General features: G+C 34.9%; 8 protein-coding genes, 1 long non-coding RNA gene, 8 other non-coding genes and 2 pseudogenes across 18 annotated transcripts; 11 read left to right on the forward strand and 8 right to left on the reverse strand.

The window, feature by feature from the left end:
- Window positions 1-567: 567 nt before the first annotated feature.
- Window positions 568-2,138, reverse strand: LOC120116777 (probable terpene synthase 6). Its single transcript, XM_039137191.1, has 5 exons — window positions 1,913-2,138; window positions 1,406-1,772; window positions 1,214-1,333; window positions 932-1,013; window positions 568-795 (listed from the first exon to the last, which is right to left on the reverse strand). The coding sequence occupies exons 1-5, from the start codon at window positions 1,920-1,922 to the stop codon at window positions 568-570; spliced, it is 807 nt and encodes a 268-aa protein (XP_038993122.1). The 5' UTR covers window positions 1,923-2,138.
- Window positions 2,139-3,658: 1,520 nt separating this feature from the next.
- LOC120117402 (putative cell wall protein) lies at window positions 3,659-4,233 on the forward strand. 2 transcript variants are annotated; one of them, XR_005515627.1, is made up of 2 exons: window positions 3,659-4,090; window positions 4,136-4,233. XR_005515627.1 is itself a non-coding variant. In XM_039137690.1 (2 exons), exon 1 carries the CDS (start codon window positions 3,665-3,667, stop codon window positions 4,034-4,036), a length of 372 nt encoding a protein of 123 aa, XP_038993621.1. In that variant the 5' UTR covers window positions 3,659-3,664; the 3' UTR covers window positions 4,037-4,082; window positions 4,128-4,233. The 2 variants fall into 2 exon arrangements, 1 of the variants encoding a protein (XP_038993621.1); XM_039137690.1 differs by having other exon boundaries at window positions 3,659-4,082; window positions 4,128-4,233.
- A 1,946-nt stretch (window positions 4,234-6,179) lies between these two features.
- LOC120117386 lies at window positions 6,180-7,229 on the reverse strand. Its single transcript, XM_039137670.1, has 2 exons — window positions 6,401-7,229; window positions 6,180-6,251 (listed from the first exon to the last, which is right to left on the reverse strand). The coding sequence occupies exons 1-2, from the start codon at window positions 7,221-7,223 to the stop codon at window positions 6,217-6,219; spliced, it is 858 nt and encodes a 285-aa protein (XP_038993601.1). The 5' UTR covers window positions 7,224-7,229; the 3' UTR covers window positions 6,180-6,216.
- Window positions 7,230-8,632: 1,403 nt separating this feature from the next.
- LOC120117394 (protein ULTRAPETALA 1-like) lies at window positions 8,633-11,694 on the reverse strand. The gene is made up of 3 exons (XM_039137681.1): window positions 11,422-11,694; window positions 10,432-10,756; window positions 8,633-9,074 (listed from the first exon to the last, which is right to left on the reverse strand). Exons 1-3 carry the CDS (start codon window positions 11,630-11,632, stop codon window positions 8,900-8,902), a joined length of 711 nt encoding a protein of 236 aa, XP_038993612.1. The 5' UTR covers window positions 11,633-11,694; the 3' UTR covers window positions 8,633-8,899.
- Window positions 11,695-17,733: 6,039 nt separating this feature from the next.
- Window positions 17,734-25,673, forward strand: LOC120116786 (beta-glucuronosyltransferase GlcAT14B-like). Its single transcript, XM_039137204.1, has 5 exons — window positions 17,734-17,849; window positions 17,917-18,661; window positions 19,061-19,136; window positions 19,226-19,341; window positions 25,102-25,673. The coding sequence occupies exons 2-5, from the start codon at window positions 18,010-18,012 to the stop codon at window positions 25,671-25,673; spliced, it is 1,416 nt and encodes a 471-aa protein (XP_038993135.1). The 5' UTR covers window positions 17,734-17,849; window positions 17,917-18,009.
- A 48-nt stretch (window positions 25,674-25,721) lies between these two features.
- LOC120116794 lies at window positions 25,722-26,998 on the reverse strand (annotated as a pseudogene).
- A 62-nt stretch (window positions 26,999-27,060) lies between these two features.
- On the reverse strand, window positions 27,061-27,702 carry LOC120116803 (QWRF motif-containing protein 3-like). The gene is made up of 3 exons (XM_039137225.1): window positions 27,455-27,702; window positions 27,259-27,366; window positions 27,061-27,126 (listed from the first exon to the last, which is right to left on the reverse strand). The coding sequence occupies exons 1-3, from the start codon at window positions 27,659-27,661 to the stop codon at window positions 27,061-27,063; spliced, it is 381 nt and encodes a 126-aa protein (XP_038993156.1). The 5' UTR covers window positions 27,662-27,702.
- A 24-nt stretch (window positions 27,703-27,726) lies between these two features.
- Window positions 27,727-30,682, reverse strand: LOC120116814 (annotated as a pseudogene).
- Window positions 30,683-32,956: 2,274 nt separating this feature from the next.
- LOC120118200 lies at window positions 32,957-33,103 on the forward strand. The gene has a single exon (XR_005515729.1). It is a non-coding gene; the product is annotated as a small nucleolar RNA snoR134 (small nucleolar RNA).
- A 181-nt stretch (window positions 33,104-33,284) lies between these two features.
- On the forward strand, window positions 33,285-33,377 carry LOC120118237. The gene has a single exon (XR_005515734.1). It is a non-coding gene; the product is annotated as a small nucleolar RNA U36a (small nucleolar RNA).
- Window positions 33,378-33,440: 63 nt separating this feature from the next.
- Window positions 33,441-33,533, forward strand: LOC120118178. The gene has a single exon (XR_005515724.1). It is a non-coding gene; the product is annotated as a small nucleolar RNA Z223 (small nucleolar RNA).
- Window positions 33,534-33,582: 49 nt separating this feature from the next.
- On the forward strand, window positions 33,583-33,695 carry LOC120118222. Its single transcript, XR_005515732.1, has one exon. It is a non-coding gene; the product is annotated as a small nucleolar RNA Z278 (small nucleolar RNA).
- Window positions 33,696-33,969: 274 nt separating this feature from the next.
- LOC120118230 lies at window positions 33,970-34,076 on the forward strand. Its single transcript, XR_005515733.1, has one exon. It is a non-coding gene; the product is annotated as a small nucleolar RNA snoR97 (small nucleolar RNA).
- A 596-nt stretch (window positions 34,077-34,672) lies between these two features.
- LOC120118208 lies at window positions 34,673-34,816 on the forward strand. Its single transcript, XR_005515730.1, has one exon. It is a non-coding gene; the product is annotated as a small nucleolar RNA snoR134 (small nucleolar RNA).
- A 180-nt stretch (window positions 34,817-34,996) lies between these two features.
- LOC120118186 lies at window positions 34,997-35,092 on the forward strand. The gene has a single exon (XR_005515726.1). It is a non-coding gene; the product is annotated as a small nucleolar RNA U36a (small nucleolar RNA).
- Window positions 35,093-35,159: 67 nt separating this feature from the next.
- LOC120118216 lies at window positions 35,160-35,236 on the forward strand. The gene has a single exon (XR_005515731.1). It is a non-coding gene; the product is annotated as a small nucleolar RNA Z223 (small nucleolar RNA).
- A 21,142-nt stretch (window positions 35,237-56,378) lies between these two features.
- Window positions 56,379-59,831, forward strand: LOC120117415. Its single transcript, XR_005515628.1, has 5 exons — window positions 56,379-56,610; window positions 57,112-57,161; window positions 57,833-57,915; window positions 58,884-58,951; window positions 59,721-59,831. It is a non-coding gene; the product is annotated as an uncharacterized LOC120117415 (long non-coding RNA).
- A 1,337-nt stretch (window positions 59,832-61,168) lies between these two features.
- Window positions 61,169-62,659, reverse strand: LOC120117420 (coumaroyl-CoA:anthocyanidin 3-O-glucoside-6''-O-coumaroyltransferase 1-like). The gene has a single exon (XM_039137710.1). The coding sequence runs from the start codon at window positions 62,613-62,615 to the stop codon at window positions 61,185-61,187; it is 1,431 nt and encodes a 476-aa protein (XP_038993641.1). The 5' UTR covers window positions 62,616-62,659; the 3' UTR covers window positions 61,169-61,184.
- A 1,530-nt stretch (window positions 62,660-64,189) lies between these two features.
- Window positions 64,190-65,606, reverse strand: LOC120117428 (anthocyanin 5-aromatic acyltransferase-like). The gene has a single exon (XM_039137720.1). It carries the CDS (start codon window positions 65,600-65,602, stop codon window positions 64,190-64,192), a length of 1,413 nt encoding a protein of 470 aa, XP_038993651.1. The 5' UTR covers window positions 65,603-65,606.
- Window positions 65,607-69,588: the final 3,982 nt, after the last annotated feature.

Here is a 69,588-nt window from a genome sequence, read left to right on the forward strand (position 1 = left end):
GAACCCTAACAAGCACCTTAAAAAGGGCAGCCCAATAGTGATACATTCCATGATCGGCGTCCAACGTGATGGGAACAAGAGACTTAACATTGGTTATAGTCAAAGCCGGATGAAATTTTGATGTTTCAGCCATGGAAAATGTAGTGCAGCGGAAGAAGAAAGAAGAAAGATAGGTAGAGGCAGAAGGGAGGGCCGAATGTTAGGAGAGAAACCAAGAATGGAAACCCTATACTGATACCATGAAAGAGATTAATCTGTTGCCTTTCTCATTACTAAACCGTGGAATATATACATGATTACAGGAGATCAATTAGGCTACAATTAAGGAAACAAAGATATACATTCCAAACTAATGATACACACTATAAACAGAATATATTAAACATATATTCTAACACCCCCTTTTCTTCTGCCTTCCACCATTAACAAAATAGGTCAAGAAAACAAGTATAGAATATCTAAATTTACACTCTTCGATATTAGTTTCTTTTTAAATAGTTTGAGTTGATTATAAAGTAATTTGTTCATTATCATTATTAAATTTACCTCATTAGTATTAATATCATTTTAGAGACAAGCAAATAAGTCGATGGCTTTATAAATTATGTTATCAGTATTTATCAGACGCTGGTATTCATTTTCGTCTGCTTCTTCAATTCCTATGAGGACCTGAGCCATAGTAGCATTGCCTCTAGCTGCTATCATTGCAGATTCTAAAAACTCATGAAAAGTTGGCTGATATCCTTCATGCACCCACCGCGGCTGTTCATAATTAGCTTCCGCTGTTTTCTTGAACTGGACACCGGCAAACTTAACTAGCGGTTGTTAAGAATGTAATTAAAGATGATTGGCGTAAGTTTATTTACTTTACCTCGTTCCTAGTGTGAGAGACGGCGAAGGATCTCCCTTCATTTCTAACCATCTCCTAAACTTCATCATGAACATCTAATATTGTCTTATATAGAAGTTTTAGATAATCTGCTGGAAGTTTATCCATGGCTGTAACATCAAATCTAAAATCACACAACACAATTAGCATATTGTATGTTTGTTTATCAGTGTTCTTCGAGATGAATGAATTACAGATTGTAAATTAGTTAGAAAACTTTATAACTTTTTCATTGCATCAGTGAAACACTGGAGTTCTTCAAAATTACCGTAGGCATCGTACGTATCATCCATCAATATCCATAGTAGTAACAATTTAGTTTACATGTAGCGAGCACGCGCATAACGTGGTTCAAAGTAATACCCAACTGCCGTGAAGTAGGAATCGACAACTCTGTTTCGAATATATGTAAACTTTGATGCCATATTTTCTTCTTTCCACCAGCTGCAACACAAATAACATATCGGAATAACGGGTCATGGTTTGGCTAGTTAAGGTACAAAAAGATTTCATTACCTGCATAGTGCTATTAGTTCCTGTTGATGTAGCATCTGGATCCAGTTAAAATCATATTTAGCAAACTCATGCAGCGTCTTGTTTCTTGATGCATCCATTTCATAAAAGTAGATGAATTTCCTTTCTTCTAGTCTTTGCACGTCTTTGAGGTTGGGATAATTCAGGGCATTTACAATGTATTCAGAAAGATGCGGATCAATTGAATGGCTTGCAATGGACTGCAACTCCGGTTTCGTGAAAGTCAGGGCTTCATCTAAAATAGCATCACCATTTATCCTAAACTGGGTTGCTTCATGTAAGCTAATAATCCCCTTTATATCACTATCTTTAAACTTACCATTCGCATCCTTAAATTTGTTAAAAACATCTGTTTTAAAAACCCAATAATATCGCATAAGTATCCCGAAAAGAAAGATGCCCAATAACATCAGTTTCAAATCCAATATGATACTAGATTACACTTATCGATATGTGTATGTATGCATGCAAATACTAGATTATACTTACCAGAAGACATGTTATAACCATGGAATCTGAAAACTTGAAATACGACTGCAGTTTGTGTAAATCATGGTCAAAGACTTCACCAAGCGTGACAAAATGGTGAGCTAATTGCTTTTCTATTTCATTTTCGAAATGATGAGACACTCCTAAGCGGCATAGGGTATGTATGAGATGCATATTCGCTATTGGATCACTTGCAGTATCCACCAGCATATCCATCACCTTTGCTTTCAACACTTGAACTTGTTTTGAGCATGCTTCAAATTCCTACATACATGAACAAATGGATATTGAGGTTGAATTTGGATTGTCTGAAATTAAACTCTGTAAAATAAATGAACTAAGTGATGTAATATTTATACCGACTTATCAAATGGAAGTGTGAGGAAACGATCACCACATATGTCTGGTGCAAAGTTGGTCAGGGGACGAGCAATTTCCTGCTGGTCACTGTTTGCCGATTTTGTAGAAAGAGCAGCAAAGCAACTCTTGGCGTTGCCTCTAATATTCTTTACGCGCAGGGGGCGAAGGATTGGGTTTGGAGGAGAGAAAGGTTTAGAGAGGCAAAGGATGTTGCTGAAAACACAGACGTGGACTGTCATTCTAATTTGTGAATGCTAAGCAGTAAGCAAAGACTTGGGTGCTAAGTTGATGGCTAGCTGAGGCTACTTATAGAAACCAAGAAGAGTGTCCCTCTAGAGTCTAGAGAAATGTATTAATACATACGTGCATTGAATTTATATTATATGAAATGGGGGGTAAGTTTGAATAAAAAAGCAAAGATCTTAGAAATCCTCTTTTTGTTGAATTTTTTAAGCATCCATCACTTCCGTTCTTGTAATTTAATATTTGTACTGATTATCCAATGTTTTAGTGATTTTGATGATATGTAATGATGATTTCTTTTGAATACTAATATTTACTATTCTTATTGAGCTTTGTTCTTCTTTATCGAAATTGCGACTATACTTGGATTATTTGTTGTTTTATTATTATTATTATTTTGATCATCGTGGAAAATAAAACGTAGGGTTAGAATCCTTGACCTTAAAAAAAATTTAAAATAAATTTAAGAATTAAAAAATATAATTTTTTATCATGATTGGACTTTTTATTCGGATTGATCATGATTGGGCTTTCTTGTACCAAAATGTTGCTTAAGCAGTTAATTATTATGGTGGCTCAATTCCACTCGTCTAGGGCTCCATTATGTTCATGTGTATAATGTTCTAACATTTTTAAACGCTTACACTGTCGGCATGGCAGCATCACCTGGGTTCGTATATGAGCAATCATTTGTCATGAAGAATAAGTCTTTAACTAACACATACCTTCAATACTCACCTACATTTACAAACGCATTCAATATACGTACTCATATGGGCAAAATGGATTAAAAATCTCGGCTTCATGTATAATAATAAATCCTTTATTGCCTCCGTTTTGGTTGGTGGCATTTAACATTTTGCAATGGGGCATAATAACTATGTTTTTTTATAACATTCTAGTAAAATTTTAAAATAATTTTTTTCATAAAACCTAAGTCACCTAACCTACCTATGCAATTCAAGCTAGCATAATTGCACCATGCATGCATTAGCTTGTGTTTCTGGAACGTCACCTTCAAATGGCGTTTTCAACATGGAACCCTCTTTTTAACTCACCGCCGTTTGATCAACCAACTCACTTGAAACCTTCGCTATATAAGAATCCTTAGCTAATTCTAACCACCATACCAGAAACCATTGAATTCTAATGGCTAGCAAAACCAGTTCCTTGTTTGTTGGTTTCCTTTTCGCTGTAGGCATCGTGCTTGCTATTTCCGAGCAAGTGATTGCGGCACGAGACATGCCGAAGAACGATGATCAAATGAAGCATCCTGAGTTTCTGAAACATGACCGCAGCGTGCTCATTCCGGGACTCGGACGAGTGTTGCTGCCACCGGTTTTCAAACATCACCATCCACACAGTACCATCAGTGGTGGTCACACTGGAAGTACTGGCGGAAACTCTGGTGGCACAAGTATCGGTGGAAATAGCCAGATTCCGGGTGGTGATGACACATTCGTTCCAAACCCTGGTTTCGAGGTGCCGATCCCTGGAGGCCGTGGTGCAGCACGTCCTTGAACATGTGCTGGGCTATGGAACTTTGAATCCATCAGAGAATAAAGGCAATCGGTTATCGAGATCGAGTCCCCTTGTTGTCTATATGAATTGGAGTTGGTTGTCATTTTAGTGAAGTCTTAGAGTCTAGTCGTGTTTGCATTTTCCAGTCGGAAACTATTTGTTGCCTAAGTAATAATGTATATCAATTTCCAAATTAATTATTAATCGTGGTGTATTGTGCTTGTTTACGTCTTTCTTATATGTTCACTTAGTTCCTACTGAACAAAAAAAAATACTTAATAGCCTTGATGAAGTATTTTTCGAGAAATAGATTGAGTCTAAATTTATAATATAATTTTCTAAGTTTGCATTCCCTAATATAAAATTTTATATCAATATTTGTTGCAATCTGTCATGCCACTTAGAGAAACAATGATGTGAACTCATCCAAGCCTGGAGTTTCTCACCCTTTTGAGGAAACAGAGTAGTCTTTATCTCAAAATTTGTATAACAACATCTTCAGCCTGCACAACATCAAGCTGGACACAACTAGTAGAACCACCTCCATTTAATCCAATGTATTTTTGGCACCCATTTTATTACTGGTTTCCTAGAGTTCTTAAGGTAATTCTTATCCCCATGCCCTATATATAGAACATTGAGAACAATTTGGAGTTTCCAAGGTTGAAAATGCTGAAGAATTGCATCAATTGTATCAGCCTATCAGGGATTGTCTCCAAAGCTTCAATTTCTGTTCAAACTGTTACGATGATCACGACGATAACAATGAATAGAACAAATAAAATTGAAAACAAAAACATTATAATTTACATGAAAAACACTAGAATAGAAAAACCACAAAGCAGAGAATTTCCTTATGATATTAAAATTATAAGGATTTATAGATATATTGCCTCCCACGGATTCTAAGGTTTTATTATATTCTAATCCTAATCAATATTATCTATTTATTGGCTTAATTACTTGATGGGGAAGAAATATAATATTATAATGAGTGTTCTTTAATTCAAATTTTTGCTTCTAATAAAAAACTAACAAAATGCATATAGTTTTGTGTGCATTAGATGTGTGAAAAGATCAAGAAGGACATAGTTGAAATATAGTATCAATGCTTATTAGACTACAATACAAACCCTAAAACATTCTTTTCAATAACAATTTAATTGGAACGTCGGAATGATTTATAATCCAACGTTCGATGATTTTTTTTAGTTAATCATTGGTATATGATCTATTGATCGACTAATCCATATCATGTACTACAAAGGTGAGAGCGACTCTCCCAACATAGTTTGCTCCATTCGTAAACGTCAGCATTCGAACCTCTGACATTGCTTAACGACTCTAGTATCTCATCCAATTATTTTTGATAGATTTTAGGGTAATTTGTGTATGTAGTCACTTACTTATTTCTATGGTTGCATTTTGATTATCCAATTATTTTTTCTAAAAGCATAATTCCAAAATTAATCCCCAATATTTATCAAAATAATCATTTTATCCCATATTCTTTTTAGAGCATTTTGGTCCAATGTTTTATTTTAAGATATAATGGTCCATAACGTTTGACTAAATAGTCATGTTGACTCTTATTTTTTGGAGCATTTTGATCCCAACGTTTCATTTTAGAGTAAAAAGACATATATTATAGAGCGCTAGTCATTTGTTAAATAATAGTTTCCACTAACAAAGGGGCCTTTTGCCCTAAAATGAAACATTTAAGGCTAAAATACTCCAAAAAAAATATGGGTCAAGATGATTATTTTCATAAATATTGAGGGGCTAATTTTGAATTTATACATTTTTTAAATCATAGCTAACATAACATTTTTGTTCTATTTTGATCAATTACTGTTTAAAATTTAATAATTATATTCATGTGTTATCATAAGAGAATGTCACGTCATCATTAAAAAAATAAAAATTATTACGTTAACAGTTTTGCTTACTTTTTAAGATATAAGACAAAAACATAACTAAAATATAATATTGGATAGAATTTTTGAAAAGAGAATAATTAGATAACCAAAATAAAATCTTAAAAATAGATGAGTACCTAAATATGTAATTTATTCTTAATTTTATGACATCTTTAATTTCAAATTTAGGACGTATAAAATATCAAGTATTGTTTGACTTATTTAAAATTGTGTATCTTGAAACGATGATTCGACATTACTTTATTCAACAGAAGCTTTGGGTTTGCAGCTTGAAACTGTTAAATACAAGAAAACATGTCTACTACACGACAGATTAAGGAAGCAGCGCACTACAGAAGAAAGCTTTTGCAGATTTTTTTAAGCAAAAATATTCATAAAAAGATGAAGCACTCTAAAGAAACCTGAGGGTTCTCGATTGACTCACTGCCCTGTTGCTCCGATACGTCCTTTTTCCCATCTTCCTCTCTCTTACTCTGGCCCTCCACTGTCGCGCTCGCTCTAATACTTGTCTTTTTATCGGTTTTGCCGGTCACCGTCGCGGGAGTCTTCCCGACGGCACCGTGGCTCACCCCACCGGCTCTTCCTGTTCCGGGTGACCTGGACCTGGACCCAACGTTACGTTGCACAGTCCTCGCCGCACTTAATCCCCGTCCTCGACCACGGACACTTTCTCTTCTAGCTCGAACATTGGCAGGGTCTCCATTGGTGGAACCGGGACGTTTTTTTATTGCCTTTGCTGGGGACTTATGTTTGAGTTTGCTGTTGTCTTTACTCGTTGCTTCATCAAGGCATTCGGTTGCTGTCGTAGTCGTAGTTGTTGTTATGGTTTCAGAGACGCTGTAAATCTCTGATTGTTGAGAGATATGATAGGTTTCTTGCTCTTGATCTTCTTGTTGTATTTGCTTGGTCGCATGGGAAACCTGTGTTTCGGTTTTGGGTGGCGGCGGCGGAAGGGGTGGAGGAGTTTGAGTGATATTCTCTTGTTGGTTATCGTGAGGTACTTTGGGTGTTTCTGAAAGCACCAATACTTCTTTTATAACAGCTTCTTCTTCATCTTCTTGAGGAGGAGATGGGGTTTTGTGAGACCGTAGAATGGGAGGTTGGTACGGTGGATGATTGGGTTTGGTGGAGGAGGTGGAGCTGAAGCAGCAGCCCATATTTGGAGATGTAGAGTAGGGAATGGTAGAACTGAAGTAGGTGGGATTTTGATTTATGGTTTGAAAATTAAACGGCTGTGTTCCATCCATACAAGAGATACCTATAGCAGTAGAGAGAGGGAGGAATTTGAAAGGGGAAATGGTGGGCAGCTATCCACAGCAACACCCCAAAACTGCTGACACTCCCACTGCCTGTTGGCTACTTAAGCAAGCAATCCCCTCTCAACTCTCGAGTTGCTAATATTTCTTGGGGTTAATATTTATTAGTTCATAATTTTAACGGTAAAATATACTCTAACCTTTATATTTAATCATTAAGAAATTATTATTATTTCTTAATATTTTAAGTTTAAGCATTATATATATAATAGGTATAAATAATTTCAAATGATTGATAGTTTTTAACATATATTACTTTGTATTAATATCATATTAATAAAAATACAATTTTGTCATTTTAAAATTTTAATAATATTTTCATAATAATTATTTTTTTATATAATAATAGTTTGATATAGGGTAAAGTCAATAAATGGTCACCTAATTATAAGATGTTACTTTGTTGAGTCTTTTAATTATTAAAAGTTATAAAATTGTCACCTAACTATTGGGTATTGCTTTGTTGAGTCCCTCGAATATTAAAAGCTACAAAATGATCACTTGACTATACATATGTTCCAAACTAATCTTTTTTCGTTAAAAATTTGGCTGTCGTCTGAGCTAGATGTTAACCTGCTGATTGAGATATAATAAAATATGATCCTAGAACCATTTGACTTGTATAGTCGTTTGAGATTCTGAGATCAAATTTTATAATATCTCAGTTATTATGTTAACGTTTAGCTCATATTGTCGTCAATTTTTTAATGGGAAATGACGAGTTTGGAACGTATCAATAGTTGGGTGACCATTTTGTAACTTTTAATAAACATGGGACTAAAAAAAAGCAACGTCCTGTAATCAGGGGATTATTTTGTAACGTTTAATAGTTGAGAGACTCAACAAAGTAACCCCTATAGTTACGGGACCATTTGTGCTTTTCCTTTAATAATAAATGTTATTGCTTTATAGCATAACGTTATTATTTAACTGTTGTTTTGATCCGATTAACTCGTTTGATTTAAAAATGTCATTAAAAAAGACTAAATTAATAGATTTTTTTAAAATGAAAAATTAAATTTATTAAATTATTTCGAATAAGAAAAAATTGATAGAATATATAAATTTTAGAGAATAAAATTATTATTGTTTGTAATAATATTTAATTGACATGTTTGTAATTTTTGAAAGAGAAGAATTTTGCAGAAGAATTGTGTCTCCCTGATATTAATTTAAAATATCTGCCCGCACACACAGGGCAGAAGAATTGTGCTTCGTTCTCCGACACAATTGAGAAGTCTATAGAGGAAAAAACGGGCAGATATCTCAGCTGCTTTGTGGTGTTATTGTACCAGAAAAAACCATATTTTAATTTTTCATTTTAAAGTCGAAACTCGTGATGGTAGAAAAAGAGTCAAAATAAGAAGGTAAAGCCGAGTACATCTATGGAGGAAGAGAGTGAAAGTTCAACTCGGCTATTATGAAGATGGAGATCAAAAGAGAGCGTGTATTATCAACCACCACCTTATCATTCCTTGGCTGACCCTAGCAATGTCTATTAAACATCAATGCAGATATCTAAAATTGAATTCATTTCAAGTTTCAAACCAGACAATGAGAACCATGAATACTCAACCAGAGCAACAACAAAAGAACCTACTCCAGACTCAAACTTTGGCATTCCGAATGAAGTCGATGCAGGTTTGGCAATTGCAATCACTGAAACGGCAAATTCCACACCCAAAGCACACACAGGAAGTACAACCCTTGCATGTCGGAGAACGAGGGCAGCCCCTGTATACCCTTCGGCTTGCTCGCTCTTCCTCGATGTTGCATGTTATTCTGAAATGTGAAAATTTGTTAACTATAAGCCAGAGTGTATGTTGCCGACTTGCCATAACATATAGCAAATGATGAGAGTATTCTTAGTCTATAGTTGCGTGCATGAAAATTCAGCTTAGCATCACTTATAACAACTTGAAAGGATTAGTTGGGCTTAAAGTTCTATACACACCCTTAAAATGTTCATATAAAATACTTATAGGAGCATCATGGAATAAAAGTGGGGGACTGTCTAGCTTGGCTTAACTCTTTCAGTTTCTTGTCTGTCCCCTCCATCTTCCGCCGGTTAGTTCAAAAAGAGAGATGGGGTATACAAGGACAAAACTCAAAACAGAGAGAGTAAATTGCAGCTTGGTCAGGCAATCAATACGAAAACCGCGTGTTCTGGTAAATTAGTTAACTTTTATGAACTTGACAAATAAAACCATTTTCAAAATCCCAAAGGCAACAGTCAAACGGACATGAAAAGCAAGAACACTAGGACTAAACCACGTGCAGGGAAATTGAGCTGGTTATTCTAGACCTATGATTTCTTGTTGCACAAGTAAACAATGGCTTGGTGCCAAAAGTCCAAAACTATGCCTCATGTGCAGGACTAGGTTCTTCAACCAAATTTACTTGTTATGGTTCTCAACATCCAATCTAACTGATTTTTAAGTGAATCAAGTGGAATATTGGTGCTTTTAATATTATCAAAGAATATTGATAACTTTTAAGAAGCTGTGAACTCATAGGTTTTACGAGATTATAAATGCTGCTACCCATTTTAATTCAACTAATGCACATTAAGCACAAGGATCAAGTTCATATGGAAGGTCAAAATGATATAAATACACATAACAATTAAGTTCTATAAAGCAAACATCAAAAGGAGTAAAAATGCACTGATCATTAGGTCCTCTAGCCGTCCATGAAACACAGACATACAGAATACAATACCACAAGACATGACACGAACATATAACATGGCATTTTTTTAGGAAAAAACTATTTTTTAATAATAAGTTTTGACTTTAAATATTTTATACAATCAAATAACGAATAATTAAATACTTATGTCAAATACATGCGCGTCTCAAACAGAGATACAAGTACAACACCGATATGCCATGTCCATGACTTCCTTAGTAGCCATAAAAATAATGAAATGCTTTCATGATAGAGAAGAAAAAAAAAAGGGAGTGTTTTGTTTACCTCATGCATTATCTACATATTACATTTTAATTTTTACAATCGGGTATTTAAGGAGTTAAAAAGAAATATTAAGCCCGGAAGCATGCTTTAGAATTACTAATTCCTACAGGCTACAAATGCAATTTTATCAGATAAGAACATAATCAACAATGGGGAGACACACCTGTCATATTGAAGATCAGAACATTTCCAGTTCACATCTGCTGAAGCATCATGGTGAATCCTACATTCCTCTTTCGTCCGCAATCGAAATCTTCTCTCCTTGTCACACCCGGTACAGCGAACAAACTCATCACGATGACAAACTCTTCCATTATGGGATTTATTGATACCATTGGCACTTTTTGATGCTTGATTGTAGTATTTCAGAAATGCAGTCTTTGATAGTGAAACCTTCTCCCCGTTAACCATCAGCCAAACATTATTTTTCCACTTTCTAGCTGTCTCTCTTCCGGAATGCTTCTCAAATGCAGCAGGACTCAACTTGTCTGGTCGTGGTAATCAGCATCCTCACAATTAGGAAGGAAAAGAAAAGGACTTTAACATTTGGTAGGGAAATAAAAAAGTAACTAGGACTGTCAGAATAAGGGGAAAGATGATATCATATGCAGCTAACATTGGATGGCTCTATAATTCTATTAAACAGTGAAGGCAGAGATCACAGTACACTAGAGACAGCTTAAGCCTGTTTGAGTTATATTTAATTGTAAGAACTGATGCTGATAAAGCTGGACTCATGCATTTAAGTTAAAACTTTGATTAGCTCAAAGGTATGTTTTTTTCTCAAACATTTACACTGTAGTCAATACTTGGAACCGGTCATACTCCACAATGGCATGACATTAGAACAGAACAACATGTGCATGAACATCTTATTGTGGTACAAACCAAGGAAAAACCAGTTCACTGAGACAAAGCAACACATGCACAGTAACAAACTGTAAAACAGAAACCAAAACCAAACCACTTCTCACTCTATCAAAAAACTCGATTAAATAAAGAGAAAGCGACAGCTATCAACGTAAAATGCACCGTAGCTTGAATAAAATTTTGCATTAAACACGCACAAAATTCAAAACCCATTTCCCAGCAGAATCAAAGGTAAACAAGTATGGAGAAGGGAAGAAACAAAAGGATGAAGAAAAGGAGAAACCTTCATTGCAACCAGGGGTGCATTCGCATGCGATTTCAAGGTGACCATTAGAGAAAATCCTAAGCTTGCCAACTGCATCGCCATACCTATGGCTAGTACACCCGCATGTCACTTCTACAAAATCCCCTCCTTTCTTCAATCCACTTACCTCCCTCAACTCCTCTTCGCTGAACATCATAGATCCACTTTCTTTCTCTACCCCATTCTCCATTTCTCTCTCTTTCTCTCTCTCTAACAAAAATCCCGACGCTTCCACGCGCACTGTTTCTTAAAGAACCCCAGAAACTTCAAAGAAGAGAAAAATGGATCATATGAATAACGTTGAAGAGAGAAGGAAAATTTATAAGAATAAGAAGACTAAAAACAAAAGAAAAGGGCAGGAATAACAGGCACCTTTATGCTGATTACTGGTGGAGAATAAGTTGGAGAGAGAGAGAGAGAGAGATGAGTTGTCAAACGAAACAAATACCGTGCGTTGAAGGAGAGAGTAAGAGTAAAATTGTGCTAATCGCTTGACATTAAACGAGAAAGAAGACATCTTTGGGGCAACCGCACCTTGGTTAATGGAAAATATTTATGTTTTATTCTAAATTCTATTAAAAATTTATTTTTATTTAAAAATATTAATTTAAAATTTTATTAAAAAGATATAATATATCTCATGTTTTTCTGATAATATTTTTATTTATTTGTATTTAAGGTTGGAAATTCGAAATGACAGCCAAGAATGACCATATAAGACAATTACTTCATATGACAAATAACAAAAGCAATCCATCATTCAATCAAATTCATAAATGTAATGTCATTTCATGACAAAATAAAATGTTAGGTTGATCACAAAGAAACTTTACAGAAAATGCCATTAATGTCAAATGTGATTTATGAAAAACAATGGATTAAGAGCTTAAAGGGTCTGCATCCATTGAACCAGTACTAACTTTTGACTGAATGGTTATGCCTCGTCTTGCCAGCAACGTGCATGGCTACTGCGCAGTGGTCCACACAAGCTCATAGCCCATTGCGTATAAAAAAAAGGGTTTTACCGAGTCAAACTCACTGTCGCGTCTAAAATAATGCATATGAAAACAAATTTAAATTAGGTTCATATCAACAGATTACATCGATCATGCTGCTGATTACAATGATTGCCAACTTTATTTTATTCTTTTGGAACAAGCGAACCATACGAAATCGGCGCCACGCTTTGGCACAATCTGTCCCTGACTTTTGGCACATGGAAAAATGGACTGGGGGTACCTGGTGGTGGTCGACACAGCTACAGCGTTCGCTTGCAGATGTAGAAAGGGCGAGTTTATCCGATCCATCACCACATAAAGACGTCGTGGTTATAATATCGATATTATACTCTTTCAACATTTTACAGGTTTTAAGATACATTTGTTGAGAGGTTTAATTCATTCATTTTGATTTAGACGAAAAATAATTGTTGATATTTCTAACAAGTTAAAAAAGATGATGAACAATATATAATATGTCGTCACAAATTGTAAGGTATTACCCTTACAGCTCTGAAAGGACTAGTTGAAGTTTATCTTGAATGGTTGTTGGGCTACCATTTTGAAAGAGCCATAGTGGAGCTCCCTAGTTCCATATTCGTTTGACATTTTCATAAGTACTTGGGCGAATATTTGGCGGCCACCAACCAAAGCTTTGCTTTGTCTTACATTGAGCTCACTTTTTCGTAGAATCCAAATAGAGGGTGGAATGTTGGAGCCGCTCAAATCGCAGGAACAGGACTCCCGATGATGCCCAATTTGATGATGAGTTGCTAATGTAGACTTAGATTAATGTTTGTTCGAAGATCAACACATCAATTTGTGTCTGAAACCACATTAACTAGGACCCCTTCCCAATTATTTCAGGCCTGATTGTCCAAACCCAAAATTCTGTGTATCTTTTAGGTCACCGATATGATCATAACTTGGAATACTATCCTCTCATTAATGCATTTTACTATGGTCATACTAGGACAAAAAGATATATATATATATATATATATATATATATATATATATATATATATATATATATATATATGGTATCAAAATTTTATTTATTGATTCAATTTGGTACTTGAGATAAAAAATTAAGAATCACTATTTTATTTCAAAGCTTCTAATTTATTTCTTTGTGTCACTTGCCCTAATTCCTTCTTTGCGCGGCTTGCCTTCTTTTTCTTTTATCTTTATTGATTGATGGAGATACCAACATTAGTGTTGATTAACGACAGTCAATATTCATAGTTTTTCTTTATTTTTTATATCGCATGTTTAATTCTCTTATTTTTTTTAGTTTCTAATAATTTTACCTCTATGACACACTTTTTTCTTGTCTTTTGACATGTGTTTAATCTTCTTTATTTGTTATCCTGTTGATTTGTTTTATTTTGGACCATTGAATTGAATTTGGATATGTGTTTGTGTTTGAAGATAGTTTCCTCATAACACTTGACTTTGATTTGCAATTTTCGGTGATATTTCAATAGTTTGATTCTCTGGTGTGGTTTGTTTGCCACAGGGTCGGCCCTGGGCCAAGGCTAAAGGGACGTCCGCCCATGGCTCACAAATTAAAAAATATTATTAGTATAATATTTTCTTTTGTTTTTATAAGAAATTTTAAAAATTGTAAAATAAAATATTTTAAAAAAACTATAAAATAAATTAACGGGGCCATAAATTTATTAAGGTGTCAATTGTAATTATTAAATTTTTTATATTAATGTTAATAAATAGTTCCACTTCTAAAAAAAACTCTAATTAAAAGTTTATTGACACTGGTTTTTTAATTTCACCCCGAGCCAAAAAATAATCAGGATCGATCCTGGTTTGTTGATGCATTCAAATATATTCGTATCTATATTTTTTTTGAATTTTTGGATAGGTTTTTAACCTTTTCATTATATGTTCATTATATGATCTTAGATGATTAGTTTTTTATATCAATGATTATAAGAAGTGTCCTAATTATGTGTTTAATTTATATTTACGGTAAACATTCATTGTAATTTTGGATTTTTCCTATTTTCTTAATAAAACTATCAGCTTCTATTTGCATGAAAAAAAAACAGTACTTGAGATAATTTTATCCAATTAAATATCTTAGACTTGATTTCTTGATTCCAATTGAATTATGTTAGATTTAGATCCGACAGTGACATAGTTAGATGAATTTAAATAATTTTTAAAATTTTACAAAATAAGAATATTTCATTTCAAATTTAATAATTAATTGAACCAAAGAAACTATAAGGATCAAACTGGACTACTAAACCAAGTTTGTAGCTAATTAGCCAAAAAAAATCATAAGTACCAAAATTGAATAAAAAGCCAAGTATGTACCTAATCGGATAAAAAAAAATTATAAGTATCAAATTGAACTAAAAGTCAAGTTGTTACCTAATAACATAAAATATACCGTTTTTTTATGACTGGATCAAATTAGTCGGTTGAATTAAAGAATCGACATCGATTGAATTATTATCGATTAATAAATTGATAATACTCGATTGGGCCTTTGTTGGGTACTACACTTTGGGTTTGTGGTTATTGTCATTACTCTTTCATTCTTTTTAGATATAATATGAAAATAAGAGTTTAAACTATACATTTTTTTATTTATGTGTCTAAATAATTTTTCCGTCCATCTAGATGTTTATCGTTACAAACATATCTTAAATGCCTCGACTGTAATAACATTAAAAAATTACATAATGTAACATGTGTTACATGCTGGTAGTTTAGAAAATTTTCATGTAAAATAAAAATTTACAGGTATAATTTTTCTTTAAAATATCTAAAATTTTTGGAAATCTTTTTTTTGTTGCCCTCCTGACTTCAAGGCTTTGCCTTGAATAATTCGAACTGATCCGCGTAGCACATTTGATTTTGGTGAGTGAAAGTGAGAGTGAGGAGAGGAGAGGGGCACAGAGGGGATTTTGGTGGGCTCCAACAAATATTTTTTTACATACACAAAGATTTGAACTCAAGATCTTGCTTAAACAAGTCACAACAGGAATCAGTAGGTGAAAGTGAGAGTGAGGAGAGGAGAGGGGCACGGAGGGGATTTTTTTATATTAAGTTTTTTTTAATATTCTTTGTATTGTAATTGACACGATGAACATAATATATATTTTTTATTTTGTAATAATTATTTAAATGTGCTTTATTTCAATTTTTTATAATTAAGTTTATCGGAATAATACATTAAGGTGGTGTTTGTTTTTACATAGGTAAAAGGTCTACAGTCTATGGACCACATATGCAGGCATCTGCAGTAGAAGAGGTGGACCAAAAGTCTGCAGTCTGCAAGAAGAAGACTGTTTGTTTTTTAACGTCTGCAGACTGCTAAAATAAACTGAAATATAAATAAATTGATTTTTAAACTTAAAAGAGTTTTCCAATACTGAGATTTAAATAATTTTAGTTTTACAATACTAAAATTTAAATAATTCATACAACTACAATAATAATTTTTTTTAGAAAAACAAACACCACCTTGTTAATTCTATTATAAGTCTCACATAATCACATGTATTATTAGTTTTATAAGTTTTATAGAATAAAATTTATAAATGATCATTAAATTATATGATTTTTTAAATATGCAATTATGTAATACTTTTAATTTTTTTAAATATATATTCATAATTTATTTTTATAATTATATGATATTTTTAGAAAATATTTTTTAATTTATAAAATTATTTTATGATTATTTTTTATTTAATTGGGATTATACTTTAAAATTTTAAAAACATAATTTATAATTTTTTATATTTTAAAATCTTAATTATCAAACAATGAAATCATTTTTTATTAAGCAATGTGGTTTAAATACTTACATTTTGTCTAAAAATTTTAAATATAATTTAAAAATAACAAATCCAAAAAATATTATATTTAAACTTAAATCAAAATAATTAAAATAAATATATATATAAAATAATTTATATGATATAAAATTAAATATCTATAATATAATATTAAAAAAATAATATTTAATTTATTTTAAAAAATATTAAAATTAATATCTATAATATAATATTAAAAAATTAATATTTAATTTATTTAAAAAATTAATATTAAAATTAAAATCAAATATAATATAAAATTAAATATAAAACCTCTTTGAAGAGGTTAAAAGACGTCAGCAGATATAAGGTCACGTCTGTGCTGCGCAGACCACGCGCAGACGTTAGAAGAGCTTATGTCTTCTAAAAAATAAACGGTCTGCGAAGCCCAATGTCTGCGCGTGGTCTGCGCGGCGCAGACATAAGAGCTTTGCAGACCTTACACAGTAAAAACAAACACCACCTAAGTGACCTCAGTAATAAAAAGATAATGTTACTATCTTTATAAATATTGAATTTAAATAAACATTTATGTAAAGTAGACACTTTATCGATTAATCAAAAAATTATAAATATATCTTACTTTAAAACTATTTCAAATTATTAAAAAAATATCAAAATTATTTCAATAGTGACGGCATTACCTAAAAATATTATCATGTGAGGGCGATTTTTTGAAATACAAATCTTTATTCAAATTATATTTATATGAGAAGGATTTCACCAAAACTTATTTATTTCAGTATATAATTTATGCTGATACAGTTAATTTTATCATAGTTCATTAAATATTTTTTAAATTATGTGTTTTTCTAATTATTTTTCCTATAAATCATTTTTTTTATTAATTTGAAGTAAGTACAATATATTATTTGTTCGAATATAACTCTCAATCTTTTAATATTTAATGTGCTCGTACCCCAATATTCTCGATGCTTAAATCAAAATTCTCAAAAAATAACAACAATTTATTTACCAACAAAATCACTTAAATAGATTTATGATATAAACCATTTTTTTACATACTCTTTGTTTGGTGAGTAGGTCGATAGTTGTTGAGAACTGCAATTCACGCGCATTAACTAAGTTTATTTCTTAATTAATTAACATTTATTTCCATATCCTTCTGGCAGTTGTGTGGGTCATTTTCGTTTCGAAGTAGGCGTTTTTCTACCTCTCTTCCTTTACAACTCTCGTGTATTTCAAGTATCCAATAACTTAATGTCTCTCTTAATAAATATACTATTATTTTCTGCTTCTTCATCATCTATTTTCTGGGTTTGGTTAATGAATAGATCTGGAGGCAACATAGCATCAAAAAGCTGAGCTTTATTCACTACTGGCTAAATTTAACTTCTTTATATATATATTTCCTGGTATTGTTTGTGTCGGTTACTGTTTTCCTGCTGAATTTATCCTCCTGCATTTGCTCTGTTATTTTTCCAATTGGTCAGGCCCATGTTTTCTCCATTGATAGTGTCAAAATAATGATCTTTTTGCTTGGAACCTATGTTTTCTCTTGAAGAGAACTTGGTTTCAGATTAAATGTTCCCCATACATTTAACAAGGCGGTTTGGTACTCTTTCCGGTCCTCCCTGTATCTTTTTATTCCTATTTCCTAGTAATATTGGTTGGTTTTTTTGCTTGATTCTTCAACTTTATTGGGTTCTTTAGCTTAATCTAGAGGCCTGGAAAGTTTTTTTTTATTACCGACAATGAGAAAGCTTTATAGGAAACTTGTGTTGATACAAAATCCATTGACAAGTGTGAGGAAAAACGTCAATTTGCACTCTGGAAGGGTGTTTAGTGATAGAAAATGGATTATCCCATTTCTTGCATGCTTACTTGTATCGGTTACTTTGTTTTTCTCCGCCATTTTTTGGTTGAACAATACTCCTTACAGTGGAGATCAGTTGCCATTCGACATTATTTCCTTTGCTAGAGCAGAGGAGTCTAGTGGGTATTTTGTAGAATCGGATTTAAAGAAATCGTTTAACACGAGTGGATATGCAAACATGAAAGCACCTAGACTTGCATATCTTATCTCGGGGACTAAGGGAGATAGTCATAGGATGATGAGGACCTTGCAGGCAGTGTATCACCCCAGGAATCAGTATGTTCTGCATTTGGATCTCGAGGCTCCTCCTCGTGAAAGGCTGGAATTGAGTAATATGGTAAAGATTGATCCGACTTTTCGTGAAGTCGAGAATGTGCGTGTGATGGCACAATCGAACTTGGTAACATACAAAGGTCCCACCATGATTGCCTGTACCCTTCAAGCAATTGCAATACTCTTAAAGGAGAGCTTGGAGTGGGATTGGTTTCTAAACCTGAGTGCCTCTGATTATCCCCTAGTGACTCAAGATGGTTAGTGCTAACACTTTGGCTCTTTTACCTATTCATTATCAAGGCTGTCCCTTGTTATCGTATAAAGTGCTTAGAAAACAATGCCATGCTTGAGTATTAATTTTATCTCTAAATTGACTGTGAACTCTGCTTGCTACCACCTAATCTTATTGGACTTGCTTCAGTCCCTTACAGCATTCGAACAAATTACATGCTTGCTACACTCTTGAGTTTCTTTCATTCTTCTGTGAGAATTTTAGAACTTAAGGTCTAGACTGTGAAAAGGATTTTGAAGAGAATGGATGGCTATAACTTGCGTTTTATTGTTGTGGAGTGTTTTCTGAATCGGTCAGCTAAAATGTTTGTGGTCTTTCTAGCTTGCTTACCGAAGAATATTTGACATGTTTTCTGATTGTGCAGATTTGCTGCATGTTTTCTCCAACTTGTCAAGAGATCTCAATTTCATTGCACATACACAGATTGCTGGTTGGAAGTTGTAAGACTTGTCATGCTACTCTTGAAATATCCCTTTCCTTGTGCCTTAAATGTCATCTGCTTTACATGTGCGTTTACATGCTTTTGCAGGAGCTCGAGAGCAAAACCAATCATTGTTGATCCAGGCCTTTACTTGTCTAAAAAGTCTGACATTGCTTGGACCACTCAACGCCGATCATTGCCCACATCTTTCAAGTTGTATACAGGTTTTTACTCTTATTCCCTTTCCCTTATTTTGAGCACATAATTTCTGTAATTGTTTCTCAAATCATAGGTTGATTGCTTGCTCATCACCACTTTGATTATGTCAACCATGTTATCCTGAAATCTCTAATGGTGCTCTATAGTCATGGACTGATATGGTATCAACATATTAGTGTGCCAAATAAGGATAACTTGTAATAATTTATATTTTAAGCATACGATTTTGGTCACCTTTGTCTTTCACCTGCCTATATCTCCATTCTAAGCTATTTCCGGAGACTAGACTAAAAGTTTGCGAAGCCAATCCTCTTGAAACGTAACCTAAATCTTTAACAATCAATGATTGCTCGATGCTAAGAAATCAGCTTGAACAAGCTGCTTGGGAAATCACCAAGCAGCTAGCTCTCAGGATGCAATTTTAACAACCGTGAGATGGAAACTAGAGCATAGTCAGTGAGCGGAGCAATGTAGGACAGTTATCTTGTTATATGATGTTCTATAATGTATGATAGCAAGTATACTAGACTCCGGTTTTAAGCATTATATCTAAACTCATTGTGAGCAGAACTTGAAGCATGCAATCCTTTATGTATCATTTTGGTCGTGCTGGAGATCAATATGCCATTATAGTCTATACATATTATGTGGTAATAACATACTCCATTGCATCTTGAATTAAAATTGATAAACTTCTGGTTCTTTCTAGAAATAACGAATTTGAGAATGTCCCATATCAAGTTGGCTCCTTTGGTATTTATATCTTTCGGTCTATTAAGCAAGTTTAGATTAACATAAAGAAAGAAAGAAATCATTCTGTCCCTCCAATAATTAAGCTAGCTAGTATCATCAGAAAGCAACTACCAAGATTTGTAAGAATCATATTTTCCTGCAAATGCCCCAAAATTCTTCTCTAGTGTTAGAAGCTTCTGAATAATCAAATATTGTCGTAGGGTTTGTTGGTCAAAGAAAAGGGCAGCAGTCGGCGGCTTAGAATTAAAAAATGGCTGCTAAATGGCATGGGAAAATTATTTTTAGTCACTAGACTTTAGGGTATTTTCAAATATTAGTCCCTAAGCTTCAACTATAAATACCTTATCTCATTTAGCTTCAAAATTATCCCAAAATCATTTCTTTCTCCTAATACTAGAGAGCTTTCTTGTGAGTAGTGAGTGTTTTGTAAACACCTGTAAATTTTCTCTCTTAGTAAAAGATTTGCAACAGTCCGGAGACGTAGGCATAATTGACTGAACTCCGTTATCAATTTCGGGTATTATTTTTCCGCTTTTATTTCGCATTCTCACTATTCTAGTTATAGAGAAATTACTCGTTCTCGATTTATTTCCCAACAACTGGTAATCAGAGCTTTTGGTTGTGAATTTTGTCAATTTTTTTGTGAGATTACTATTCATATGAGTAGTAAATTTCGTGAATAGGAAAAAAAAATTCGGCGATACGAATTTGTCGACGGAGGTGTTCTAATACACGATGGTTCGCAAGAATTGTCAGAACCGATCCAAACAAAGTCAGATTCGAGTGGGAGCGATGGCTGTAGACGAAGGGAAGATGCGGAAAAATCTATATCAACCACTCTCTAGAAAGCATCCAGAGGGCATGAAGAATGAAGATTGGGCTCTTCTCGACAGGCAAGCCCTCGGAGTTATCCGACTGACATTATCTCGCAATGTTGCTTTCAACATAGCAAAGGAAAAGACCACGACGGGTCTTATGGCGACTCTCTCCAGTATGTATGAGAAGTCATCGGCCTCAAACAAAGTTCATTTGATGAGGCGATTATTCAATTTGTGGATGGCGGAAAGGGCATCAGTGGCTCAACACCTAAATGAACTCAACACAATCACAACCCAGTTGAGTTACGTAGAAATTGAATTCGACGATAAAGTTTGAGCTTTAATTCTCTTATCATCTCTACTAGACAGTTGGAATGCTACTGTTATAACAGTTAGCAGCTCGTCGAGAAAAAGTAAATTGAAATTCGACGATGTTCGGGATCTGGTATTGAGCGAAGAAATTTGACGGAGAGAATCGGGTGAAGCATCAACCTCCTCAGCCTTGCACACGGAGTCTAGAGGGAGAATTTCAGAAAGAAATTTAAATCGTGGCAGATCGAAATCCAGACAGTGAAAATCCAGAATGGGAAAGAAAGATTTTACCTGTTATAATTGTGGCAAGAAGGGTCACTTTAAAAGAGATTATCGAGCACTGAATAAAGATATCGGCGCACAGGAATTTGCCAACATGACAGAGGAGACAGGTGATGCCATGATTCTAAGCGTCAACAGTCTGATTAAATCATGGATCTTAGATTCAGGGGCATCTTTCCACTCTACCCCATGCTAAGAAATCATAGAGAACTATGTCAGTGGTGATTTTGGGAAGGTTCATCTAGCTGATGATGAAACCTTGAAGATTGTCGAAAAAGGAGACATCCGATTAAAACTGCCAAACCAGACCACCTGGAAGCTGACAGGAGTGATACATATTCCTGCCTTAAAAGAAATTTGATTTTTGTAGGACAGCTTGATGGAGAAGGATATAGTACAACTTTTTCAGGCTGTGAATGGAAGATTACCAAAGGAGCACTCGTCATTCTCGTGGTAAGAAGAGTGGTACTCTCTATGTAACCTCAAATTTAGAGAATATTATTGCAGTAGCAGATGCTGATGGAAAATCAAACATATGGCACCAATGGCTTGGCCATATGAGCGAGAAAGGGATGAATACACTTTTGTCAAAAGGGAAGCTGCCGGATCTAAAGAATGTAGATGCCGGACTATGCGAGGATTGTATCTTTGGCAAATAAAAGAAAGTCAATTTTGCAAAGATTGGTAAGACACCCAAGGCATAAAAGTTAGAGTTGGTTCATACTGATGTATGGAGACCATCTCTAGTTCCATCTCTTGCAGGCTCACTAAATTATGTCACATTCATTGATGATTCAACAACGAATGTGTGAGTTTATTATCTGAAGAAGAAATTAGAAGTCTTTGATACCTTCAGAAAATGGAAGGCCATGGTGGAAAATGAGACTGGTTTGAAAGTTAAGCGGTTGAGGTCTGATAATGGAGGAGAGTACAGAAATAATAGATTCAGAGATTTATGCGCAAACAATGGGATCAAGATGAAGACAATAATTCCCATGACACCGCAACAGAATGGCGTAGCAGAGCGCATGAACAAAACTCTGAATGAACGTGCCAGAAGCATGAGGATACATGTCAGATTGCCCAAATTGCTATGGGCTGAAGCTATCAACACTGCAGCTTACCTGATCAACGGTGGGCCCTCAGTTCCCTTGGATGGTGGAATACTAGAGGAAGCTTGGAGCAAGAAAGAAATAAACCTTTCACACTTAAGAGTGTTTGGTTGTATTTCTTATGTACACATAAATTCTGCTGAAAGAAGTAAACTTGATGCCAAGTCCAAAAATGTGTCTTTGTTGGTTATGGTGGTGATGAGTTTGATTACCAGTTTTGGGACTACGAAAATCGAAAGATCATCAGAAGCAGAGATGTCATTTTCAATGAGAATGTGATGTACAAAGAAAGGTCAACCATAGAATCAAGTAGTTCCAATACCGAAGCTGAAACAAAGGAATTTGTTGAGTTCGAGGAGATTTCTGGAAAGAATGTTCAGATCAGTCCAGAAGCAGTTCAAGAAGAACCAGGCACTCTAGAACTAAGACGTTCCTCTAGAATTCTTAAACCAACCCAGCGTTATTCGCCTTATTTGCACTACTTGTTGCTGACTAACAATGATGAACCAGAGTGCTATAATGAAGCAATGCAGGTGGAGGATTCAGCCAAGTGAGAGTCTTCCATGAAAGATGGGATGGACTCACTTATGTCAAATTAGACATGCGAATTAGCTGAATTACCACCAAGCAAGAAAACGCTCCATAACAAGTGGATTTACAGGATCAAAGAAGAGCACGATGGAAGGAAACGCTACAAAGCAAGATTGGTTGTCAAAGGTTTTCAGCAAAAAAAAGGTATTGACTACAATGAAATTTTCTCTCCAGTCGTGAAGTTGTCTATAATCAGAATAGTGTTGAAAATTGTAGCTGCAGAGAATCTACATCTTGAGCAGTTAGATGTGAAGAAAGCTTTCCTTCATGGTGATTTGGAGGAAGAAATATATATGAGGCAGCCAGAAGGCTTCATAGAGGCAAGCAAGAAAAACCTGGTATGCAGGTTGAAGAATAGCTTGTATGGTTTAAAACAAGCTCCTAGACAGTGGTACAAGAAGTTCGATAGCTTCATGAGTAGCAGTGGTTTTACCAGATGTCCAGCATATCATTGTTGTTACATCAAGAGGTTCGATAACAACTTCATTATTTTATTATTGTACGTTGATGACATGCTCGTTGCAGGCTCAGACATGCAAGAGATTATACACTTGAAGCAAAAATTGTCGAAGCAGTTTACTATGAAGGATATGGGCGCTGCAAAGTAGATTCTTGGGATGAGTATTAAGAGAGACACAAAGTCGAGGACTTTGATGTTATCACAGGCTGAGTACATCAACAAGGTACTCTCCAGGTTCAACATGCAAGATGTTAAACCAGTAAGTACACCTTTAGGTGTTCATTTTAGACTCTCCAAAGAACAGTCACCAAAGACGGAGGAAGAATGTGCACACATGGTGAAAGTGTTGTATGCCTCAGCAATTAGAAGTCTGATGTATGCCATGGTTTGTACTAGACCAGATATTGCTCATGCAGTGGGAGCTGTTAGCAAGTACATCAATAATTCGGGCAAGGTACACTGGGAAGCAGTCAAACGGATCCTCATATATCTGCGGGGTACTACAAACAAAGCACTTTGTTTCAAAGGTGGAGATACGATACTGACAAGCTATGTAGATGCTGACTTAGCCGAAAATGTTGACATCAGAATGAGCACTACATGATATGTCTATACTCTAGGAGGTACTGCATTCAGTTGAGTTTCTCAACTACAGAAAATAGTTGCTCTCCACAACCGAAGCAGAATATGTCGCTGTTACGGAAGCCAGCAAGGAGATGGTTTGGCTCCAAAGTTTATTGGAAGAGTTAGGCAAGAAAAAGAAAACAATGTCTTGTATTGCGACAGTCAAAGTGCTATCCATCTAGCGAAGAATTCTTCTTTTCATTCCAGGACGAAACACATACAATTGCGATATCATTTTATTCGTTCTCTTCTATAAGATGGGATTTTGAAACTTGAAAAGATTAGTGGAGCTCAAAATCCGACAGACATATTGACAAAGACGGTGACCACAAACAAACTGAAGTTGTGTTCAGCTTCAGTTGGCATGCTAGAATAAAAGACCAGAAATACTACCCTAGCTCATTTAGCTTCAAAATCATCCCAAAATCATTTCTTTCTCCCAATACTAGAAAGCTTTATTGTGAGTAGTGAGTGTTTTGTAAACATCTGTAAATTTTCTCTCTTAGTAAAAGATCTGCAGCAGTCCGGAGGCGTAGGCATAATTGACTGAATTCAGTTATCAATTTCGGGTATTATTTTTCCGCTTTTATTTCGCATTATCACTAATCTGGTTATCTGGAAATTACTCGTTCTCGGTTTATTTCTCAACAAGGTTCCCATAAGCTCGCTAGTTGTGTTTCTCGGGAATTCTGAATGCCTGGTTTTAAGATCAATTTCGTTTTTGCCTTTGTGGCCTGTTGTATGAAATTTTCTCGTCTCTGTGAATGAATAAAAAAATTGTCTTGGTGTTGCTTAGCTTTGCTTGATCTGCAGGTTATGCATGGGTAGCACTTACTAGAACTTTTGTTGAGTATTGTATATGGGGGTGGGATAACCATCCACGGACCATCCTTATGTACTATACAAATTTCGTTTCCTCTCCGGAAGGCTATTTTCATACCGTTATTTGCAACACCGACGAGTTTCGTGGCACTGGAAAAAGTCATGATCTCCACTACATTGCTTGGGACACTCCTCCAAAGCAACACCCAAAATCCTTGCCAATGAAAGACTTCGACAAAATGGTGAAAAGAAACGCTCCCTTTGCCCGGAAGTTCCACAAGAACGATCCAGTGTTGGATAAAATTGATAAAGAGCTTTTGGGCCGCACTGACCATTTTGCTCCTGGAGCTTGGTGTATTGGGAGTTCAGAGGGTGGAGCCGACCCATGTTCCATACGCGGCAATGATTTTGTGTTTGCACCAGGACCTGGTGCCAAGAGGCTGCAAGAACTTGTTAAAGGTCTGCTATCCGAAGATTTTCGGAAAAAAGTGTTCATGATAATTGTAAAGTGTTGGAGAATTCCAAGTGACTGTATTCATACCTTATTAATCACATATCTATAAAGAATCAATTTTCACAGTTTCGTAAAAACAACAAACTTAAAATCGAAGTTACCAACTATGTGCATTGTTTTTTTCTGTGTTCTTAATTATGTTTGATGAAAATTGTAACAAGATAATAACAACGAGAACGACACCAACAACAATGGCAATGCAACTCCATTTCCTCGAGCTTTTCTGATATTCCTCAGCTACCTCCAGCTGCTCAGCCCCTTTCATTACAAGTGAACTTGCACGAGCGATGTGGCTCTCGATGTCATTCAGTTGGTGGCCCTGTGCCTCCACTAGGACCGCCATGTCCAGGAATAGTTGATGAAGCTCGACCAACCCCTTTACTATTTCCTGCATGGCATCGTGCCTCTCTTGTATCTCTGAAATTGTATCCAGAATCTGCCCTAGCCCTTGTTCTTGAATTGCCTGTTGCAAGAACGTTTCACTTTCTCTGCTTTCAATCAGTTTTTCGATCATTTCTTCATCTGCTTTCTGTCCAGTTACTGTAAAGTATCCTCTCTCTACGGTATCTTTCTATTCTTCTGTCATTCTTGCTCTTAAACCCTGAAAATCATCCATCATAGCCTTTAGTTTACTGCCTAAGCCACTAACAACAGATGTCCTGGTTCGAGAAGCCGATATTCCAGGACCGCAGCCCGGAAGTTTCTGATGAGCTGCATTTGACTTTTCAAGTGCTTCAAGTTTGCCCTTAATGACTTTGACCCGTTTTAAGACCTGCTCGACATCCAAGTCCATTTGGGCTCGAAGATCCTTCACGGCTTTAGCACTCTGAGCAGCTTTGGTCTCTTCATTCGATTGTTGCAACCTGTTGTACACCTGCTCAACCACTCTCATATCATCCTTCACATTGTCTACATCTTCGAAGAACTCATCAAGGTTCACCACCTCGTTCCCGGCCTCCAAGTCATCCAAGTGAACTTGTTGCTTGAGATCTGAATATCTCTTGAATGAAATAGAGAACAGGTCATTCATTTCTTCAGCCTTGATGGGATCGATGAACTTTCCTCCCTGGATCTGCTGTTCCTGCTATAAGCTAAGTTCTAAGGAGAAAACGGAGACTAAAAAGCAAGCCTTTCATCAATGGAGGCGCACTAAGGTACACGTTTTTGTAGAGCACTAATTATTTAAAATTTCAGCTTTTGCGACCAACCAAATCAACATGGATAGGGTAGTTATTATATTCTTAGTCTTGGCTTCTTCCTGATTGATAACTAGGTCAATGTATCTGCAATTAACAGGCTAGCAACAATACATAAATAAAACATTTGCATAAAAAAGAAAAAAAATTGTGGTAATTATTTTAAACCATATAAATTTGTTCTTTTTGCACCGATTTGTAGAAGTTTGTGAATGAAAAAAGAAATATTTCTTATGGTACTTATTGTATCTGCCTTAGCTGTGAATTCAGTTCAATAATATAGCACATTAAGCTCCTCTCCTGAATCTGAAAGATTTAACATCAAATGATGATCATCATATTCAGTTTCTGAATAATAAAATCTACAAAAGTATATATGGTTATACGATGGTGTTATGTCACGATTTTTCGACTTATTCGATCGTCTCATAGTTTTACTTCTAGGATAGAAATCATCCTGAAAAGTTCAATGCACTCCTCTAGCAATAGCTTTTCCTGTGCAACCACCTCTGCTAGTTCAGAAACTAATGACACGGTCTTCTCAATCTTAGACACCATTGGCAGGGTAGGTGTCATTTAAAAAGCTACACAGATTACTAGTTTAGCGTATATAAAAATGTGAAAATCTCCATACCCCCGGTGAGGAAGCAGTTAGCATCGTCTTGATGGATGCAGTGAGTTCGGATGCATGTCGAAGTGCCATCGAAGCTGATTGTGCGTCGACCTCTGCTCCTTCCACAAGAGGCACTTTGCAAACAACAGCATGCAAACATTCTTTAGTCATGGAAATGGCTGATGAGTGTTGCCTTTCCATATCTGCCCAGGATTCCAATGCCTTCATCTGCAGATATGGTTAACAAATTCTATTTAGAACATAATTATATAAACATTCCATTGTAAGTATGATTAAAGAGGCACTGACTTGAGATTTATAAAGTCCAACTTGATCTCAAGCTTTTCCTTTTGAAGCTTTAATTTCTTTTGTACCACTGATTGTTGCCGTTTCATAACACTATTCCACCCATATAACAGAGAGCTCTGCAATAAGTTTTAGCTGATGTGTGTGGTAACAACAAGACATACATGCACACATACCTGAACTTGATTGTTTATGTTCCTATTCACAGCATCTGCTTTAGCGTTTGCATACAGCCATTGAATCAAACCATTATGGATCAATCTTAGTTGATGGGCACTTTCAACATCACCCAAACCCGATTGCAGAGATGATGACTTCTTACTCTTGAACAAACCCATTAATCCCAGATTCAAGAATTTCTCAACACCTTTGCTCCTAGAAAGACTAGTAGGTGGTTTCAAGTTCGAAAACGGCATCAGTTTGGCCTTGTTTTCAACCGACATGGTAGGTGACCTGATGGCCCTGGTGACAACGCCCACTCTGACGTTGAAGCACCTTGTGAATTAATCCTCCGTATGACATTTTTAATGGCGAACTTTTTATTCATCTTAGGAGAACTATCAGCTGACACCGGATGGAGATTACTTGAATCCCAAGTAATTCCTCTCGATCTATTCCTCGTTGCCACCTCTTTCAAATACTTCGAATAACTTCTATCCCAGATTTTCTCGAACTCTGCGAAGAATTAGTTATGGTTAAAGCTGGAGAATCAATTTTCGAGGCCTAACATTGATCACTAATCTCCCCTTCAGAATCAACAACACAATTATCAGTCAAAAAATCCGGTTTCCTCTGAGACGACGAGATTTTTTATAAAGAGCATTCTCGTCCACTGAAAATCTCCCGGGCACAATATTCGGAGAAGAAGACGACGATGTCGACGAAGATGAAGATGAGAACGATTTTCTCGAAAAACCCAGTTTGACTCGCACTAACTTCCTTGTCATTCTCAATAAACCTACTGAACTCTGTATGACTCGTTTGTTTGGTGAGTGAAAAGTGTTGGGGATTTGATCTTTTCTCGTAGCTTTTCCGCTCGATGAAATCTTTTAGCCTCTCGTTTCCAAGATAATCGGCCAAAGTATCAAGCTTTTTCGAGTTTGATGAAGAAGAAGAGTTAGTAGTGGCGGTGGAAGAAGGCCAAAGGCCTCCAACTAAGCCACCGGAAGGATCATCAAGGCTGCGGTGCTGCTTTCTGGTATCCACGGAGGTGGATTTGCGGCGGAGAGGGGATAAAGCTTTGTTCGGGGAGTGGTGACCGGAATCATGTGTGGGCGTCGAGGAAGGCGAAGAAAGGAACCGAGAGGCAACCTCACGGGACTCGGATCGTCGGGCTTAACGGATTGCTCCGATATGGGTGGTTGTTCATGGTTTTGGGAACTGCTGGGATTGATTAGAGAGAATCTGGGAATCGATGTTGTATGTTTTGAGATGGAAAAAGATGAGAAGAAAAACAAACATTTGAACGTGGCGGCAAAGTAGATAAGTGATTTGAGATTATATTAAGATTATGTTTAGAGTTAGGCCGGAGAGTGACAATGGATTCTTTTATCATCTCCTTTAATCATCACCGTTGGAGTTTTTGAAAAAATCAACAATTTTTAACTCAAAACCATTTGCCGTTAACAGACAAGAGTTGCCTAATTAGAGTGTCTATTTTAAATCATTTTTTGAAAAGTTTTAATTATCTATTTACAACATCGATATCATATTAATAAAAAATTATTAGTTTAATAATTAATTTGAGTGTTAAATATTAATATTAATATTAATATAAATGCATCATGTTTAAAATAGACGCGGAACATAACGGGATTATAGAGGCTTATCCCTCCTCAATTTTGAAAAATTAATTTTTAGTTTTTCAAATATATGCAAAATCTAGTAATACTATATAAAGTTTAGGGTAAAGTATAATAATAGTCACTGAATTTTCAGACACTTACATTTAGATCCCCCAACTTTTAAAACTTGCAATGCAGTCCTCAATTTCATTATAAACCTCAAATTCCATTTCGATCTCGAATTTCCTTCTTCACTTTTCTCTTCTAATTCCCAGCACAACTAAGTTTTGTTAGCAATGCAGAGTTGACAAATACTACTAAGATAAACTAAGTATCATTATTAAAAGTCACCAACAAAGCTAGAATTATTTTGTATAAATGATATATAATAATTTCTTCGTTTAATCCTTGTGGTTAAAGATTTTCCAATAGATTATCAAATATAATGAAATCCCAAACAGAGCATTCACCTCTCAGTCCCTTTCGCAATTCGAAAGGGATTATGACAGGGTCAAGTAGCTACTTCAAACATACTACCCTGTCATAATGTCTTTCCAGTTGCGTGCATGCAAAATTGTCTTCTAAAACTATAATCAATACAATTCAACTATAAATTTTCCGAAGCATGTAAAAAATCCAATTCGTTCACGATATATCCGTCCCATAATCAACATGAACTTATTAAAAAGAATACGAGCTCACAGGATGCCGAAAACCACAGGTCGGATCAATACAATTCCCAGTAAATTGGTACCAGCAATATCTAGGATTGAGCCTGGCGATTTCACTATGTCGATACTCACAACCAATTCTATGATTTAAAGAAAAACCAAACAAGAAGATTAAAAAAAATAGCCTAAGACCCTATTTCACTTTTATTCGAATAGACTGAATATCTTCATAAAGAGTACTAAAAGTTTTGATTAAGAAGAAAGAAAGAAAATTAGATGGTTTTGGTTCAAAACTAACACTGAATATCCAGATCATTGACATGCAGTTCCAGGAAAATAAAAATTTCAACAAAAAACACACAAAGCTGAAAAATGGGAAAGTGCGAAAGAGGAAAAGCTTACTTCCGAATAGCCCAAAAGAGAAAATAAATACCTTCTTGCAAGTGAGGGGAGAGGTCGGTGTTCCGTTCCAACAATTCTTCTTCCATTTTTTCTTTGTAAATAAAAAGCTGAAAGACAGAGCACTGCTTGGGTTTACAATTTACATAGCGAAAAATTGGAGAACAAAAACCAAACGAGAGTGTATGTGAGTGAAAGAGACTGACAGGTGAATGGACTGTTTGGGATTTCATTATATTTGATCATCTGTTGGAAAATCTTTAACCACAAGGATTAAACGAAGAAATTATTATATGTCATTTATACAAAATAATTCCAGTTTTGTTGGTCACTTTCAACAATGATACTTAGTTCATCTTAGTAGTATTTGTCAACTCTGCATTTCTAACCCCATTTTTTTCTCACAATCATTTCATCGAACATATACGCTTCACCTGAGATGACTTGTATCTAATATTACACCTTGAATCATTGATGGTCCCGATAGTCCCTTGGTCGGGTCTTTTCTCAATGGACCCTTATTCAAGTCAACGCCTCCACATAATTCAAAGTTAGATTAGAATTTCTCATGCATCCCCAACTGAAAAGTTACGCAGGAAATGAGAAGAGAGAAGCGAAAAAGGAAATTTGAGATTGAAAAGGAATTTGGGGTTTAGAATGAAATTGAGGAATATGTTGCAAGTTTTAAAAGTTGAGGGACCTAAATGCAAGCGCCTAACAAGTTCAGTGACCATATTGCAAACGTACTAAAGGTAGTGTAACGTCGGGGACCATATTGCAAACGGACTAAATGTTGGGGGACTGTATTGCAAGTTTTAAAAGTTGGGAGACTTAAATTAAAACTTTAGAAAAGTTCAGTGAATATTACTATACTTTACGCTAAAGTTTAATATAAATACAAATTAACAAATTTAACAAAAATGATTAAAATAACGTGTGAATCAATTTCAACGTCTAAATTCAAAATAACAATCCAAGCATACACCCAACTAACATATTACAATCAAATTAACAATTCACATATACATCAAACTAACATATTGAGTCGAGTTACTTGCGAACTTATTGAGTTGAGTTGGACATTACTCGACTTAAGTCGTTAAGATCTCAAGTTGAGTTTAATTTTGAATTGAGTAAACTCAAAATCAAATATTGATTAAAATTTTAATCGAGCCTAACTTGAACTATTCAACTCAATTAGCACACTAAAAGTAAAGTATTGTTTCAATTAAATAATTTCATCAATCTAATTATTAATTCATACATGTTTAAAAAGAAACCACATCATATCAAAGCTGACGAAATCTGAGTCACTTCATTACAGAAATGACGTTATTAGCAAAATTAGAACATTAAATCTTCATTTCTCAACGTAAAAACTAATGAAAGGATAAAAATATTGTCCATGTTTGAAAAGTTTTTAGTTTCGTCGCATCATGTATAGGATGACAGACGGGTATAATTTCGTGGATTCTGCACCGTACTGATTTCAATTGGAGTAGGGATGGGTATAATTTTAGTGGGTAGTGGGCGGGTGTGGATTTAGAAAGTGGTATCCGTCGCGAGTAGTGGGCGGGTGATGGGTTTGAGACCTTACCCGCCCCACATCCGCCCGTCCACTAAATACCCATTAAATTTTGGATCATTATGAATTTAGGTATAATTTTAGAAACTAATTTATAAATCTTAATATTGCATAAGATATAACTTATAATTTAATCATATATTAAGTATAATTTTAGAGACTAATATTATGCTTCTTAATGGACATGTTTGTTTTATGTTTGTTGCTTATGTATACCTTAATGTTGCTGTCAGGCAGGTCTAGCCGAATACATCTTTAGTTGGGTAGTGAGTGTGGGGATTGATTTGAGAATGTACCCGTGTGGGTGTGTGTGGATTTGAAAAAATTTTACCCATCATGGGTGGTAGATTTAAAAATATTAGGTGGGTATGTGAATAGAGGAGGGGATATCCGCACCCGACCCACCCGTTTGCCATCCCTAATCATGTATGAATTATCAATTATACTTTATCTGGGCCGAAAAGCCCAAAAATAGAAGTTGTGGGTCTAAAAGTTTTAGCACCAAATCGCAGCAGAACTAGATCCAGTGAGATCGAACCCCCAAATAAAGGTTTAGGGTTTTTAACTTCATATCTAGGGTTTCTAAAGAAGACTTTCTCTTTATAAATGATTCGAGCTCGCCTCTTCCCCTCACATTTTTAACTTACAAGCAGTTCCCAAAGACAAGTCCTTTGTTTCATCATCTTGTTTTATCAGCTCAATTTTTTCGAATTCGTTTAATTAAAAGTTGTAAGCATTCAAGTAATCGTTTTTGAACCTGTTTGTTTTCTTTTTTCATCTGCACGAACTCTCCCGGGCTTTTCTGAATCTCTATCTATGAAGATCAAAGCCCCAATGTTGGTGCTAAATCCACGCCGTTTCACGTGTTGCGGAATTGCTTTCGCTTATCGACCGGCTCTTCTGTGTCTAATCGGCGGCTAAATCTCCCATCTTGTTTTTGCCTTACTGGACCTTTAGCTTGTTTTCGACGAATCCACCGGAAATTAAGTTAGTCATCGAGGCGTATATTTGATTTTGTGGGGACATTTCCTTTAATGATATATTCTCTAAAATCATCCGCTAATATATTTTTTCATTTGATTTGGTTTGATTTTTCAAGTTGGTTTTGGCGATGATTAAGTTTGTTTTATCCGCGCTTCTGAGAGCAATCCATGAAGCATATCGATGGTAAAAATGGTTGAATTTCTTGATATGAGCCAAACCAAAACATTTTTTAATTAGAAAATATTATTTTATATTTAATTTTTGCAATTTAATTATGTTTTTGGCTATGATGATTTACAATACAGCTTAATATGCCAGTTCTGCTTCAGAGAATTCTTGATTGAGAAGCTGATTTAACTTCTGAGCCTAACTTTTACATAATTTAATTTAATTATATTGTTTTTTAATTGATTTGAATCAGTCTATGATGATTTATCCTATTGTTTGAGATGTAGATTCCCTCGAGCCCTGATTATCAGGGAACATACTTGGGGTGCTTCATCTTTCATGAAACTACTGGATCTTCTTGAGACTTCATTAAAATTAATAATCATTTTTAATCCTTTATTAATACATAATTTTTTTTGATAAATTTGCAATATATTGTTTTAGTGGGACAATGATGATATAATATACTTTTGGATGAGGTGCTGTGGAGCCAAGAATGAACCTACTTGGTAGAAGCCGTGATTATATGATATTGATGGATTTAGCTGATGTTTTCATGTATTGTTCATGAATTTTTCACTTAGATGAGCTTTTATTGTTTGATTTTGATTGAGTTTAACTATACTCTGAACCTCTTACTATTTAAATGTGGTTTAGGGTCTGGAAAACTCGTGCAGTTATGTGCTGTTATCAGCTTCTTCTCTTGCATCTTCGCGAGGATGGAGTTAAATAACGGCACTAAGTTATTCTTCTGTTAATTGTTCCGGTGGAGCCTGTTGAGGAAGGATTTTGTACTAATGATAAATCCGAATTATTTTGATGTTAATTCCAAGTAACTGGAAAAAGGAAAGTCTAGAGAAATGAACGATCTCCGAACAGTGATGTTCGTTGGTTAAATAGGATTGTGGCTTCCTCAAGTCATGTTTTCTTACTTGCCAAACAATAAATCTCCTTCCATATTTTTCAGAATATGCAAATATACTTGGTGTATATAAACGCATTTACTTGGTGGTAAACGTGCAAATTTGTTATAATTTTGTTGTATTTTTAATATGGTTATTCAATAATTTTGATATTTACTTGGATCGACGGTGCTTGATGGGTTTCTCCGATATGGGTGGTTCACTGGCGTTGTTAATGTTTTTGGGAACTTCTGGAATTGATTACAGTGAAACTGGGAATCTATGTTTGTTTTGAGAAAAAATTTACAAGAAAAAAACATTTGAATTTTTGTCCCGCGAGTGACAATGTATTCATCCACACAATCTATATAAATGATTCAAGCTCGCCTTTTCTTTTCACTCCCTCAACTTGTCCTTCCGAAACTGTTTATTCTTTTTATCTGTACGAACTCTCCCAGGCTTTTCTGAATCTCTATTTATGAAGATCAAAGCCCCAATGTTGCTAGATTCATGCCGTTTCACGTGTTGCGGAATAGCTTTCGCTTATTGACCGGCTCTTCTGTGTCAATTCGGCGGCTAAATCTCCATTTTTTTTGCCTCACTACACCTTTAGCTTCTTTTCAAAGAATCGTCCGGAATCCAGGCTAGTCATCGAGGTGTATATTCGATCTGGAGGTATTAAACTTGAGGGCATTTTCTTGAATGATTTCTCCTCAAAAAATCATCAGTTATACCTTTCTTCTTTTGGTTTTTCAAGATGGTCTTGGCGATGATCAAGTTTGTTTTATCCGCGCTTCTGAGAGCAATCCATGAAGCATGTTTACGATAAAAATGGTTGAATTTGTTGTTGATATGAGCCAGTTCAAAACAATTTTTTAAATTTGAAAATGAAATTTTGTTTTTAAATAGTAGAATACTGTTGTTGTTTTTTGGCTATGAAGATTTGCAATTCAGCTTAATATGCCAGTTCTGCTTCAGAGAATTCTTGATTGAGAAGCTCGTGAGGCTCCATTTTACATTGTCCTTTTTTGTTTTGGTTTGAAGCAGTCAATGATGATTTCTCCGTTTGTTTGAGATGTATATTTCCTCCAGCTCTGGTAATCAGGGGAACCTACTTGTGGTGCGTCATCTTTCTTGAAACCACTTGATCTTCTTGGTACTTCATTAAATCTAATTATAGATTTTTAATCCTTGCAATAAATTGTTTTAGTGAGCCAACGATGATACAATCCACTTTTGGATGAGGTGCAGTGGAGCCAAGAATGAACCTACTTGGTAGAAGCTGCAATTCTATGATTTTAATGGATTTAGCAGAGGCTTTCATATATCGTTTATGATATTTCCCCCCTAGATGTGTTTCTATTGTTTGTTTTTTGTTGAGTTTAACTATACTCTAAACCTCTTACTAATAAAAACAAACGTTTGAAAGTGGCGGCTAAGTAGATAAGTGGTTTGAGATTATATTAAGATTATGTTTAGAGTTTGGTAGTGACGAGGGAATCATTAGTATCGAATTGCTATATTTTCTCCTTTAACATTGAGAAGGTGATCTCATTTCTGAACCTCTCTATTTTACATAAATTAATTTAATTATGTTTTAATTTGATTTGAAGCAGTCTATGACGGTTTATCCGTTTGTTTGAGATGTAGATTTCCTCTAGCCCTGACTATCAGGGGAACCTACTTGGAGTTCATCTTTGATGAATCTACTGGATCTACTTAAGACTTCATTTTAATCTTTTATTAATTCATATTATTTTTGTTGGTGATAAATTTACATTATATGGTTTTAATGAGCCAATAATGATATAATCAACTTTTGGATGGGTGCTATGGAGCCAAGGATGAAATTACTTTAAACACAACTAACAAAAGCTTTTCTAAGCTCTTTTTCTCTCGTTTCTTTTCTTACTTGCTTATATTACCCATTCCATTTCAAAACTAAGACTAACGACGAATATAAATAGGGATAGACATGAGTCTCGAATTTGATGGGTTTTGATCTAACCCGAACTAATTGGATTTGGGTGGGATCGGGTTATATTTTTTTAGAGGTTGTATTCTGGTCGGGTTAGGTTCGAGTTTAGAGTGAAAAATACTTGACCGACCTAAGAAAAATATATAATTTTTTTTAGAGATAATTACAATAATGTCTTTTTATATATAACTTGTTGTAATTAAATCAATATTTTTATTGAATAAAAATAATTTTTTAGTAAATATATTATTTTGGGTCAGGTCGTTCAAATTTTAGCTCAAAAATTAAGTTTGGATAGGGTGAAAGGTTTATATTTTTAGACCGGGTTGAGTTTTGTTAAAAGATGTATAATTTTCAGATCAGATCAGATTTTATTCAACTTGACCCGACTCATACACATCCCTACATATTTATATATAGGAGTGGTAAACAGTCAAATGATTGTTGCCATGTCGTGGTAAAATTCTTTAGTTGTTGTCACCTTATCTAAGCTATTGCCCGTTACTTCATGAGTTGTGTTATTTTGTTTGCCATTGACTTTTCAACTAATAAAAATGTCCTTTATTTCCCGCTTCGACACATGTTTATTATTCTATCTTTATTTCTTGCTAAATCAATTTATTGTTGTAAATGCAATAATTTTATTACTTTATTCAACTACATTTATCACGTTTTAAGCTATTTAATTACTAAAACATTGCTTAAGCTACTTCCTGTGTCATTTGTTTTTTTCCCATACAATTCTTGCGGACATTTAAAAATAAAATAAAGTTTGAAATTCTGATTTTAATTGATTCATCCAAGGCTTTCATGTATTGTTTATGAGTTTTTACCTACGTGTTATTATTGTTTATGAATTTACAACACCAGTGTTATTCTTGCTGCTTTCTAATTTTCATGTTTTCATATCACAGTTGGATGTTATTAGCGGAGTCGCTAATAGAATATCACCTTAGGGGTGTGTTTCGTTCATGGAATGTAAGATTACCAGTGAGAATATAAGATTACCAGGGAATAAGATTACTGGAAATGTTGTATTTTGTGTTTGGTTGGTTTAGCAGTAATATAAGATTACCGTGTTTGGTTAAAGGAATAAAAGATTATTGGAATGTATATTTGATCAAATTGTCCTTATTATATATATTTTTTTAACAAGTTGGAAAATATTTATATATTTTAACCCTGAACTTCATATAAAATTTTAATTATAAACTTTTTTTATAAATCTAAAATAGTTTAAGGATAAATTTGTAATTTAACCTTCGTAGAATTTTTATTATTCAATGACAGAAGAATGATATTTTTGAAAAAAATAAAAATTTAAGGGCATTTTAGTCCAAAACACCGGTAATCAAACAATACCTAAGGAAAGAGAGGTAATGGCATTCCCAGTAATATACTCCAAAAAATCTACTATTGGTAATAAAACATTACCGGGAATGAGATTCCCGACCAACCAAACATGGGAATGTGGATTCCATTCCCATGAGAATCTCACATTCCTTGATCTAAACATCCCCTAAGTGATTGTTCAGGGTTTTCATTTTTACGGGACCTCTAATCTCTTCAATTCTATTTTTTTACTTAGATAGTTGAAGTTATTGCTTTTATTAATTTTATTTTTATTTTTATAATTAAAGCTCTTAATTTTTATAATCTCACATTTTTATATTTATAATTAAGCCCATATTTTTTTCAATCCTATTTTTTACTTTTATAATTAGGATCCCTAATTTTTTCAATCTCTTTTTTACTGTTATTAATTAGACTCTTAATTTTCTTCAATACCACTTTTTACCGCTATAATTGAGGTCTTTAGTTTTTTCAATCTCACTTTTATATTTATAATTGAGGTCCTTAGTTTTTTAATCTCACTTTTATATTTATAATTGAGGTCTTTTGTAATACCCCAAAACATCGAGTCAGTGATTAAAGTTTAAGGATTTAAAAGTAAGTGGTTATATTTTAATAAATTGAAAAGTTCAAGGACTAATTTTTGGAATTATTGTTTAGGACTTATTTTCAAATATTGAATGATTGAAGGGCAAAGCGGTATTTTGACAAGAAATGAATTTAAAATTCATTTTTAAGGGTTATTTAACATGTGAGGATTAGAGAAAGGGAAAGAAAAATATGGAACTTCTCTTCTTCCTTTCTCCACCGAGACCCACCATGGCTAAGGTAAGTGATTTTCAAGTTGATTGTTCTTTCGTTTTTGAGTTGATTTTTGGTTTTTGGGTGATATAAAAGCTTAAGAAAGCTTAAAGATAACATAAACCATAGAATTTATGATTTATTGGTGAATTAGTAAAATGGGGTTTTAAGGGATTTTATAAGATTAGTATTTGGATTTCTAATGATATATTTGAATTGTAATAAATGTAAATACGAAATTTGAAGTGTTAGAAAGGATTGAGAACATATTTAAAAATGGGTATGATTTTTAGTTTCAAGAATTCTATTGAGAAATTAGGGTGGTAAAGGGGTTTTAATGGATATAAGTTAGTGGGAATAAGTGTAAATAAGTTTAAAGGCATGAATGGAGTTGGGTAATTTTTTGAAGTGAAATAGATGAATTATGGGTAAGGGTATCGGTACTGGAAGAACAGTACCGATACTATAAGGATAAATTGAAGGAAATTATATGAATTCGATAAACAATATCGATACTGATTAAAGTAGTATCGATACTGATGTGGAGGTATCGATACCATGAGTAAGGTATCAATACTGTAATTGAAAATGAATTCCAGAATGCCAAAATGGTATCAGTACTGAATTAGGTATCGATACCATAGAAGAGAAATATCAGTACTATGGGTAGAGTACCGATACTATTCATCCTGAAATGTTAAGTTAGGTGTTCCATTTTGTTCAAGTAAAAGTTAATTGACTATATGTAATTGAGCTCTGATATCCATGGGTTATATTAATGTGTAGATTTGATTGAAAGCAAGTGTTGAACAAATGGACGTGTAAAGTTAGTAAGCTAAAGTGAAAAGGATGTCTGCTTAGGACTTAAGTGAGGCAAAGATGAGTGCATTCATATTTATGTTTTAAGGTATGGAATGAGGAAGACTTGCGATGAATCAACCTCGGATGATTTGGAAAGAAATTGTTTTCAAATTGTTCTATGTTAAATATATTTTACATTGTTTTGCTAAATGATTTTTTTGAATAAATTTTGGGTATGAATTACTCAATCTATTTTATATGATAAGTTTGTTTTAGTATATGTGAAATATTTCAATTATATTGTTTATAGGAATGATTTTTATAGAGAACAATAAATGATGTTGAACTAAGCCAAGGTATGAATATGTGTTATATGTGAATATATGCTATGTGAAAAGAAGTACTATGAGAATAACTTCCATGTGAATAAATGTTTAAATTGGATAATGCTACGTGAAATTTGTTCTAAGTGAAAATGTCCTACGTGAAATTATCCTATGTGAATAAGATACACTTTGAACAGTGGAATGAAAAAATAATTATAAAGCTAAAGCCCAAATTATATTTTATGAGAATTAGGGGTATAGTTGGCATGCCAAGAGTCGAGGGTTCTACACGGTCATTCGGGACAAATCTATGTGATCCTTCGGGACAAATTATACGCGGTCCTTCGGGACAAATCTACTTGACACTTCGGTGCAAATTCTACTTGGCACTTCGGTGCAAATTCTACTTGGCACTTCGGTGCAATTTATATGAGTAGTGGTGACTACATTAGTGCACAACCTCAATGTACTTGCATACCTTGAGTTCTCAGCTGTATACTCGCATACCTTGAGTTCTCAGCGGTATACGTTGGGCTAATTAAATAAATGGAGATAAATTAAACAAATTGATATTGATTGAAAAGTGTATAAGTTATATGTAGTTTATATGAAATGTAAACTGATTATAAATTGAACATTGTCTTAAAGTCTATATGTTAATGATATGAAATGTATAAGCAAGAATAACATGGATATAAATTTATCAATGTTTAATAAGATATGTTATAAGTTATAACACTTGTGGTGTTTTTGTACTTAATATTTCTTTTGTAAAATTTATATAAATGTTTTACTGTTTTATATTGCTCATAATGTCTCACTAAGTCATAGACTTAGAGTGTGAGTGTTTTCACATGTAGGTCCAAAGAGATTCGAGGAGTAAGCCGAGTTAGCAAGGCAGGAGAACATAACTGAGAAGATTATCAAATCAGAGAGATATTTTGAATAGTATGTGTTTTGTTATGTGAAATGTTGTTTGTATGTACTAATAATGTTTTAAATTGTAGATGCTCTGATATGTTTTGTAAATATGTTTCATTTTCCAATAAAAGTAAATTTTAGTCCGATTTTCAAATAGTGAAAAAATTGAAAAGTTATTGTGAATTTTAGTCAGAAGCGTATCCGGGTAGGGTCCGGGTCGAAAGTGTTACATCCCTATTTTAATCCGACCTTTTATCTTTACAATTGAGAGTCCTAATTTTTTTCAATTCCATAAAATTCTCAATTTTTATCCCTTTTTCTGTCCCTTTCATTAATTCATTTAATTTCAAATTAAATCTAATCATATTTTTATTTCAAATTGCATTTTTTTATGAAATATTTTTAGCCTTTATTATTCTCTAATCTCAATCTAACAGTAAAATAATACATTATTCTTTATTCTCTTTTCATTTATTAATCAAAATCAAGATGTGTATCATACTTAATTTTTTTTTTCCATTTATTCTCTTAGTTATATTTAAGGTAAATAATGATTTATTAATAGAATATACTTTGGTTCTATAATAATCTATTTTTAACTTTTGCTCAGACCCTCGAAAATGTCCATGACAACTTTGGTTCGTAAATTCCTATGGATTATATTACACACTTTTTTATTTTTACAATTCTATTGGATCTTTTATTATGAAAGGAACTTTCAAGCTATTCGAAATATGTATTCGATATACATTATGTTATTCATGTCATTAAATCAAAATTAAGAGAAAATTTCTTAATTATCATCTGATAAGTGGATTGTTTATTAGATTAAATTAATATAATAAACAAATAACGGGAATTAAAGATAGAAATATATAAATTTATTTAATTGCCACGTCATCAATTTTGTTAAAAGTTTTTAATTGTATAGTAATTTTATAATTTAATGTTCTACTTAAAAAATTGTTTCTTAAATAGAATCAATCATTTAATTGAATGACTATCCGAATCGTTTACCCTATTTTCTAATTCTAACATGGGATTTGCCAGGGGATAACTTTTATATATATATTTATTTAGAAATTAGAATACTAAATTTGTCGGTGGAGGAATCACGACTGAGAGGAGATCTGATCTCTTTTAAAAAGTTTCCCAATAATTTAGACAAAACAATGCTTTTGTATGTCATAACCATTTTTATAAATCAATTATTTATTATTTTAAAAAATGATCATGACTTTAATTTGGTGAATTTGGGTGATTTGGATTAATATGGAATTAAAACGGATGGAGTAGCCATTGACCTTTGGGTTAGGTAGGTCGAATACCTAAAAACGTCTTTTTAAAATAATTTTAAGTAAAAATCATTTTTAAGACAAAAATGGTATGCGTTTACCAGAAATCGGGTTCGGGAGCCGGTTACGTGTGAGGAATGATTAACACCCCCACAACGCCGAAAAACTGGTACTGTGTCTCTTATGCGTTGTCGTAATGGTGGAAATTACAAATCGAATATAAAGTTAAATTACGATCCATTTATTGAAATATAATTAATTTACTCCAAAATTAATTGAAGAAAATCCTTTAACTTGATAAAAAATCTTGAAATTAACAATCCTCCATTGGGAAAGTTATTTCAACTATTTTCATTGTTAAAGAATATTTCGTCCTTATTGATTAAAAAAATATGAATTGAATATAAATGAAGATCGACAATTTGCATTCGCATAAAATGAAATAAATTGTGAATAATAAAAATACACATTGCATCATTAAAATAAATTAATTAGTAAAAAAATGGATTTATTTTAAGTTCGTATTTGTTCGAATATCGTATTGGATTGTACCACTTCGATCAAATAGTACTTTCCACGCGCGTTCTACAAATTCATGTTTTTGAAATTTTTTTGAATGAAATTAACAACTAAGGAAATAAAATAGAAACAAATATGATTGCAAATGACAAATAAAATATTTACAATATTAAATAAGAACATTTACTATACATGGATAAAGGATTGAAAAGAAAACAATTAAATATTACAAACCAAACTAAAATACCAAAATAAATCATTTAAGGTACTAAAATGTAATTAACGGAAATTAAAAGGGCTAAAGTGACAAAAAATATTAGGGACTAAACTGCAAAATACAGGAAGTTAAAGGACCAAAATAGATATAACCGAAACTTTAGAAACCAAACTGGAAAAAATAGAATTTTGGGAACTAAAACAGTAAAAACAGAATCTTCAAGGGCTAAACAGCAAAAACAGGAATTTAAAATACTAAAATCAATAACAGAAAGTTAAAGGACCAAAATGCCAAAAACAGAAATTAAAGGACTAAACAGCAATTACAAAACAAACAGAACCCAAATATAAAACATTAAAAATACAAATACTAGAAACCAAAATAACTCAAAACTATTATTAAGGACTAAAATAAAATGAAAGTAAAACAATCAAGCCATATTCAGCATTTAACCCAATATATAAAAGAAGTGATCAAAATGCATTCAGAATTAAAATACAGGGATTATAAACATAAATAAAACATGTATTTCTTTTACATAGTAAAAGTGACTAAAATGAACCAACAATAAAATATACTGCACATGTATAAATAAATTAAAGTTTGATGGCATAAACATAAATATAACCACAAAAATATTTAAAAGCAAATAATGACAAAAATGTAACAAAAATAAAATAAGAGCTCAAAATGAAATGATGAAATTTCATTAAAGTGGTCAGATTACAACCATTACACAAGATACATTGACCTTAACTGTGATTTACCCATAAATGTTAAGAACACACGTGCAAGATTACAGAGGTAAGAGGACCAAATATGCTATTAGCCCTTAATCCCATCACTCAGTCTCCCTCTTGCTTCAAAACGATGTCGCTCGACGTCTGAAATATAACCCTTTTAAGGGTTATTTTAAAACCCTAAAATCATTTGCTAGCTTTCCATTTTCCTCAGCCGTTTGGCTATCCCTTTCCCTTCTCATATATCCTTCTCCCTTCGCCTAAAACAGAGGCCCTAACTCCTCGGCCACCGTAGAACGGTGGCCACGGGGAGTAACCCAAACCCAGAGAAGGTTCTCTCGCCCTTAGAGCTACCTTCTTCGCTGGCCTAATACCCAGATAAACCCTTTAATTTCGAACCCAACAAGCCCCAGAAAAGAGACAAGTTTTTTTACCTTCGGTGAGGGACGTTTGGCTCCGATGAAGCAACGGTGGTGGTCAAAAAAAGGGTAAGATTCTCACTCTATCTCTCTTTTATTTGGTTCGAATGGATGCTTCCTTTTTTTTAAATGTTCTCTATTTTTTTATCACCGACTGTTCTCCCTTTTCTTGTTGTATGTTGATTTTTTATGGTGCTTGGATAAGAATCATCATCTCTATTCGGTAGGAATGATGATATCTATGGATAGGGGACAATTTTCCTGATTTATCGGGATTTTAGGTATTATTTTAATGGGTTTGGATTTGATTTAATTTGTGACTGATTTGGTTTGATTTGGAACTGATGGGGTTATTGTGGTTTACTGTAGATGGCGGTGGGGGCGGCAGCGGGATGTCCGGCGGTAGCTCATGCGTGTCGAAGGAAGCTGGAACGCCAGAGGCGACGGCTGGTGGAGTTGATGATATTTAGGGTTTCAAACCCTAATTACTTTAGGCCCTTTTGTTGGGCTCGGGTCAGATCTTGTAATTGGGTTGTTAGGCCACTTGTACTGGACTTTCAATATTAAGCCTGCAAAATGATATGTAATTAATTAATAATAATAAATAACGATAATAATAATAATAAAAAAAAACCCGGACAAAAACGGGTGTCTACAGCTGCCCCTCTTTGCACATTCTTGTGTTAACAAGAATAGGACAAAGACGACAAGACAACACGTTTTTGTTTGGTTCTCTCCCTTTTATGCTTAGAAATTGGATCATGTTTGTTGGTGGGGGACGACACTGCTCATACTTGATGAAGAGTTCGGGTCGTCTAAGGGTGACACGGTTCCTACGTGATGAGGAAATCTGGTCAGGGGATGACACTGCTCATACGTGATGAAGAGTTCTTGGCCATCTTTAGGAAGGGTGATAACTCAGTTCCTTCGCGATGAGGACGACTGATTATCTAGGGGTGACATAGCTCATACGTGATGAAGAGATCTGGTCGGGAAATGACACGGCTCATACGTGATGAAGAGTTCTGGTCATCTTTAGGAAGGGTGATAACTCGGTTCCTACGCGATGAGGACGACTGGTTATCTAGGGGTGACACGGCTCATACGTGATGAAGAGATCTGGTCGGGGAATGACACGGCTCATACGTGATGAAGAGTTCTGGCCATCTATAAGGATAATAATTTCAAAAGCAACTGACTCAAAGATGATGTTTCAAAAGAAATAAACTCAAAGATGATGTTTCAAAACCAACTGACTCAAAGATGATGTTTCAAAAGAAACATACTCAAAGATGATTTTTCATTAAAAATTGTTTCAAGAGACGAAATTTGTTTTTTAAAGAAATAGGATCACATATGATTTTGTTAAGAGACACAATCTCAAAGATTTTTCAAAAGGAACAGACTCAAAGATTTTTCTCAAGAAAAACTGTCTCAAGAGAGAAAAAACTTTATTTCAAAAGAAACAAACTCAAATATTTTGGTTTCAAAAGAAACGACTCAAAGATTTTTTCATGAAATTGTCTTAAGAGAAACAAAACTTTGGTTCAAAAGAAACAAACTCAAAGAATTTTTCAAAAGAAACAACTCAAAGAATTTTATTTCAAAAGAAACAACTCACAGACTTTTGTTTCAAAAGAAACAAACTCAAAGATAGGTTTTGTTTCAAGGGAAACAATCTCAAAGATGTTTGTTTTAAGAGAAAATGTCTTAAAAGAGACAAACCTTTGTTTTCATAAAAACAGACTTAAAGATTTTTCTTCAAAAGGAACTATCTCAAAAGAGACAAAATTTTGTTTTCAAAGAAACATACTCAAAGACTATCTCAAAAGAGACAAAATTTTGTTATCAAAGAAACATACTCAAAGATTTTTTTCATTTTGTTTTAGGTGAAACAGACTCAAAGATTTTTCAATAAAATCTGTCTCAAGAGAGACAAAGTTTGTTTTAAGAGAAAGCGATCTCAAATGAGATCAACTTTGTTTAATGTGAAACAAATTCAAATTTTGTATCTCAAAGGAAAAATGTCTCAAGTGAGATGAAATTTGTTTTGAAAGAAATTGTCTCAAGCGAGACAAAATTTGTTTTTAAAATTCTCAAAATTTATGGAAAAATGTCTCAAGTGAGGCAAAATTTTGTTTCAAGAAAAAAACACCCTCAAAGGTGATAAAAAGTCTGTTTGTTCTTGCATGTTGAGGAAATGTCTTGATTGTTGATTTCAGGAAGCCAAATCATTGCTTCTTCAAGTTAGAGACATCTGGTCATTTCCGAGCTTTGATTTCCTGAGAGATCAAAATGATTTATTTATGGATGCCTAATCTTTGATATTATGATGGATGTCAAGATGAAATTTATTTGAAGTTTTATTGAATTTGTCCTCAAGAGAGGAGAAAATTGTCTTTAATATACATGATGATAAATGGTTGATGCAAAATTTATGCATCATATATGTATGTGTATGTCCATATGTATGTATGTGTTGATATATGTTTTTCTCGATCTGTAAGGAGAATGGTTGCGAGAGCAGTCTTCACTCTATCATTGATTCAGTTTGTCCGCATTTCCACCAGCGAGTACTCTTGCAAACTTCGACTTGAGACAATTTGTTTCCTTGCCCCATCAAAATTTGCCCCACAAATTTATATTCTCTTGCCCCAGCTTCGATCCTGAGCCTCTGAGATATTCGTTGAATTCCAAGATACTTCCAGAGAACTTATCTTGTTTGAAAATGCTTTTCTTCCTTTGAATTTTCAAAACTTAGAAAAATATCAAAAGGAAGTTTAGAAAATATTGTCTTCTTCTAAGTTTCACAATTAAAACAAATCATAAACAGTAGTTCATTAGATTTTAAAAGAATCAACTGCTCTTTAATAGCTGTAAATCTTTGACAAATATCAAGATCGAAAGGTTGGTTTTGAGGTTGGCTACCTAAATTCTAAGGTTTGTTTCATTGATTGGTCCTCGTGAAGATCATAGCATGCCCCCTTTTTGAGTTTGGCATTTTGATCGGAGGCAAACAAAATGACACAACTAGCATAGTTAATTGCTAGACTCTTTAGAACACTTCTATTTCAGTTTTCTGAAATCTTCCATTTGTTCAAGATTCATAGACTTACCTAGTCAAGGTAGTGCAGAAATATTGGTCTAAAAATGAGATTTCTGAGTGCTTGTGTGAAGTCGACTATAACAGGCGTTCCTAAACTCCTTAGTCCATATTCGCCAAAATTTCTTATTTAGTAATTTTGATTTAATTTGCCATTGCTTGGCTAGCTGGATTCTGCTTTATTGTACATATATTTTATAATTGCCCTTGTTCGGCTAGCTGAAGGATTCATGTTGTCACAAAGTCTTCGACTTGACAACCACAGTGGAGCATACACCGGATTGCCAAGTACCTGATCAATGTCATGGTTTGAATGCAATCTATTCATAAAGACAGGGATTTCGAGTTTCCTCTATAACCAATTGATTTAGCGGAATAGCTCAGCTTTATTGTATACATATTTATATATATTTGGGTATACGGATTCCATTTCTTAAGCTCGCTGAGGAAAACCTGTTATAGCCCAAGTGTTTGTTGAAAGTAAAAAAATCTCATCGTTAGAGTTCAATTTCCAAGCAACTGACCTAAACTAGATTCATCTACTTGACCATTCCATATGAGAAGATCATGATCATCATTGAACATCATTAACAGAAGTAGAAACTAATTAGTTTTGCAATCTCATGTGCTAGTTGCCCCATTTTGTCTGCTTTTAACACATACCTGAATGCCAAAATGATTGGTTATACATACGAGGAGATGATTAGCTCGGTCCCTGGAAGAGAGGGGTATATATTCTGGTGCATATTTAGATTAGGATCAAGGGGTCCTTGTTTTGCAGGGGTTCAATCTTGTTATTTGCCAAAAATTTACACATTCAATTATTAAAAAAGCTTTTAATTAAAATAATATTCAAAGAATTCAAGAATAAATTTTCTCATTGTCATTTTCTCAGAAGAAAGTATTTTATTTAAAATGTTCGAACGTCAAGTGATTTACAAACATTTAAACTTAAGAAGAACAAAAGAAAAACAAATTCAAACAAGATGTCATGCATGAGAATGCAACAAAATCTCCTGATGGATGCCCCGACCGACTTCCGATCAGAATTCCCCATCACACATTGAACGTTAATGCCCATGAATCGATTAGATCTTGGACCTTGCGCTTCAATGTCCTATAATTCTCAGTGGTGTGCCTTGAGCTCCCAATGTGATAGCTACATATGGCGTTAATATCATGGCCTGCAGGATATGGGGCTTCTCTTTGTTTGGACCGAACTGGAGTCACCAGATTCATCTCAACTAGCGCTGGGAGCAACTCCTCATATTTCATTGGAATTGTACTAATGTGAGTCTTTTCATAGAATATCTTATGAGGTTTGGTCCCCAGACTAGCTAGATAAGATCCCTCAATGTTAATCTCAGCTCTTTCCTCATTGTCGGTACGACTAGTGCCTCATATCTGGCCATTTTTGATTAATCTTTTGATCATTTCTACACACATGACGATGTTAGAGAAACTCTTGGTGGCAGCTCCTATCATGTAGTCGATATATGGAGCCTTCAACGTATCAAAGAATTGAGTAATGAACTCTCTTTCAGTCATTGGTGGATGCACTTGAGATGCGACATCCCTCTATCTTTGAGCATATTGTCGGACGTTCTCACCATTCTTCATCTCCATATTCTGTAGCATTGTTCGATCAGGGGCCATATCGATCATGTGTGTTGAACTATGTTTCGATATAACAATTTAAGGCAAAATGGTTTTTGGACTTGAATTGAATTTACAAAATGTATTTGGACTTAATTGAATTTATTCAAAATTTACAAAAATAATTCAAAGTTCTTTTAATTTAAAATTGAGCACAAAAATGTTTTTATGAACAGTAAATTACTATTTGAACAGTAAATCATTGTTTGAACAGTAACCCGAGGCTAAAAAATTCCAGTATGTAAAAGGGGAACTGATTCCCCCCCAAGGGGGTACCGATTCCCTCACTGTTCATCAGCCCAACGGTCATAATATTTGCATATTATGAAGGGGTATCGATTCCCTATGAAGGGGTACCGATTCCCCCCATTCTGGGCAGTCTATTTTTACAGAAAAATCATTCCCAAACGGCTCCAAAACATCCCCAACGGCTAGATATGACTTCAAACACATTCTAAGCTATAAATACAAGCTAAGGACACTTGAACAAATAAGAGAACAACTATCCAAGAAATCAAACACAAGAGAAGAATTTTTCATTCTTATTTCATCTTTCTCTTGTACATATTTTGTTCTTGTGAGCTCAATCTTGTAAACACCTACCTTAGAGAGGTTTTCTTGTTTACATTTCTTATCCTTTTGTAAAGGGGAAAGGTTCTAGCTTAGCCCGTGTAAAAGCTAGGGAAAGGTTCTAGTTTAGCCCGGAAAAACTAGGGAGTTTGTAAGGTTACTCTTTATCCTCAAAAGAAAGAACAAATTAGTGAATTTGTTGGAAAATCCTTGGTGAGGAGCTAAGGTAGTGGACGTAGACTTTGATTGAGAAAGTCGAACCACTATAAATCGCTATCCAATTCTCTATCTTTCAATCTCCTTACTCCCTAAACATAAAACCGTTCCGACCCCTCTTTACAAATCGTTCCGGTTGTCGTTTCGAGCTTCCGAAAATCCTAACAATTGGTATCAGAGCCTAACTCGTTAAGAAGGTTTAACCACCTTGAGACGATCCTAGAAGAAGCTCTACCAATTCCCTACACAATCGAGAAGATGGCTTCCACCTCTGGCTCGTTCCACATGGAAGACTCCCTACCAACCGATAAACCTCCATACTTCAATGGAGTCAACTATCATCATTGGAAGAAATTAATGAAGGTATTCATCCAATCCAATGATCTTGATGTATGAGAGATAATCGAGAATGGTTACTCTTCTCCAAAGAAGAAGGAGAAGAAACGGAGTGACAAAGAACGGAAGAAAGCTCAACTTAATGCCAAGGCCATGCACATGTTGTTTTGTGCATTTGGTCTTGAAATCTATGAAGGGGTTTCTTCATGTTCAAGTGCCAAGGAGCTTTGGAATAAGCTCGAGGAAATCCATGGAAATAAGAAAGAAGAACCAACAAAGGTGGTGTCTCTAATAGCTTATGAAGAGCCCGAGGTATCTTCTAACTCAAATGAATTTAATTCATATACGTTTGATGAGTTACAAGATACTTTTAATAGGTTATATTCGGAGTTTGAGACCATGAACTCCAAATATAAGAAAATGATTTCAAAATTTAAATTTGAAAACAATTTTCTTTTGAAAACAAAAATAGATTTTGAAAGCCAAAATGAAATTTTGAAAAAGGATTTAGAGCTTTCAAAAATAAAAATTGATAGTTTTGAAAAACAAAATTTTGATTTAAAAGTTAAGCTTGAATGCTTAACAAAAGAAAAAGAAATCATTTTAAACAATTCATTTAGTTCAATAATGACAATATGCTCACATTGTCATTATCATGGCCATTTGGAACATACTTGTCCTTTGAAGAAAGGAAAACGTTTTAAAATTAGGCAAGTATGGGTTCCGAAAGGAACAAGGGGCATTGAAACTAACGTCCAAGGATCCAAAGCAATTTGGATACCAAAATCTACTTAAATGTCTCTTGTAGGTGTGTGGGAGCAATGGTGATGAGAGTGATGATATTCAAGATGCTCTAGCCACACATGAAAAAGGAATGAGTAACCTCTAAGCTTAATGCTTTTAATTTTGGTTATTTGGTTGCTCATTTGATTTTAAGCATGCATGAGTTTTGTTTTCAAATGATTATGCATCATTGTTTTAATCTCATGTATGTTGAAAAGCTGATTATGATGAACATTTTAAAGTTATATTAATTTTTAAGAATTTTTAGTTCATCATAATAAAATTTTGGTCAAAATTGGTTTTAATGCAATTGATATCTCTCTAACAATTTATATCAATTTTTCAAATACTTTGATTTTATAAATTTTAATTTTTGGCCTAAATTTGAATGTTTATGCATGTGGTCTAAATGAAAATGATATCTCTTTAGCAATTGATATCAAATTTTTAAAATTGCATAACATTTTTTGGAAAAACTTTATGCAAATGCACTTAATTTTAACAATTGATATTGATATCAAATTTCAACAATTGGTATTGCATAAAGTATTTTAGTCTTGGATATATTGAATTTCATGTGCTACTAACATGTTGTTATTCTTTGTTGAAATTCAATTTTGTTTAAGTGTCAAGTTCTTAAAGCTAAATTTTATTTGGAATGCATTTATTGAGGGGGAGTTTTTGATTTTTCAAATAAATTTTTAAATGTCAAATTTACCACTTACTCTCCAATGTTATTTTAGAACTTTAAAAGATTAAATTATTTTTGATATAACAAAAAGGGGGAGAAGTTTGGTTGTTTTAAAAAAAATCAATTTCTTAATGAAAAAGGGGGAGCTTAACATTTTCATATGTTTTCCAACAACTAGTATCTTTTTCATTAAACATTTTATTAAGGGGGAGTTTTTACCAAAAACAATTTTTCAAATGTTTTGTTATATCAAAAAGGGGGAGATTGTTGAACTATGTTTCGATATAACAATTTAAGGCAAAATGGTTTTTGGACTTGAATTGAATTTACAAAATGTATTTGGACTTAATTGAATTTATTCAAAATTTACAAAAATAATTCAAAGTTCTTTTAATTTAAAATTGAGCACAAAAATGTTTTTATGAATAGTAATTTACTATTTGAACAGTAAATTAATATTTGAACAGTAACCCGAGGCTCAAAAATTCCAGTATGTAAAAGAGGAACCGATTCCTTCCAAGGGGGTACCGATTCCCTCACTGTTCATCAGCCCAACGATCATAATATTTGAATATTATGAAGGGGTATCGATTCCCTATGAAGGGGTACCGATTCCCCCCATTCTGGGCAGTCTATTTTTGCAGAAAAATCATTCCCAAACGGCTCCAAAACATCCCCAACGGCTAGATATGACTTCAAACACATTCCAAGCTATAAATACAAGCTAAGGACACTTGAAAAAAATAAGAGAACAACTATCCAAGCAATCAAACACAAGAGAAGAATTTTTCATTCTTATTTAATCTTTCTCTTGTATATATTTTGTTCTTGTGAGCTCAATCTTGTAAACACCTACCTTAGAGAGGTTTTCTAGTTTACATTTCTTATCCTTTTGTAAAGGGGAAAGGTTCTAGCTTAGACCGTGTAAAAGCTAGGGAAATGTTCTAGTTTAGCCCGGAAAAACTAGGGAGTTTGTAAGGTTACTCTTTATCCTCAAAAGAAAGAACAAATTAGTGAATTTGTTGGAAAATCCTTGGTGAGGAGCTAAGGTAGTGGACGTAGAATTTGATTGAGAAAGTCGAACCACTATAAATCGCTGTCCAATTCTCTATCTTTCAATCTCCTTACTCCCTAAACACAAAACCGTTCCGACCCCTCTTTGCAAATCGTTCCGGTTGTCGTTTCGAGCTTCCGAAAATCCTAACAATGTGCTTGTATTGACTCAGAAAGGCACTAGCCAAATCTTTCCAAGAGCGTATTTGAGTACGACTCAGTTGATTGTACCACATTGAAACGGGTCCAATTAAACTGGCTAGAAAGCAGTGAATCAACATCTGATCATTGTTTGTGTACCTAATCATTCTTCGAATAAACATCGTGAGATGGGCATTAGGGCAACTGGTTCACTGTATTTTTCAAAGTCGAGCATCTTGAATTTGGGCGGAAGCACCAAGTTATGAACTAGTACTAATTCTGTTGCATCCATTCCGTAGTGAGAGCTCTGTCCTCTCATTCCCTGGAATGTCTCTCTACACCACTGTTTCAGATTCTCCGGGATCTCATTGTTGGCTCTCTTCATCTTATCAGAATTTAACATACTATGATTAGTATAGTGATCCCGAGGACCTAGCACAGTTACATGAGTTTTAGTGGCGGAGAAGTGTGCTTGATGGCTAGAAAGCTTATGGGGTGAAATAATTATTTGGGGACTAGCATGGGCTATCACACATTCAGAGTTTCCTCTGGTCGAGGAAATCTTCTCTTTGCCTTTTTCTTGGTTGACCCCAGCCAATTTTGCTACCATTTGATCCATTAGGTCGCTTTGATTTTGCAAGATACGATCCATAGTAGCCTTTTGTGCCTGCTCCATTTTAACTTCCCACTCTGCTTTAATCTTTTGCAAACTCTCTTCCAGCTCTTTCTTCAATTGCTCGAATTTTGTATCCATTCTCAGTACTGTGTGAATGCAGTTGCACAGTTAGAAGTGCTTCCTCAAAGTTTCCCGTAAGGTATGATTAATGCATGTAAAAAATGCTTAAATGAATGTTGTGTAAAATGCAATGATGCAAATGCAGAAATATTGATCGCAACGATGAATATTTTAGAACAATTTTCACTAGAGATAAAAGTTTTCACATTACAAGACAGTCCACTTTACAGACTTGACTTTGCTTATATGTTGAATCTGAAATGGGTCGTTTCTTCGTCTCGGATCTTCGTCCTAAAAAATGATATCCCTCAATGCTCTGTAATAATTGTAGATGAGAATCTACTGTTGGATTACTCTTCGGATCGGATCATTGAAGTCAGTGCACCGCTCCTTGATGACTAGCGATGACATGATTTTAGATAAGACTCCATTGCTAGATTACTCCTCGAATCAATGTATCATTATTTTAGTCTCGGATGTTGTACGATCCTCGAGCAAGTCTTCTTCTTGTACTATGAACTTCTTTCAGCCCTCGATGCATGTCTGTGTATGCGGCTACTTGATTGAAATTTTTTATCTCTCCTTGTGAAAATTTCTCTTGAATATCCCCTTGCGGATCAACATTTTCGTATTATGTTATGTTGATGCAATGCAATGCAAACAAGAATGAAAAATGACACAAACAAAATGAACGAAATAAGTTAGTGTGCCCAAAAAAGAAAAGAAATTAGTTAGTACATGTAAAACAATCGATACAGGTAAAAATGCTATTCAAAGATGAATATAACACCTACCCCGTCATGATATCTACCCGAACATGCTTTCAATAGATAACAATCCTACCTGGACATGCTTTCTACCCACAATGATCTATTTTCAATAAATTGGTCCTAACCGCATGTTATCTAGTTTGCATGCTTTTGTTCGAAAAGGTAAAAGTTTAGAGTCGTTCCTCCTTCGTGTACACCTATTTTGGGTACCTACGGACGGACAGAGGTTCGGTATGACTATACCTAGGGTGACCGTTCTACAGCTCACTATATGCATGGTTTTGGCTCTAACAGGAAAAGGGTACTTGAATTGTCCTTGATGTCGGTGCCCCCTTGGGCTGTCAGACCCTCGATCCTCACCCATTACAGGTTTCGAACGAAATGAGTTCAATTCGAGGGGATTCATTGTCTTATACCCATACGAGGAATAAATCCCTACGAAGGTATAAGGTATGTATCCCATGGGTTATTTGCTAAAACTCATACGAAGAATAAATTCTTACGAGAGTAAAGCATTCACCCGAACTAATTTGGATTGGAGCTCGTGTCTAGAGCTCATGTTATGAAAATGCACGTGATGTGTGTGAGGAGGAACGTACCTACCTTTGACTCAAAAGGAAAATGAAAGAAGGAATTTTTTTTTGATAAAACCTTGACGAATCTGAAAACAGAAATTAAATTGTTAGTATGACAGATAAAATTGAAGCAATTTAAAAAACTTCAATAAATGAATCAGAAGTTAACTAAATATTCAAACTCATAATTTCGACCACAACGACAATGTGTAAGCGACCTACAGCTTGACTCTCTAAAACAAATCCCCAGTGGAGTCGCCATGCTGTCATAACCATTTTTATAAATCAATTATTTATTATTTTAAAAAACGATTATGACTTTAATTTGGCGAATTTGGGTGATTTGGATTAATATGGAATTAAAACGGATGAAGTCACCATTGACCTTTGGGTTAGGTAGGTCGAATACCTAAAAACGTCTTTTTAAAATAATTTTAAGTAAAAATCATTTTTAAGAAAAAAATGGTATGTGTTTACCAGAAATCGTATTAAAACGGGTTCGGGAGTCGGTTACGTGTGGGGAAGGATTAACACTCCCACAACGCCCAAAAACTGGCACTGTGTCTCTTATGCGTTGTCGTAATGGCAGAAATTACAAATCAAATATAAAGTTAAATTACGATCCATTTATTGAAATATAATTAATTTACTCCAAAATTAATTGAAAAAATCCTTTAACTTGATAAAAATTCTTGAAATTAACAATCATCCATTGGGAAAGTTATTTCAACTATTTTCATTGTTAAAGAATATTTCATCCTTATTGATTAAAAAAATATGAATTAAATATAAATGAAGATCGACAATTTGCATTCGCATAAAATGAAATAAATTGTGAATAATAAAAATACATATTGCATCATTAAAATAAATTAATTAGTAAAAAAATGGATTTATTTTAAGTTCGTATTTGTTCGAATGTCGTATTGAATTGTACCACTTCGATCAAATAGTACTTTCCACGCCCGTTCTACAAATTCATGTTCTTGAAAAATATTTGAATGAAATTAACAACTAAGGAAATAAAATAGAAACAAATATGATTGCAAATGACAAATAAAATATTTACAATATTAAATAAGAACATTTACTATACATGCATAAAGGATTGAAAAGAAAACAATTAAATATTACAAACCAAACTAAAATACCAAAATAAATCATTTAAGGTACTAAAATGTAATTAACGGAAATTAAAAGGGCTAAAATGAAAAAAAAATATTAGGGACTAAACTGCAAAATACAGGAAGTTAAAGGACCAAAATAGATATAACCGAAACTTTAGAAACCAAAATGGAAAAAATAGAATTTTGGGAACTAAAACAGTAAAAACAGAATCTTCAAGGGCTAAACAGCATAAACAGGAATTTAAAATACTAAAATCAATAACAGAAATTTAAAGGACCAAAATGCCAAAAACAGAAACTAAAGGACTAAACAGCAATTACAAAACAAACAGAACCCAAATATAAAACATTAAAAATACAAATACTAGAAACCAAAATAACTCAAAAATATTATTAAGGACTAAAATAAAATGAAAGTAAAACAAGCAAGCCATATTCAGCATTTAACCCAATATATAAAAGCAGTGATCAAAATGCATTCAGAATCAAAATACTTGGATTATAAACATAAATAAAACATGTATTTCTTTTACATAGTAAATAGTGACTAAAATGAACCAACAATAAAATATACTGCACATGTATAAATAAATTAAAGTTTGATGGCTCAAACACAAATATAACCACAAAAATATTTAAAAGCAAATAATGACGAAAATGTAACAAAAATAAAATAAAAGCTCTAAATGAAATGATGAAATTTCATTAAAGTGGTAAGATTACAACCATTACACAAGATACAGGGACCTTAACTGTGATTTACCCATAAATGTTAAGAACACGCTGCAAGATTACAGAGGTAAGAGGATCAAATATGCTATTAGCCCTTAATCCCATTACTCGGTCTCCCTCTCTTGCTTCAAAACGACGTCGCTCGACGTCTGAAATATAACCCTTTTAAGGGTTATTTTGAAACCCTAAAATCATTTGCTAGCTTCCCATTTTCTTCCGCCGTTTGGCTATCCCTTTCCCTTCTCATATTTTCTTCTCCCTCCGCCTAAAACAGAGGCCCTAACTCCCCGGAAATATTCTTGTTCCAGCATATATTTTATTTTATTATTAAATAATATGGTTGACTAATATATAGAACTTCGATTAGTTAGTGGTATATGCATTTTTGTTGTTCAGTTGGCATCTTCTTATGAGGATGAGAGCTCCAAAGGAAGGTTACTGTGATCCTATTGCACCTCTAGAGCTACCACATTCTTACATGCATTTCGTCGTGTCTCTTCAACAGATGATCTGAGCATGGTTAGACATTCTACCATTACCTCTCTGTCCCTTTAGAGTCATTTCTTTACATCATTCTGTTTTTCCGCAATCAATAAACTGTATATTTTTGTTTGTTACCTACAAGTGGAATCTTCGGTATCCTTTTTCTGACTTCAAATGATTTTTAAAGTAATTTCTCCAAATATTTTTCGGTAGTTCACAATCCTTCTTGGAGTCTTCGGTCTAACTTGCAGTTTAAGCTCCCTACCTGATTCTTAATATTTGTAAAGCTTAAGGTTATATCATTTAACTTACAATTGAAGGTTCAAATACCTTCTTCTGATTGAAAAAGATCTTTATTTTATTTTATTTTTGTCTCTTCATACAATTGAATATTTTCAGTAGCACATAATCCTTCCAGGAACAGCTGGTCTAACCTAATTCTTAATAAGTTAATAATTATAGATTTAAAGCATCTTTATAACTTATAATTTGTATTGGTTTGAATTCTTCTATAAAAAAAATAGTTTTTATCCTCAGGAAAGGTTACCATACATTTCGTGGGGGATTCTGGAATTACTCCAGCATGGGTAAGAGAACATTCCCTGGACAAGTATTCAAAATATTTTGTTGCTAACATGAAATTATTTTAATCTTCATACGAAGTATCTTATAAATGTGTTCCATCAAAAAGAGAAAAAAAAAAGTATCTTATAACTGTGTATGCCTTTAAACTGCATTTCTTTTTGTAATGATATTTTAAAGTGCACTTGATTATACTTTCTGATATCATAAGCCCCTTTCTAGTTTCCTTTTACTTTCTGTTGCCTAATGGAAATTGAACAATCTTGTAAAGAATATATGGTACTGTAGATGCGTCTAGCTCCATTTTACTTCTCGTTGAACTATTGTTTTGAAATTAGAAGAAATGTGTTTGTTGAGTCCTTTTGCTTCTTTTTCGAAGTTTGTCTATATCTCCCTCCTTTATTTCATTTTGGTAACTCTCAGTCTAAACAAGGGAAGTTCGTTCCTCCTACCGTAGGTGAAAGAGGGGATTCAATCGCTGGTACTCGTGTAACACCAAATGACTTTAACTGCTCAGCTATTTGCCACTTTCATTGCTATATCTATCTTTCAATCCAATTATAAATAATAGATTTGGTTAATCTCACTCTTATTTATCTGGGTTATCAGTTTCATTTCTAACATGAAAAGTTGATGACTGGCTAATCCATTAATATTGTTGTAATGATGTCTGCAGGAATGGACGCTCAAGTATCTCATGCTTTTCACTCTGAGCGAAAGTTGAATCCAGAAAAGTTTAAAAACTAGTTTGCTAATCAGGTATCGTTCTGTCATAGTGTCATTTGCTTCGTTAGAACCATGTATTGACACTTGCAGTTAAACCATCAAGGTTCTCCTTTACAAAGGATGTTACACGATTGACTGCTAGCTTATATGTTCATGATAGACATTCTCTTTCAGCTTTGCGGACATTCTTTTTCAAGTGTTAATCATGTTACTATCTATAAACTAGAAACCTGTTAATGATTCACTATATAAATAAAGGAATTAGGAACCAACACGCGGTAGATGGATTTGCCGATCTTATAAAGTGCATGTGCCAAATTTTGTTGGATAACAGCAAGTGTATATTTAGATGCTAGAAGATGCTGTTGAATTAATAATTAATTTACCTTTTTAGTTGTACTATTTTGCTGAGAATGTAATGCGTGTTTCGGTGTGGCATTGATCTGCTGTCCAAACAGGGATGATAAATTTATGGTAGGGCCCTACTCATGCAATCTATATGTAAACTAAGTTCCTCCTTTATTTAGAACTGCAGCTAAATTCTAAGGAATGGGTGTAATGCTTTGTTCATCACAATCATGTCAGCATTTTAGAAAGAAATTTGAAGGGGATTATTGTGAAATTTTGAAAGAAAAAAAAATAGTCTGGTACACTGCCAAAATGGAGCTCTTGAGTTATCATTTCCAGAGTTTGTTCACCTGGATTTCAACTTCTAGAATGTCTATCATAACCCAGCAACAGAACATCAGTTTTTTTTTCTTTGTTTCTTTTGCATTTATCCTTAACAAATTCAATCTTCTAAGTAAGACTAGCATTTTGTACTCCTCCAAAATGTTTTCAATTTCCTTTTTTTGGTGGAATATATACATGTGTGCGTGCATGTATGTGTGTGTTTACAGAAAGAAATGTATCTCTATCTTTGCTCGTCTTTGACACTGAAATTAACCCTCAGGAAGATATGCCAATTACTGAATTTTCATGTTTTATTTTCTTTCCAACAGAGCACCTATGCAAAGCTCGGTTGTACACAAGGCTGATTTACTGCTTCTGTTTTCCATCCTTCGGAAACGTAAGCTTCATTGGTTTTTCAATCTTTATGCTTTTACTTTTAATCGTTCTCCAAAGTAAGCTTGGTTACTTTTATCTTTTATGTGTAATGGTAAAAAATTTCCTTTTCAAATCAAAGATTAGGCCCTGCTTTCAAGTTTCATGTATTTTCTTTGAATTGAAAATTGACATTATTTTTCTAATTAATTCCTTGTTAATGGAATATGAACTATACATTCAAAAGGAAAAAAATGAGGAAGCTGACGGTGTTGGCTTTTATAATATGAAAAGTAAAAGTCGTGAAGAAACACGGACCAAGGGAAGACCTCAAAATAGCACCCAGGTGACTTTCATTTGGTCCAATACATTCTGCTGGCTTTAGACATACTTATTTGTTCATGTGTGAAAGAAAAGATCTGTTCATACCAAAAACTTCCATTGAGACACAATGTAATAAAAAAGGATAGGGTATAGCTATAGGGTCCAAATGATGCTTCAGATTTTCAGCTTAATATCCTAATATTGCTTCGTTGTAGGAAGCCTCTAACATTTTCTCCTCATGTCCATGGTTCCCCTCCCCAAACTTGAACAGCATAAGCTCGATCGTCTGTCTCAACTTGCCTAGTTTTTCCGGTGGTCTAAATCCTTAGGGAATGTCGAGTCGGAGAAGTCGGTGTACGTTAGTTCCTATATACATACATAATTGATTTGTTATGTACTTTTCCTTTTTTGTTAAGAAATATGGACCAACTTTACTCGTGATGAATTAATGATTCTCACTGACTTTACAGAAAGACTTCACCCTACCTTATGTAGATGATGGCCTTCTCGAAGTTGGTTTTAGAAATGCTTGGCATGGACTCGTCTGTCTTGCTCCAAAGGGTCATGGAACTCGGCTGGCACAGATAATTTAAACGAAACCATAATCCAACTCTGACCCCGATTCGGTTCATGGACATATCTAGTTTCATGGAAAATAGGCACACCGGATCCGCTTTGAGTTCCACAAAGGTACTGCAGACCATACATATATGAGGATTGACGGGGAACCTTAGAAGCAACCATTGCCGATTGATACTGATACCGTGGTGGTCGAAATATCTCACCACGGACAAGTCAAGATGCTTGCAATCGGAAATTGTCAATCCAAAAGCATCAACGATGATACCTCATCAAGTAGCCCTCAAAGCCAACACAATGATGAAGATGATTATACCGATGAGGAACCCGAACACGACGCGGTTGAGTTTCAGAAATCCGGTGCTGCAGACACGTTCAAATTCCCTGATGATATTGTTATCTCTTGTCTTAGTTAAACTTTTAGTTCTTCATTGCTTTAAGTCATTCACTGATATTCTGTGATGAGTGGTCATTTCTTTTTTCTGTGAAAGGGGTTAAGGCCTCTCTGCCTATCATTGGAATCTGAAGATGCAACCATTTAACTTGATTTTATTCTGCATATGGTAGGGAGCAATCATACTTAAAGAGGTATGAGTAAAATTGTAGCAAAATTATAACTAGAAAACAAGATAAAGCAATGCTCAAGTCAACATAATGAATCAAATATTAATTGGATGCGTTAAATAACAAAGTATGTAAGAAACTCAAAATTCCATGTAGATAATGACGTAATCTTATCCTAATTCGAAAGCATTTCTTTCTTCTTTTTCTTCGTTTTTAATGAAGGTTCTCATATATTTTAGTAAAAGCTTAGGCTGTCTGAGTTTATATATATATATAGATAGATGTTAATAAAGTTATATCATATATAGTATTTGTATCCATATTTTGAAGGATGTTTTCTATTTTTTTTATATAGTCATTGATTTATTAGTTTATTAATTCAATAAGTATTACATGTAATGGTGGAACTTAATATTATTTGCTGAAGGAATTACTTAAAAACATTTAAGATTCTAAAAAGTAGTTTTGGTGGTAAAAAGAATATTATTATCTCTAAATAACTCGGTTAAGTATTTAAAAAAAATGAATTTTTGAGGCAACAACAAGTTATATAATTCTTGCAGGTTCGTAATTGAACTTATTATAATGTTAAAATTTGAAACTATTATTTTATGAAATTATTTATAGAATTATAGAATATCATAATAAATTCACAAATAATCTTTAATATTATAGAGAATAATATAGCAAATACAAAATTACGCAATTATTCTTTTGAAAGAAAAAGTGATAGAGTGGTTTTAAAAAAGCCTTCATGACTCTTTTATGTAGATTATTAGATGAATTCTCAATTAAAAAGCCTTTAAGTTTTCAGCAAGATTGGAAGTGAATGCATCCATTCGATTCTTGCTAAGAACCAAGGAAACTTCCATGCCACCCGGTTCGTCCCTAGACTCGATGAACGACAAAGATCCACCGTCGTCAATGTGAATAAACTCGATCTTCATCGGCCTTCCCCACCCGAAATCCATATCATATACCCGGAATTTCGGTGACCCCGAAACCGCCACATGATGCCCCGATCGGAACATTTCCTCTAGCTTCGAAGTTCCTTTCTGTGCTTCTTGTAGGGCTCCACTTTCCATCTCTTTAACCTTCTTGGCAATTGCTTCCGCCGCCGTCACTATTCCATTTGACACCATCAGGTCACCCTTCTTGGCTTTTACAATACCCGGTGCTAGACAGTTTCCGAAATATGTTACCGGCAGAGGAAATCCGGTTCGGCTCCGGCAGTCGACGGCAAAAAGGAAGTAGTGTAATGTATCATCATCGTCATGTCCATTTGATGATATTGGGTTATAATTCTCTTCGGACTTGATCATACATATCCACATGATAGAGCAGGTGGCTATGAATGTCGATATCAGCTGCTGTTCGGATTCATTGCTGTTCTTGCACTGAGTCGTGAGTTGCTGCTTGAGTTTGACGATTTGAGCTGCTGCTAGTACAAATGTTGCTCGAACTTTGTCTGCCGGCAATATTTCCTTGCTCGGGCCGAGGTTTTCCCTCCAAGATGATATCCAATGCCAGTAGAATTTCAAGGCCTCGTCGTTGCACCCATTAGGGTCATCAAACGCCTCCCTGTTATGGATAGGTCGCCGAGCCGAATCATTGAGAAACGCCGACGCCGGTTCTCCGTTCGACTTGCAAACGGAAGACCAACATCTCACGAAGTGCATGAACGAGCTTCCATCGGCTGCCACATGGTTATGCGCCAGCCCGATGCAAACGCCAACGTTCGGAAACACCGTGACCTTGACTGCCATGATGGGAAGCACCCGTACGCCATCCGACGACATAGTCGACGGTGGCAATTCGGGAACATAGGGGTGCAGCGACTTGAAATCTCGTGGGTAGTTGGCTATGAGAAGGTTGAAATCGGCGGTCGATTCGGAAACGGTGAGAGGAACGGAGTCGCCACCGCCGTCAGTGTAAAATATATAAGGCTTGAGTGGAGGTGGAGGGCACATGAGCTTTGCCGCAAGTGGGAAAAACTGTTGAAGGGTTAGGGAAAGAGAGTGTTTGAGAATAGGGAGCGCTGCTTGAATGAAATGAGAGGTAGAGTGAGGGAATTCATAGAAGAAAAGGCTTTGCATGGGAGCAGAAGCAAACCATGGGAGGTCCAAATAATTGAGAGGAAGACTTGTTGTCGGCACTGACCCTGCCGGTGCTGAAACATGGATGGTATCCACAATGTTCACCATGAACGACGGAGCAGCCATTGATCAACGAGTTTAAGATATATACAGTGAAATATCTTTAAAGAATTTTGTGGAAATTGAAAACATATGAAGCTATGAAGAGGATAGAAGTCAATTTATAGGGCAATTAGGCCAGACCAAGCTTCTCCTTTAGTTTTTTATATGGATTGCTTGTTGAGTATTAAAAATTACAAAACGATTCATTATACAATTTATATGTTTTAAATTCATCATTTTTGGTTAAAAATTGACGTTGGTTTGAGTTGAACGTTAACTTGTTGATTGAGATATGATAAAATCGTATTTTAATGATATCTACTAGTACCGTCGTTATTTTCAAACACTAGCTTGATGACATAATATTTTAAGTGTTGGCTCGACGACATACTATAAACGGAGAGTCGATCCACAAAATATAACTCAAATAATTCTGTGATCAAATTTTATCGTATCTCAGTCTAATCTTAAAGAAACTGAATAAAGAGAAAAAATTTAATAATTTTTGTAGTAAGTGCGTCGTAATCAAAACTATTGCTATTCGTATTGATTTTTAGTGAATTAATGCTAAAATTATTAGAATATGAAGCAATAGTTGGTGGTAGATTAGGTGAAGTTAAGAGGCAACAAACCATTGAAAATGCTTTAGAAAGCAGAAACCCAACAGCTTGGGAATAAAATCGTCCACACCTTACTCCTTACCATTCAAGTGTTCGGGTCGTATACGTGGCAGGAGCTTGCCTATCCATTTAAAGAATCAAATGAAAGTGGAACTAAATACTACACAATTTTTTCAATATAATTTTGTAGGTAAAGCGAATTGAATTAATTTTTAACATTTTTAATTCGTATTCATATATAGTTATTTTTTTTGAAATAGGTAGTTTCGTGTGTATTCAAAGAGAGGAAATCATATAAAACCGGACCAACGAAAAAAAATCTTGTTAAAAACTTCCTTAAATTTTAAATAGAGGAAAAAGAGTGCCCCTTCTATTATCTAAAATATGGAATACAATATCAATAACAGAAATCCAAATAATTCTACCCACCAACAGCACACCTCTCAGACTGAACTATGAACCCGGCCGGCTGCTAATACTAAAAACAACAAAAACAAACCATAAACAACACACTAGTCACCAACAAGCCAATAAAAACCAGGCCATAACTCAGCCACGGTCCACGAGATTAAACAAATTCATTGCGACAGTAACCCGAAAATCGCGCCTAATGGGGAAATCTTACTCGCAGTAAACTAGACCCACCTTACGCCAAAAGTCAACCCTTCCACTCTAGAGGTAAACACTAGCCTTACATATATAATTACTTAAATTCTAGACATTTAAAAAAAATAATATTTCCATTTATTATTGTGGTGATTCAATAAATTATTTATAAGTAGTATTCTTGAATTGGTAGTCCAAATATATTTAATTATATATTTCAATATAAGTGCTGTTTTATTAAAGTTCAAGGCGAAGCTAAGCAAGGTCTTATACTAAAAGAAGTATTATTATAAACGGGAAATTGACTTAGACAACAAATATAATGATGGAATTTATTATTTATGATTGGGATTCTTCTATTTGTTTATCCAATTAAATTGTGTTGAAGCCTTGTTCAAAACAGCCGATAAATGCGTCCATTTCATATCTTTTAAGTGCCAACCCGATCTCGATGCCTCCTTCCTCGTCTCTACTGTCCCCTATATATATAGATGGGGAAGCATCAACATGCACCACTTCCGTCTTCTTTGGTCTTCCCCACCCAAAGTCGGTATCGTAAACACGTAACTTTGGGGAGCCAGCCATCACCAAAAGACGACCGCTTTCCGATATTTCAATCCAATTACTAATCCACTTCTCAGCCCCTCTTAATGCACCCTTTTCAAATTCCTCCACTCTGTTTCCAATGGCTTTCGTAGCAGCAACCAAACCATCCTCCCCCACCAATTCATTCCCCGTTACTTGAACAAAGCATATTGCTAGACAATTGCCGAAGTATGTCGCCGGTATAGCTAATTCGGGACGGTTTCGACAGTCTGCCGGGAAGCAAAAGTAATAAAATTCATCGGCATCTTGTTGGTTCCTTAGGCTGCCGCTGAGCTGCTGGGCTTTGATCAAACAAGTCCACACCTGAGCACATGCTACCACGAATGTCGATGCTCGTGGCAGCTCTGCTTCACATTTCTCGATGCACCGATCCAAGACACGACGCTTTAGTTTCTGGATGCCGGCCCGGTCGATGACAAATGTTGCACGAACCTTGTCTGCAAAAACGTCACGTTGGACTTGTTCCTTGTCGTCCTCTTGGTTAGAAGCACAACTCAACCAACCGTTTAAGAGAACTGACTCGAGCCCGCAAGGATCTTTTTCCTGTATCACACTCCGACCCAAAAGCGGCATGACTGTTGCCGAGTTTCCAGCTGCTGACCTGAAAAAGGAAGCCCAAGATTTCATGAAATGATTGAACGACCTTCCATCGGCTAGCACATGGCAAAACGTGGCCCCTATACTTATCCCTACGTTAGGGAACACGGTGACTTGCAAGGCCAGAAGTGGCGAAACACGAGTGTTGCTCACCGCGCTTGCATGAGGCAGCTCTGGGACAAAGGGGTGCAGATCTTTGACATCTCGAACATGGTAGCCACCGTACCCTGTGGTTCGATCGAAATCTGCCAAAGACTCGGCAACGATGAAAGAGATGGAATCGCCATCTGTGTAAAGAATATGTGGCTTTTGTGGCGAGGAAGGACATATGAGCTTGGCAGCAAAAGGGTAAAAGATTTGGAGAGTAGCAGAGAGAGATGCTTTGAGGGAAGGGAGAATGGAGTGGGTGAAATGGAGAGTGGAATAAGGTAAGTGATAAAAGAAGAGGCGTTGCATGGGACGGCAAAGAAGCCATGGGAGATCAAAGAAAGAAAGGGGAACGGAGGTAACGGGCACAGATCCCGGTGGAGGAGAAACCTGGCTATGCTCGACCACTTTGATTGTGCAGCCTCCGTTTGCCATCTTTAATTTTCTCCCTCAACACAATGTTATCTTTTTTCGAGTTGTGGCTTTGATGCTTTTAATAAATATATTAAATCAAATGTGAGATCGGGTCAGATACGACACCTTTTAATAATTCAAGTCGGTGAATAAAAATCTTCTGCCCCTTTACCATGTCCCTAATTGTACCCCACCTGTTATTTTTTGACACGTGTATTATTTCTTTTCCTTGACTAATTTGTTAATTTTAACGACAAATGTAACAACCCGATTTTCAAAAAAAAATATTCAATTAAAATTTGAGGGTTTAATTGTGAAAATTTGGGACTGAATTGAAAGATTTTAAAACTTGGAGCTTGTTTTAAAGTTAAAGAAAATTCAGGGACCAAACCCTGAATTTAACCATGGAGTGTCGGCAAACAATTGATATATGCGTGATTTCTGTTTTGAAAAACAGAAATCAATTTCACAAATCCTTCCTCACGCACACAACTTCCAAACTCGATTCCGACGCCGTCCGAATTCCGATCGTTGTTTTGAAACCACCGTTGTGTTCATCATCGAGCGAGGAACAAACCCTTCAAATTAATTGAAGCGAAACGCGGCCAAACGTCGGGAATTTCCAGTCAAAGTAGCGACGGATTTGTTAGCTCTATCGCCGAGGAAATCTTAAATTCACCGCTGATCGTGGCTCCGTTTACGACACCTCCCGCACCATCGTGTTCTTTGTGCCGTTCCGAGTTCACCGGTGTCAACCTTGTCCGCCGTAGACGGCGGCGCGTGAGGAGGTGGTGCAGTCAAAGATTCGGCCGATTTGAAATCGAGCTCTCCGCCGTTCAAAAATTTGAATCGATCGTTGTAAGTATCTTGAAATCGCTCAAAATAATTTTTAGAAATTTTTCCGGGATTTTTAGGGCCCCGGAGGACGCCTCACGCGCCACACACGCCGCCGCAGGGCGAGTGGCTGCTGGAAACCGGTTTGACCGGTTTTCAACCGGTTCTGACCGGTTTGACCGGTTTCAACCGGTTCGAACCGGTTTGACCGGTCTGAATCGGTTTGACCGGTCTGAATCGGTTTGACCGGTTTGACCCGACCCGACCCGACCGTTGACCCGACCCGACCCGACCGTTGACCGTTGACCGTTGACCGTTGACTTTCTTTGACCAAAACTTAAAATGGCTTTGACCGAGCATTAAACGACCGTTAATCTTTTCCGAGTATACCTATCCTGATAGTTTTCGACGTGCCGAATCCGTTTCCGTGGTCTGTTTTGTCAAATTCGAATCCGAAGGTCTCCAAATCTACGGTCAAAGTGGTTGACTTTGACTTTGACCAAGAATCTGAATTTTCAAAAAGTCACTTATGTTTTTCGACGTCCTGATTCCGATTCCGCAGTCCGTTGGCCAAATTCAGACTCGAAATACCCCAAAATGATAGTCAAACCCGAAAAATGCTTATATACTTAAGAATTCTAGCTTTGAACAATTAAGTAAGATTTGGGGCTGATTAATTATTATTGTTTGAAGGTACAAGAGACTCTCCGGATCGTTCGATAGCTCGACCCAACTCTTCTAGATCAGTTAAACCACGTATACCAGTATTCACTCGTAAGACTCGTAAATTTTATGATTTGAGAGATTTATTTATGTTACCCATTAGTAATATATTGATATTATAAATTAGGTTCGAAAACTGTAGCAGAGCGTGGTGAAACCAGCAATCAGTAGATCCACGATTTGAACATATTATCGAGGTGTGTTCCCTATTTATTACTGAACTGTTTTATTTGTTTTAATATGTGGTACACTGAATTCTTTGGTTACCGTATTGTTGATGCACCGATTTAATGTGATGATTTATGGATTATGATTGTTATCTGATATTTGTTTTGAAATGGTATATGATTACCATGTTTATGGATTTATGGAATTTATAACACGGTGCAATTGAATTTTTGGAATACGAATTTATAAAGTACAGCTCTGATCAAGCTGGAAAATTTTACAGACCTAATGTGACTCTTGGGTAGGCCCTGCGGCCCTAAGATGTGTTCTTAGGTAGGCCTCACGGCCCCGAAATCTATCTTGGGTAGGCTCTCAGGCCCTAAGATGTTCCCTTAGGGTAACGCTTTTTAAAGAGATTTACTGCAGTATAATTTTATGAGACTTATTGGACTATGATTTGTTTAGTGTACCTATAGTGATTTTATGGTAATATTGGGACCCACTGAGCCTAGCTCACTTTTCGAAAATATTTTCCCCCTTTCAGATACTGTTGGTTAGTTACCCTGGATTGAGCACTTGGAGGATCAACATATCTCTTGAAGTATATTTGATTGTAATGTTTTTACCTTGCAAGTTGTCTTTATTTTGTTAACATGGACCTTATTTTAAAGTATGGTATTTTAATATGATGACACTTTTGCTATTACTATTCGGTTTATCGTGATTTGATTTTTAAGATATGTTTTAAATTAATTTATTACTTATTGGTATTATATTTACAAGTTAGGTTTTGATAGTATGATTTATTATAACTTCATGTCATTTATAATGTGATTTTACATTGATTGAATAACGGTTTCGGAAAAAAAATGTCTTAAAGAATCATAATGTGAGCCACTAGACTTAGTCGAAACGCATAGGCCGGGTCTAGGGGTTACATTTATTGGTATCAGAGCTTTTGGTTTTTAACCCTCGGACTGTGTAGAGTCCACATGGAAGATACGATTTTGAAATATTTTACAAAACAGGATACAAAGGTCATATCACAAAGTTATTAAAATTTTTAACTGTGTTCGAGACTCCAAGTGCTTATCTAACCCTAAGTTTTATCTTCTGTAGTAAACTTGAGATCCATCAAAATGAGTGCTAGACGTGGTCGTCGAACTAGCCGTGGACGAGGTCGAGTGGCTAGATTTGCAGATCCGATCGATGAGATACGAGTAGATCCCCCACCTCCGATAGGTGATCCTGCTCCTACGACCCCACGAATCTGCCTCCTACCGATGGTATTGGCATGACTACACCGATCATAGGAGCGACAGATATGAGTCAGAATCTACCGGAGTTGCTTTGGATGAGACTTTTGGTAGACAATTTCTGCAGTTGATACAGGGAGCAGTCAGAGCTGCTGGTGTTGTATCTGAGGTTCCTATTTCGCAGACTCTAATTGCTAATGGGGTCAGGACTTTTGGAGGACAGCTTGGAGGAATTCCTACTGAAGCAGAAGATTGGCTACAGGATACAGAAAGACGCATGGATCAGTTGGGTTTGGACTCAGCAAAGAGATATTTGGGGCAGTAGCGATGTTAGATGGAAATGCCCACACATGGTGGGAGTCAGTGACCAGTAGTGTTTCTACTGATCGTTTGACATGGGATTTCTTCAAGGAGCGCTTTCGGAGCCGATTCTTGGGTGAGCGCTACTTAGTCCAGAGACGACAGCAGTTTCAGGACTTGGTTCAGGGTGACATGACTGTTTCAGAGTATGAGATAGAGTTCTTGAAATTGTTAAAGTATGGAATCAGTCTGGTGCCTACCGAAAGAGATCAATGTCGTAAATTTGCCTTTGGACTCAGATACGAGCTACGTAGGCAGGTGGTAGCCCTTCAAGATGAGATTTTTGATGTGCTGGTAAGCAGAGCCAAGGATGCTGAGGAGATGGAGGCGTTAGCTTCTGGTAGAGAGCGTGTTGATCAGGAGCGATCTAGGAAATCTTTTGGCCCTACTGAATCATCCGCACATTCCGGTAAGAGGACTCGTACTTCAGCCCTCAGAGGAGCAATACCGCTTCAGGTCTACTGTATCATCACCTTCAGCTGTTAGTAGAGGTGGTTCTTCGGTTCCGGTTCTAGTGCCTCAGTGTGACTTTTGTGGGAAGCGGCACACGGGAGAGTGTTATAGGAAGACCGGAGCATGTTTTCATTGTGGATCTAGTGGACATTTTCGGAGGGATGTCCTCAGCTAGCTTCGTCTGAGCGGATCGCTACCCAGACTCCTGTGCGT

This window comes from Hibiscus syriacus, unplaced genomic scaffold (genome assembly GCF_006381635.1).
Source record: "Hibiscus syriacus cultivar Baekdansim isolate YM2019G1 unplaced genomic scaffold, ASM638163v2 tig00000916_pilon, whole genome shotgun sequence".
NCBI classification, from domain to species: Eukaryota; Viridiplantae; Streptophyta; class Magnoliopsida; order Malvales; family Malvaceae; genus Hibiscus; species Hibiscus syriacus.

What these genes read in the sequence shown, in the direction of transcription:
- LOC120116777 (XM_039137191.1), bottom strand. An exon ending in GAACTAATAGCACTATGCAG is followed by an intron (nt 1,334 to 1,405) that starts GTAATGAAATCT and finishes TTTGTGTTGCAG; the next exon opens with CTGGTGGAAAGAAGAAAATA. An exon ending in TATGCGCGTGCTCGCTACAT is followed by an intron (nt 1,014 to 1,213) that starts GTAAACTAAATT and finishes GTGTGATTTTAG; the next exon opens with ATTTGATGTTACAGCCATGG.
- LOC120117402 (XM_039137690.1), top strand. Translation starts at nt 3,665, where the DNA reads ATGGCTAGCAAAACCAGTTCCTTGTTTGTTGGTTTCCTTTTCGCTGTA.
- LOC120117386 (XM_039137670.1), bottom strand. Translation starts at nt 7,223, where the DNA reads ATGGATGGAACACAGCCGTTTAATTTTCAAACCATAAATCAAAATCCC. An exon ending in CGTATCGGAGCAACAGGGCA is followed by an intron (nt 6,252 to 6,400) that starts GTGAGTCAATCG and finishes TGTATTTAACAG; the next exon opens with TTTCAAGCTGCAAACCCAAA.
- LOC120117394 (XM_039137681.1), bottom strand. Translation starts at nt 11,632, where the DNA reads ATGGAGAATGGGGTAGAGAAAGAAAGTGGATCTATGATGTTCAGCGAA. An exon ending in CACCCCTGGTTGCAATGAAG is followed by an intron (nt 10,757 to 11,421) that starts GTTTCTCCTTTT and finishes TACCACGACCAG; the next exon opens with ACAAGTTGAGTCCTGCTGCA. An exon ending in TCTGATCTTCAATATGACAG is followed by an intron (nt 9,075 to 10,431) that starts GTGTGTCTCCCC and finishes TTCACATTTCAG; the next exon opens with AATAACATGCAACATCGAGG.
- LOC120116786 (XM_039137204.1), top strand. Translation starts at nt 18,010, where the DNA reads ATGAGAAAGCTTTATAGGAAACTTGTGTTGATACAAAATCCATTGACA. An exon ending in TCCCCTAGTGACTCAAGATG is followed by an intron (nt 18,662 to 19,060) that starts GTTAGTGCTAAC and finishes CTGATTGTGCAG; the next exon opens with ATTTGCTGCATGTTTTCTCC. An exon ending in ATCTTTCAAGTTGTATACAG is followed by an intron (nt 19,342 to 25,101) that starts GTTTTTACTCTT and finishes CTTGATCTGCAG; the next exon opens with GTTATGCATGGGTAGCACTT.
- LOC120116803 (XM_039137225.1), bottom strand. Translation starts at nt 27,661, where the DNA reads ATGAAGGCATTGGAATCCTGGGCAGATATGGAAAGGCAACACTCATCA. An exon ending in TAACTGCTTCCTCACCGGGG is followed by an intron (nt 27,367 to 27,454) that starts GTATGGAGATTT and finishes ATGGTGTCTAAG; the next exon opens with ATTGAGAAGACCGTGTCATT. An exon ending in GGATGATTTCTATCCTAGAA is followed by an intron (nt 27,127 to 27,258) that starts GTAAAACTATGA and finishes TAAATCTTTCAG; the next exon opens with ATTCAGGAGAGGAGCTTAAT.
- LOC120117420 (XM_039137710.1), bottom strand. Translation starts at nt 62,615, where the DNA reads ATGGCTGCTCCGTCGTTCATGGTGAACATTGTGGATACCATCCATGTT.
- LOC120117428 (XM_039137720.1), bottom strand. Translation starts at nt 65,602, where the DNA reads ATGGCAAACGGAGGCTGCACAATCAAAGTGGTCGAGCATAGCCAGGTT.